This window comes from Cyrtonyx montezumae, unplaced genomic scaffold (assembly GCF_038088225.1).
Source record: "Cyrtonyx montezumae isolate F1298 unplaced genomic scaffold, pur_monq_1.0 scaffold_16, whole genome shotgun sequence".
Lineage (NCBI taxonomy): Eukaryota > Metazoa > Chordata > Aves > Galliformes > Odontophoridae > Cyrtonyx > Cyrtonyx montezumae.
The window spans coordinates 1082545-1150834 of record NW_027071892.1 but is presented as its reverse complement, the minus strand read 5'-3'; the positions used below and the strand labels follow the sequence as shown (position 1 = coordinate 1150834).

Sequence of the window (68290 nt, the reverse complement as noted above, 5' to 3'; positions counted from 1 at the left end):
TCTCTACACCATTTCCAGCCTTGGCAATGCTATGATTCTACAATCTAGTTTGCTCAGCTGACATCTCTCTACACTGATATATCAGAAATAAGGACAGGAACTATGAAGCAGTTGAATCATGTTATTTATCACTGTCTCTGGCTTCCATCATCTCCCTCTTCCTAGATGAAGGGAATTTTGTTTGTATTTTCCAGTAGGAATCAGCAGAGACCCCAGGGGCAGGCAGAACAACAGCTCTGTGTGTTCAGTTCAGGGTTCTCCCTTGAGACAGTGCCACGAAATAACAGTCTGGGAACAGACACCTTTATAGGCTGGAGCCATTAAGGACAGCCAGAAGTTGGGCACGGCAGTGCCCATCATGCTGAGCAGCTCTCCTCATTGTTTCTTTGCACATTCTCACCTGCCTGAAACAACTGTTCTTCATCCTTCTCGCTACACTCTTTGGGGGGGAACAACATTCTGTTCCATACATCATCAGTTTAAAGCTATTTTTAAAGCAGACAAGAATCTCTCTTTGTCATCTTCATTCGGTTATGACTTGGAGAATTCAGGATGAGTTGGAGAGCTGAGAAAACAAGATTTCATTGAGTTTTGCCCACATTAATAGAAAATAATACACACTGCATAGTTCAAATGTGCTTTGTTGCCACCACTAACTTGTGGCCGGAACAGCCGTAGCTTGTGCCTCTGCTCCTTAAAGCAGCCACGGGCTGTGGCTGGGGCTGGTGCTCCCAGCACGGCACGGCTCTTGCTGGCTACTTGTCCTCACTACCACTCCCAGCCTGAAGCAGAGGGCTCAAATGGAGCCAAAGTAATTGAAAAAAGAGCTGACATCTCACTTCCATTCGCAGGATACCTCGGAAGCAAAAGTACTGCCTGAACTTAGGGGACTGGAGCATTTCTTTTACTGTTAAAGTTGTGATTCTGTCTATAATGTATGAGTTAAAACCTAATGATGCAGTAACTGCTGAGAAGGCCGAGGTGCTAGTTCTGTTGGCAGTCTCTCCATGCACACATTCCACAACTACCTTAAGCTTCAGAAACAATGATACCCTGAGGAGAAAGTCTTCAGTCGGTTCTTACGTGAGAATGTGAGGAACCCAACATCAGAGTGTTTTGCTCTTTATTCCATAACAGAATTCCAAACATGGAATTTCACATCTCCTTCCCCTCCAAAGGATGGGAAGGAAAAGGAAAGGAGGAAAGGAGCTGACACAGAGGCTCTGGGCTATTGCTGAGCAGTTTGCAAAACAAGAAAAAATGAACAGTGGCATTTCTGTCATCCCTTTGCTACTGCCCATTTAGAAAATATACTGCACCATAACGGTACTAGGAAACCAGCATGTGTCTTTTTGCTGACCCTTGCCCTGACTGAGCATATACAACCCTCAAACCAATGAAGAACCCTTCTATGGATTAAGAGGATTTGAAAAACTGTTGTAGCTGGTCCTGATGTCAAAGTACCACACCTCATTCCTTGCCAAGTGCCACTTTTATTGATGAGTTGGTGGCTGAACTGCAGCAAACACCAGCCCAGCCCTGGCCACCGTGTGCATCACACCCATGGTTTTCTGGTGAGGCCTCAGGGGACGTGGGAGAAAGTGACCAGAACCTCTTCGCTCACCGCTGTGCACACAAAGCACCGGCACTACAGTCCCAATGGATCACAGGAACGATGGGTTATGAAATTTCATCGTGGGATTTCAGGTATATTGGCTTAGAAATCTTCCTCAACTTTTCCTGATGTCGAAAGGTACGGCCTTGTTTCTGGGCAAGACCCATGGGAGGCAGATGGATCTGGAAAAGAAAATCCCACCAGTCAGCTGCAAACGGAGATGCAACCAAAAGAAGAAGTAAAAAAGAAAAGAAAAATAATATACACAGAGTATTTCATTGTGATTTCAATAATTCCTTCACACTTTGGAGAGGGCAACCATGCTGTCCGAAGACAGGTTATTAGATTTCTGAGCAGAGAACTCTCTGAGGTGGAAGGAAGGAAGTTAGAAATGCAAAAGCCCAAGTTGAACTTAGACTGGCTACTGCAGTAAAGAACAGAAAATCTTTTTAAAAATACATTAACAGCAAGAGAAGAACTAAGGAGAATCCCTCTCCTTTACTTGATGCAGCAGGGAATGTAACCACAGAGGATAAGGAAAAGGCTGAGGTTCTCAATGCCTTCTTCACATCTGTCTTTAATAGACAGAGCAGTTGTCCACAGGGTACTTGCCCTGACCTGGAAGTCTGGGATGGGGCGCATAATGCACCCCCTGTGATCCAAGCAGAGACGGTCAGAGATCTTCTCCTCCATCTGAACTGCCACAAGTCCATGGGGCCAGATGGGATCCACCCAAGGGTGCTGAGGGAGCTAGCAGAGGTGATTGCCGAGCCACTTTCTGCCATCTATCAGCATTCCTGGTTATCTGGAGAGGTCCCACAAGATTGGAGGCTTGCTGATGTGACTCCCATCTACAAGAAAGGCCGTAAGGAAGACCCGGGGAACTACAGGCCTGTCAGCCTGACCTCGGTATCAGGGAAAGTTATGGAGCAGATGATCTTGAGGGAAATCACACGACACGTGCATGGCAATAAAGGGATCAGACCCAGCCAGCACGGTTCACCAGGAGCAGGTCGTGCTTGTCCAACCTCATCTCCTTCTACGACTGGGTGACCAGACAGGTAGATGAGGGAAAGGCTGTTGATGTAGTCTACCTGGACTTCAGCAAGGCCTTTGACACGGTCTCCCACAGTATTCTCCTGAGGAAACTGGCAGCCCGTGGTGTGGACAGGTTCACTCTTCTCTGGGTGGAGAACTGGCTGGAGGGCCGTGCCCAGAGGGTAGTAGTTAATGGAGTTAAGTCCAGCTGGCGTCCTGTTACGAGTGGTGTCCCCCAAGGGTCGGTACTGGGGCCCATCTTGTTTAATATCTTTATTGATGACCTAGATGAGGGAATTGAGTGTACCCTCAGTAAGTTTGCAGATGACACCAAGTTGGGAGGATGTGTCAAACTGCCTGAGGGTAGGGAGGCCCTTCAGAGGGATTTGGATAGGCTGAACAGCTGGGCTGAGCTCAATGGGATGAGGTTCAATAAGACCAAGTGCCGGGTCCTGCACTTTGGCCACAAAAACCCCATGCAATGCTATAGGCTTGGGGCAGAATGGCTTGAAGAATGTAGAGAGGAAAAGGACCTGGGGGTGTTGGTTGATGCTCGGCTCAACATGAGCCGGCAGTGTGCCCAGGTGGCCAAGAAGGCCAACGGCATCCTGGCCTGGATTAGAAATAGTGCAGCCAGCAGGAGCAGGGAGGTGATCATCCCCCTGTACTCAGCTCTGGTACGGCCGCACCTCGAGTACTGTGTTCAGTTTTGGGCCCCTCACTACAAGAAGGACATTGAGGCCCTGGAGCGTGTTCAGAGAAGGGCAACAAAACTGGTGAGGGGTCTGGAGCACAAGTCTTATGAGGAGCGGCTGAGGGAGCTGGGATTGTTTAGTCTGGAGAAGAGGAGGCTCAGAGGAGACCTTATTGCACTCTACCACTTCCTGAGGGGGGGTTGTGGTGAGGAGGGGGTGGGCCTCTTCTCCCTGATAAATAACGACAGGACGAGAGGGAATGGCCAGAAGTTGCGCCGGGGAAGATTTAGATTAGACCTGAGAAAACATTTTTTCTCTGAAAGAGTGGTCAGGCACTGGAATGGCCTGCCTAGGGAGGTGGTTGAGGCACCATCCCTAGCGCTGTTCAAGAAGCGTTTAGATGAGGTGCTAAGGGATTTGATTTAGTAGTTGGGTAGAGATAGTGATAGGAGGATGGTTGGACTAGATGATCTTGTAGGTCCTTTCCAACCTAATGTATCTATGGAACTATGCAACTAGTGGTGTGAAAATCCCATATATTTGAGGGTTTTAATTCTGGTTTGCAATTTGAAATCAGATTGTGACAATAACACTGTTGAAATATGTCTGCAGACAGTACTCCATAACTGCAAGACCCAGAAAACCCATTAAGTTCCTGAGCAGAAGTCTTAAAGCAATGTGCTTTCCTCATACCTAGCCAGGAAGCCACATCTGCTGTCTTGAAAGACTGCCTTCTTATTGTCATCGTCATATTTGCCACAAAGGAGTAATAGCTAACAGCTTGTCCTCTGCCTGACAATACTTATACAGTGGGAGTCACGCAGCTATATGCCCCCAGGTGATGGAAAAAAGATCAGTGTCAGCAGCAGATGCTATTGCTGCTGGAGCTTCACCCTTCAAGACAGTGATGTAGGTGCAAATAGTAACAAAGGTACTGATCACGCAGTTTATAGAGCATTGATACAGGACTCCCCCTTCAGGTTTTGAAGCAGCTGCATAGTATATGTTCTGATGCTGCCTTCACAGCTTGCCATATGTGCACTGTAATTCTGCATAGCGGAAAAAAACAGCAAGCTTTATGTGCAGGACATGCTAAAAGTGACCGTATTTTAGGCAAGCAATCAATAAGATGCCAATTAACTTGGACCACCACCACCCTGGGAAGGAAACTCTCGATGAGAAAACGTAAACTAATCAGCAAGAGAACAAAGGCAGCAGCTGTAGGAGGCAGTGTGTAGCGATGTGGACTGAAACAGTTGGACGCTGAGGAAACTACATTGCCTGGTGCAACAGAAGACAATGCTGCACCTTCACTAATTCCCCTCATCTCAGGCAGGCTTTTCTCCAGGGACCGGTGAAAAGAAGCAGCAAGGCAGAAAGGTGATTTTAAGACCTGATCTAGGCCAGGGAGAATAGCTACAGGTAGCACAGGCCTGTGGCAGATATCACGTAATTAAATAATTCTATTCTGTTCTGATCTCTTAGTTATGTGAAAAGATAAACAAATGGATTTGATTCTGTTACCAACTTTCTCTGCAACCCACTGGGCAGTGAAGCTGCCCACCCAGTGTCAGTCCCTGCAACTGCACTCACACAACAGCAGAGAGGAAGCGAGCTCAATTGCAGGTGGTGGGAAAGTTCCTGTGTGCACCTGGCTTACCTGGCCCTGATTTAGCAGAGCACCTGAACACCTGAGATGGAATGTGTGGTGTGATGACAGTAGCATGGATTTGTGCTTTGAGTGTCAGGTGGAAGCTATCTGAACAGATACTCACAGGTCTCGGGTAGGGGATGTTGTAGTGAAGTCCAATTTCTATTCTTGCCTCACATTCTTCTATGCACTGCTTAATCAGCTTCGGATCGGTCACCTAGGATAACAGACGTAAAAATAAATATTTTATACAAGTACAAAAATCAGCATTTCAAAACTCAAGAGCTTCTTTCCCTTCCCTTTCTTTTTGCAGTTCCAAGGATATGATGATGGTGTTTTACACATCCACACTTCTGGGCTCAATGGCACTGAGCAGCAGTGCCCAAGGCTATCAGAACAGTGAGCGTAGAGGAGGCTTTTACTCAAATGTGGTGTTTTCTTTGTAAAAAAGACAGTACACACATGAACTACTTCTGCCCCCGTGAAAAGCTGCACTCACAATCATCATACTGCAAGGCAGAAAGGGAAAGGTGACATGCAAGGGTCATTCTGTCCTGAAGTTCATGCTGAAGTCAGACATGAAGTGTTCATCTGCACTTAATTCTGATTTTTGCATCAGTCCTGCACTCATCTGCACTCCAATGCCTGCCCTGAAAGTAACGCCCCCTATTTCATTATGTTTGCCTATGCTGTCAGAGGCAGGCGTTGGTGGGATGGCAGCAGAGGTTGAACCTCTCCCCCTGTACTGCACTACATTTTGTTGCCATGTGGTAGTCAGCAGCAGAGGGGTACACTGACAGAATGTCTCCTAATTATTTCCAAGGAAATGTCAACAGCTGCAGAGAACACAGACTATTTGGTAGAGCAAATTCTCAGCTACAAAACACTATTTTTCAACTGTCACCAGCACTAGCTGTGCATTTTCTCCAGTGATGAACAAGAGCTTCATGCTGTGCTCCCACAGATCTGCACCAGCAAAGGTGATTGTTTGTTGTTGCTGTTTCACTGCAGAAACACAGCACTGCCCCTCACTGTGCCAACAGCCATTGCTGGTCTCCATCAGCATCCACAATGTCAGTGGGTGCCATTTTTCCAGGTGGAGTTCAGTGACACACCTTTCCTTCATCCGCACTTCCACGTCAGACACCATTCTGTCACAGTGCTCCATTCTATCAGATCTGTCACACAGCAATAAAAAGGAACAGAGCATTGGTGGGAACCTCTGCTGCCATCCCACCCCATCCATCTCTGACAGCGTGGGCCAACAATCAGAGCTGCCTCCAACAGAAGGCACTGCTTTCAGAGCAGTCCTGCCATCAGTTTTAAAAGTCCCTCTTTTTTTCCACCAACCATTGCTGAGTTTCATGAGTAGCTGTACCAGATATGTTGAGGAGGTTAAAGTAAATCACCTCAGTGTAGTTTTTACTGATTCATACGAATCAAGAGATTGAGTTGTGCCTTTTAATGGCACCAAAGCAGTTATTGCCTTGGTGACGTTATATTTGTTATCAATACCTCTAATGAAAACAAGCTGAGCCATAGCTGTAGCATCAGTACCTTCATCTACTGCCAAAGTTCAAATCTGAAATTAGTAGCTCTACTCCCCAGATTTCTTTTGATAGATGTTCCTGTTTCCTCACTTGACCTGGCTACAGCCCGGTGAGAAAAACTGACGTTACAAATCTGCGGGATTTTATCAGGACAAGCTGTAACTGCCATGCTTTCCATGCATTGCTCAGTAAACTCACCGTCAGTCAGTGGGTGTGATGTTTTTGCAGACAGATTTGCTACTGCACAACAAGCATTACAAGCATACATTAGAGCCCATCTGAGATGTAGCTTTTAAAAGTAATTGTTGAGAAGACACTTTTTTTCAGTTCGGCTATTTTGTCTTCAACAAAGATTCCTTGGTGTGTTTGGTATTTGCAGCTCTTCTTTGCATATAGCGACTTTGCAAAGGGTAACTCTTGAAACTGGACACCATTTCCTTGCAAATTAAGCAGTGCCATATTAGTTGTCTTGGCAAAAAAGCACTCCTTTATCCATTTTTTCATGAACACTTCCTTCAACTATCAGCTTTCATTTTGGGGGTTCTGTTTCGTTTGGAGACAACGGGGTGGGCAGGGCCATTGCTGGCGGTGGCTGGCTCCACTCACCCAGTGGCACAGTGTGCAGCACTTGGCCTTCCGCAGGAGTTAATGGAGACCTCAGGGGTTTTGAGTTTTCTTACTAAATTTCACCCCTGAAATAATAATCTGTAACTCAATTTAAGACGTGTTTGTACTTAAGTATTGTATTTAAGGTTGAAGGAAAGTTGGGAAATCACTTCTTGTACTCATACCTTGGCAGCCAGCCTCTGGGAGCGTGCAAAGTACAACGAAAGGATTCAGAAATTCAAACATGCAATGACATTCACTTACATCTTTGTTTTTTTGGAACAATGTTTTGGCTTCTTTTATAATGTACTCCCTCTCTGCAACAGTATCTTCCGCCTGTCCTGACGCTGACTGCCATTTCCTGGCTATCCGGAATAGCTTGCGGTAAAGGCCCAGCACTTCTTGTCGCGTGACTGGTGTCATCTAAAACAAACCGACACCACAAAAGCCCCAATGTATGTGAAAGACCACCACATGTACTGCTTTTCCCCACCATCAATTGGCTTGAATGTATTTCCACCACCTAAAGAAAGAACTGAAATAGCTGTAAAAAGCAATTGGCTATTGAAACCTGAAGACCCAGTCCAGCAAAGCATCGGCACTGAGACTCAAATCCACCCCATGCAAGCAGCTCCTGCTCCAGGTTAAGCACTCACTGCAGTGCTCTGCTAAATGAGAACAGCAGCTCAGGAGGGGCCACGTTTTCTTTCACTGTTATTTTGCAACAGGCGTTGGGCGAGTCGCCGAAACTCTGAGGCGTCCCCGAGTGTGTTGTAACAACGCTGACCGTGTCTCTGCCAGTGCCTTCGGATCTGTGAATCAATGCAACACAGAAAGCACCGCAGCACTGCTGAGTGCCGCTATCAAGCTCCTGTCCGCAGCAATGACTCAGGCTGATGTGATGAGGAGGTGATGAAAGTGAGCCATCCGAGCAGTGCAGCAGGCAGACTGACTGTGGGTTTAGGAAAGTCCTGAACACCCTGTTTTGTGGGCAGCTGGCTACCTGCTGAACCCACCTCCAGGTGTGCCAAGCACCTGTCTGAAATCAAGAATGAAACCTCATTCTCGTTCTGTGTAAATTAATTCTTTGTCATGTAAGCAGTGGCACTACTCCAGCCCGGACCACGAATGTCCCCAGGACAAACGCACTGCTGGAGCCACAACTCCGCTCCTTCCCCAGAGACAGATCCCACTCCACCTGGATTAGATTAACCGAAACGATGACTTCAGGGTTGCACTTTGCTGTCCCTGAAGGACAGTGCAGCAGCACGAGGAGCAAATGCTGAGGCAGCACATGACTGGACTGTCTTGGGACCTACTTGCCAACCTGGAGATCCAGTTGCTGGATGTACCCTGTCATCAGAGCAGAACAGTTAGGAACAGCGTCATTGCTGTCCTTCCACCACCTTGGTGCTACTGCAGGGCCTGATTCCTAACACATGCCCCTCATCACCACAAGACGTTTGGCAACTTGGATGTCATTTCACCTTCCTGTAGTCCGTGGCAATTCCTGTTAGTGTGGAAAGCAAAGAGTGTTTTGGATCACGCAGCTCTGAGGCCACGCAGCTCTGAGGGCTGATCCCACCAGGGCACCCACCCTTACCAAACGCAGAGGCACCGCTGCTGACCAAAGGCACAGTTTGGCCTGCCATGCTTTTTGCCAAAGCCTCCTGACACTTTGCTCCCAGCCCACTCTGCTGTAAGCACCGCCGCTATGCGAAGGCTCCTTGTTTCATAAACTGTCAGGGATCTTAAGAAGTACAGACGTGAATTTTTATCTCTGATTAGTGAGAGAACATTTGTATTTCTGTATTTTAAAATATTTACCTAATCACGTATTTTCCTCTGCATATTAATTGATTTCTCTTAGCCAGCAGAAATTATTTCTAGTAAATAGGGAGGGTATTTCTAGGGAGCAAGTACCTGCAATAGAACAGATAGGCAGTCCCAGATTGCCAAACACTTTGGAACAAATTCTTCACTTTATTCATTCTGCAGCTCTAATTCTGGGAAAGAAATAAAATAAAATCAATCATACAAAAAAACACACATACACTTGTATCTTAGTATCTCATTGCTTCCCCGTGTTCTTTTCCAAACAGCAGCAGCTCGGTTACAGGGCTGCCCCACATCCCAAGTCCCACGCCATGACCTCATCCTCTGCTTCTGTTCCCAGGTGTCACCTGCAGGAGATGCTCACATTTGCTGCACCCCACCACTAATAAATGGGAGTACGAACTGGAGAGCTTCCCTTTAGGTTGTCATGTAATCCATAAAGAAAAAGAGGAAAGTAAGTTTTGAATAGAGGCTCCAATTGCATCAGAAGTCCCCGCAGCCACAGCCAGGACCTGTATCAGAGCTGTAATGACAACTTATACTTCTGGATCTTAAACATCATGAAGAATCTGTTCATTAAGATTTTTTCTGGAAGTTTGGAAGCTGCATTCTTTTCTCTGGCTGCATCCTCTCCTCCCCCTGGAATTTACTTCTCTGTTCTGCAATGTCTCGATGTCGGAAGGGATCCTCAGCCATGTCCTGCAACGCTGCTCTCCTTCCTGCTCATGCAGGGTGATGCACAGCACAGCAAGCAGACTTCTACGTGCCCTCAGCAGCCAGCTCCTCCTGCAGCTGGCTTTAGTTAACGATTTCCAGTGTCACAGAAAGCTCCCACAGCTCCTACACAGAACTATGAAGGTGTGAGGAGCTCTCTGCCTCCTCCTCCATGGCCAGGAGCAGACAGCACAAAATTCAAAGCATGGGTCAGACTCTGATCTCAGAATGCAAACAGGGAGTGATTCCACGGAGAGAGCAAAATTACTTTCAACCTAAAACGTGTAAAAGAGATTCATTTTTTTGCTCCAAACCGAACCTACACTGACAGAAGCATAAGAAGGAAGGGCATGAGTCACATTTTAGAGCAGTTCTGCAGGTGACACTACTTGTATTAGTTTTGTGGGTATGCAGAATGACTCTGAGTAGGACAGAAAAAGGAGGGTAAGGGAGGATACCGTGCCCTTTTAATTACTCATCACACTGCTTTCAGCCTCAGCATTTACACACAATTCTATTTCACAGCTCTGGAATGCAAAGTGGATGTTACAGCACTTTTCCACTAACGCTGCTCTCGCAGCAGTCACTGCAGATTGCAGCCCACAGATGTGACCCACAGGAGCTTTTGTCGCACAGCACAGAGCTATTCCATCTGCTGAGCAAATCTCAGGAGTTTACTGCAACAGAGCAAACAAGGAGAGGTCGAAGGTAGGTCTGCAGCGTGACAAGCAGCAGGGTGCAGAGTGCAGGCTGCTTCGGGGCCAGCGAGTCAGCAAGAGCCCCAGGAAGCGACTGCTGGATGCTGAGGCACAGCCCTGACCACACAAGGCCATGTCCTTCTCTTCATCTACCTGCAAACCCGTTATCAACAGCCAGTTCAAGTGCTCCAAGTATCCCACTGTTCCCAAACCTGCAAAGGCATGTGGGCACATCAGGAGTTACTGCATGGTGGAAATGCAATTTTTGTGTTGCGTTCATTAAAACAAGTAGTCCTTTAGACTATAAAACGTAAAAACAAGTTTCTCTTTCAGGAAACAAGCACACGAGCCTTTGTTTTTTTGGATGGCTGACACAAAAGTTCAGTGGCCTGAATAATCAGTGAAACACCTCTCTTCTGCTATTTGGTTGGCACTGAATGTAAATGAGAAGTGTACATAGGAACAAGGAAAGGAGTCTGTCAGCTGCACTGCGAGGAGACAGCAGCAGTGCAGTGTCAGTGCCAGGATGGGGACACAGTGGCACACACACTCAGTGCTGATCAGCAAATCCACAGCGTGGGCAGCCCTTCCCCGACTGTACGGCTCCTCTGACAAACTATAGGTCTGTTTCATGGCATCCTCCCAAATCACTCATTAGCTAATCACTCTAAACATCACATCTGCCAGCACCTAGCACAGAGGTGGCTTTAGGGAAGAAAGGGTGAAAGCTCATGGGGAAAAACAGACATTTCAAAACAAGAGATCTCTTCTTTCTACACCCCAGCTAATGAAGAACACAGATGCTTAATGATGATGCTGAAAGCATCCAAAGAAGGCAGGGAACAGACTGCTGCGTGGAACCCCCTGCCCAACAGCTAGGTCACCATCGGCAAGGCTGTTCTGCCAAATTACTGAGCTTATTGCTTATGGAATGAAGTGACATAATTCAAAAGCATAACACAAACGATATGGTATAAAACACTATCAGCTTCAGCCTGCATGAGAATCTACACCTCATATTTTTAAATGCACCCCTTGGCTAATATCTCTTTAAAGAGATGCAAAAGAGAGCTTTGTGCCTGCAGTCCGCACCTGGCAAAGAACTTGTGTTTGATTTCCACAGATTTCCCTTCTTAATGGAACCTCTTCCTTTTACAGATTCAGATAAAACCAAATAACAGAACTTCCATCACAGCTAAAATATTCCACCTTCACACAGAGAAAAACAATCGAAACTGGAAGACCACATTCTTCCAAGATACATCCTCATTTCCACCAGTGGTACAAACCTGCACGTGTCAAGAAACTTCCAACAAAGATCAGTTTGATTCCAAGTATTTCTCATTGTTCGCTACAACCATAAATCTCAGTGGATTTGATGACAGCTATTGAACCAAGTTATTTGGTAATGACATCAGAAAGAAAGTAAGGTGGCTTTCAGGTGGCCGTCTCATTTGTAGCACCAGTACCTTGCTGCTGGCAGACTACTGCAGCTTGCAAACACCGAGTAACACCTCTGACACTGCGCCTGGCACTCCTTCAGCTCCCTCCTACAAAGGGGCTGTGTTTTGGTGCTGCCTCTTGGTAAGAAAAAGGAAACAGAATGCTAAGAGAATTGAATTAAATAGCAAGTAAGGCTTGGATTTTATCGTTGGCTCACAATGTAAGTGAAACTGCGTCAAATGAGGATTCTATGACGTTCTTTTCATTTGAGTACACAAAAATGGAAGCCCCTAACCTGTCCCTTTTGCGACAGAGCTTTCATTCACCACGCCTGAGGCTGTGAAGGCATTACGTGGTTCATGTGGAATGGGCAGAGCGAGCTCTGCCTGCGGTGTCTGGCCAGCCTCAGAAAGAATATGAATGCTGACCGCAGCTGCAGAAAGGCAGCAGGGAAAGGAAACAGGAAAAGGCTTATTTAAACGTCTCTTAATTTGTTGTTACAAAGCCAGCAGAGTTCAGGTGAACTCTACAGCAAGGCGAGCTCGCCTCTAGCGTCGTGCAGCCTTGCCACTCACTGTTTCAGGCACTCAGAAATGCCTGCTCCCGTTTAGCCCTGCTTGTCACGAAGGGAAGTGTTAACGCAGCGCAACAAATGCAGCAGGGAACGCAAAGTTCAGCTGCCCCCGGGCCTCGCTTACGCAGCGCCGAAGCTCAGACATGTAAAGGCGGAGCCATAAAGCCAGCACGCACCGAGCGCTCCATCACAACGCGGCTCCGGGCAGAGCTGCACCGTATGCACAGAGGGACGGCCCGGCCCGCACCGAGCGCTCCTCCCACCCCGGGCGTTCGGTGCGGCCTCAGCGCAGCGCCGCGCTCCGGTACAGCGCTACGCGGCTACCGCAGCTCCGCGGCGGCTCTCGGAGGAACAACGCTGGGAGGGGCGGGGCCCGGCCCCTCGTACCGTCAGCGCCGACACCGGGGGGTCGCGGAGCGCCGTGGGTCGGGAGGGAGCAGGGAGACTGGAACCAGCGGTGTCCCCCAAGGGGTCCGTGCTGGGTCCAGTCTTGTTCAGCATCGTCATCAATGACCTTGATGAGGGGATAGTGGCCACGCTCAGAAAGTTTGCTGATGATAGGAAGTTGGGAGGATTGGCTGACACACCTGAAGGCTGTGCTGCCATTCAGCAAGACCTGGACAGGCTGGAGAGCTGGGCAGTCAGAAACTGGATGAGGTTTAACAAAAGCAAGTGTAGAGTCTGGCACCTAGGGAGGAATAATTGCATGCAGCAGTACAGGCTGGGGGATGAGCTGCTGGAGAGGAGCTCTGAGGAGATGAACCTGGGTGTCCTGGTGGACCACAGGTTGACCATGAGCTAGCAGTGTGCCCTTGTGGCCAAGAGGGCCAATGGCATTCTGGGGCGCATTAAAGAGCGTGGCCAGCAGGTCAAGGGAGGTGATCCTCCTGCTCTACTCTGGTCTGGGGAGGCCTCATCTGGAGTACTGTGTCCAGTTCTGGGCTCCCCAGTATAAAAAAGACAGGGATCTCTTGGAAAGAGTCCAGCACAGGGCCACAGAGATGGTGAAGGGCCTGGAGGATCTCCCCTATGAAGAAAGGTTAAGTGAACTGGGTCTGTTCAGCCTTGAGAAAAGAAGACTGAGAGGGGACCTGATCCAGGTTTATAAATATCTGAGGTGTGGAGGATAAAGTGGCGAGGCCAGACTCTTTTCAGCAGTGTGTGGAGACAGGACAAGGGGAAATGGCCAGAGGCTGCAGCACAGGAGGTTACACACGAATGTTCACAAGAACTTCTTTACAGTGACGGTGATGGAGCACTGGCACAGGCTGCCCAGGGGGGATGTGGAATCTCTGGATATATTCAAGACCTACCTGGACGCCTACCTGTGCAACCTGGTGTAGGAACCTGCTTTGGCAGGGGCGTTGGACTCGGTGATCTCTAGAGGTCCCTTCCAACCCCTACGAGTCTGTGATTCTGTGACCGCCCCGCCCCGTGTCCTCGCAGAACACCGCTGGCGCCGTCCGGCCCTCCCCCGCCCTGCCAGAGCCACCGAGCCGCCGGGGGGCGCTGCATGCGCTGGCGCCGCTCTGCCCCCTGGTGGCCGTGGCGGCCTTGCCCCGCACTGGGCGGAACCAACGCCAACCGCCCGCCCCCCCTCCTTCCTCCGTCCCGCCCCCCGCGCGGGCTTCCCCGCTCCCGCCGCCCGCTGTACCTTCGGGCACGAGCTCCCCCAGGCTGTGTGCGTTCTCTGCCGTCGCACGGCGGCTCGGTCCCGCTCCCCAGTCTGGCTCCGCCGTGGGCGCGGGAGGCGGTGGCGGCGGGCGCGCCGTCAGCGTGCGTGCGGTGCCGGGCGCGCCGCGTGACGTCACGCCGCCAGCTGACTGCTCGCCCCCGGAAGTGATGCGAAGGGACGCAGCCTCGCCGGGATCGCGGCGGTGAGTGACTCGCGGCTCTGCCCCGCGAGGACGGGACCGGCGCTGCGGGGACCGCGCTCTGCCCCTCGGCCCTGCGGGGACCCCTCGGTCGCCGCCGCCGCCCCCTGACGGCGGGGCGTCCCCTCAGCCCCGCGGGCGGCTGCCGCCGCTGGGCCCGGAGCTGCGGCGCGGCGCGGCTCCGGTGGGAGCGGCTCTCCCGTCCGAGCGGAGCCGGCCCCTCGGAGCCTCGGAGCGGGGCCGGCCGCCGGTGGGGGCTGCCGCGTTCCGTCCGAGCCGCCCTCGGTAGCGGCCCCGGGCCGGGCAGTGCCGCCGGTTCGTTCGGGCGGTCCCCGCACGCGGCCTCCGGGCCCCGGCGCTGGAGGTGAGCGGCCACGTTCTCAGGGGAAAAAGCAGGGCTTCAAGGAGGCGTGCGGCGCTTGGTTTGGAAAGCACTTCTCTGCTGTCTGAACGCTCCACCTTTGTAGAGGGGTTCAGCTTTCGGTGCTCGTCTGAGCACTTTACCGGGCCGTGCCCGCCCGTGCTGTCCTGGCGACGTCTTGGGCCTGCGGCTGGGCTGCTGCGGCACGGGGCAGTGCTGGGAAGCATACACCATTCCTGTTAGTGCTGTAGGTGCTGGAAAGAGACATTGGTTTCTTATCTTTTAAATAGATAATGCCATGGATGTGCCATCCTTCAAAATGTTTCATTGATAACTGATGAGTGGGAGCCCTGGTACTAGCATACAGCATGCACAGCTGTAACTTCACTTTGAACAATGCCCTCTGTAGTGTAATTTCAAGTAAAGGCAGGTGAAGTGCTCAGAAGGGCTGAGCTATACAGACCCCAAGCGCAGAACTGACAAGCGGTCCAGTAATGGCTGGCAGGGCTCCGTGGCAGGCACCAGTCCCTGTGTGCTCTTACTTTTTTGGGAAGAGCCGCTGGTCAAAAGGCGTCCCTTGTAAGCGTGCACTGATTGTTTGCCTGAGAGCCCCTTTGTTAAACAGTTAATGTGTGACTGAGATCTTAGTGTTTTCTTTGGGCTAACAATGGAAAAAGAGGACGTCTGAGGGCTACTGTGAATCAGAGTGCATATGAACTCTGCTGTGTGTTTTCCTGCTCTGAGGAGGTCCTCCGAAGAAGAAACAGTTCTTTGTGAGTGTGGAGAGGTCAGGCTTTTCCTTGTCAATTCTGGGCTTTTTCTTAAATCTTACAGCTCCCCTGCACACATGCTAATGGCGTGTGGGAAGGCCTCACAGCCCTTTACATGAAAGGCAATGCTCAGCCTAAAGCAGACACTTTCTGCACATCAGCAGAAAAGGGAGAACTTGTGACCTGAACTGATTTAGTTCATGTTAGCAGAACTGGAATTACAAATTTACTGCAAGCATTTTCTCTTGAAAGGATTTCTAAATTCCAATGATTTTCTAAAACCAAGTTCTATACAGGCACAGGTTAAGTTAATCCGTAAATAATTTGACAGAACTATTAACGGGAGAGTATGCAGCTCAATGTGATGCTTTGAAACTGCTTTCCTCTTTAGACCGATAACCTGTGATATGATCCATCATCTGCTGACTTAGGTGCTTTCCCTGCCTGCTTTCTTCTTTCTGGGGTTGCACATTGCCATATTCGTAGTCAGTTTTGCTTCACTCGTTCTTATTGATCTTGGAAATTCATTGATAATTGCATTTTCTAATTTGTGTGGATAATACAAAAGGAAGGGATGATCAGATGAATTGAAAGGCTGATTTCTGAGGCAAAACCCAGAACAGTTCTTTTGAAAGTTGTTAATTAAAATTAGTTAGAGAGGAAGAGAAGCCACCAGGCCATTTAACTGACTTCTAAGACAAAGAGGTTTGTTGTGATGGATTTGCACGTGGTTGAGGGTGAGACTCCATTCCATTGATTCCTTTGTTTCTACCCAAAGGCCAGGTAGAAAATCCTATATATTGTGTGCTTGGGGAAAGGTAGGGAGAGATGGGAATGGAGATATGGGGAGCCATGACTATTCCAAACCTTCAGACATGTAAACTTACATTTACTCATGCCAGAAAATGATCTGTTTGGATACTGACAGATGTACACCTGTGAGGAAAACGAGTACCCCAGTACTGCTCGAAACTGCCCCATGCTGATGTGGAGCCTCGGGGCACTGCAAACATTCTGGTGCTTTGGCTGTTTGTGAAAAGTTGTGAGGTGCGGGAACAGTGCCTTTGTTCCTTTGGGCATGCTGGTCAGTACGAATGAAGGTAACAGGAAGTCTTGTTGGGGTAAGGAACTGTAAAATTAAAGGTATGTGATGTTAGAAAAATAGTATTTTCTTTCATCTTCGTCCTTAAAAATAGAAGAGGAGCTGAAGATGTCTAGCCAGTATTTTTGGAGACTGGAAGCCCAATCGGTGTTGCTCAAGGAACTTGCTAGTCACGAGATAAGAGCAGACCCTTAGCCCTGACATGGGGATTCCCTGGCTGGGCTTCTCTGCTTCTGCGCTTTCTCCCTGGTCTGCATCTTACCTCACTGGCTTCCTTTCTTTGCCAGCCTGTTTGTTAGGCTTTGTCTTCTGGTTACTGGACATCTTATTCTTTTTCTCTTCCCCTTGCCTCCTTTTAAAAATACTAGGTTAAATGGCACTAGTGTTTCGCAGGTTATCTGCCGGGGTTACAGGAGATAATTGTATCCCTGACTCTAACTTATTAGTCAGTAGTAATGACATAGTAGGCTGGAAACAATGGTAATTCTGTGGCAACTTGCATTAGCAAATTTGCCTTCTGGTGAAATGCTGCCTGCAATTTACCCCCTATGAACATGTGACACCAGTGGACTGTCTGTGCTGGTATTGTTATGGTACCGTGAGATATCCCAGGTGTTTTGTTGGAGACACCTAGCCTCTCCTGCACCACATGGTAATGCACTTTGAGTCAGGTAATTGCTGATCTGGGCTGCAGCCTTCTGGAGAGTGAGTGGAGGACCCCAGACCTGAAGATGTGCTTGTGTGGTTGGCTTCCTCCTCATCCTCACCCTTTCTCATGATATTCAGAGATTGCCCCTGTCACCAGGAGCATTGCTGCGACAGTTCTGTGTTCTGCTCTCAGTTGTAACCAGAACAGAAGAAATATCAGGGGGTGGGGGAAGTAAGTTAAATCAAAGCTGCTTAACCAGAAGATAGTTGAGAACTAACCCTTTGAGATTCGGTATGTCTGTGTTTTGTGTGACCTGGAGGACAGTGCTCCAGTCAGCTGATGTGTATTGAAGTAGAGGCAGAGGCCCTCATTCTTCCTTGTCATGCTCCTCTGCCAGGAGGTCGTTGGGCTGGGGGCTGATTAGCTTTAGGCGTTTAAGAGCTCTTTTATAGAGGCTGGAATACTGTAGACCACAAAGTCAGGAGTGCTAAAGTGAGTGAGCTATGGTGATCTTCTGGTGTCTCAGAAGGAAAGTTAGAAATGCAGTTCTGTCTGGGACATCTGTTTTGTGAAAAACAAAACTAAGTGTGAGACTGCTAATGCTGACCTTCTTCACAGTTCTTTATTCCCAGAAAATCAGGCTGCCGAAGGCAGTGTGACAGTCAGTTATTTGTTGTCTCACTTCTCCTATTTAGTAACTGTGCTCTTTAAAATAATAATAATAATAAAAACTCAAAGGATTTTTGTGCTCCTGAAAAATACCACTCTTATTTCTGTATCCAAGTAGTAGCAGACTATGGCATATTGTCAGTTCTTACTCTGAATTTTTTCTGTGTGGTACGTGTTCTCCTTTTGCAGTTTTGAAGTACCTAATGCTGTCAGTGTTTGCCATTTGTTTGGAAAATTATGAGGAGACAAATCATCCTAGCACTCAGTGGATGAGGGGGGCACATGTAGCTTAGTAACAGACCCATAAATCTGGACGTCCAGAATTTGTCATGTGCTGACTATTCAGCATTTTCATTACAAATGTTCTATATGGAAATCCTCAAATACTCCTCATTAGCACTCAGATGGGCAATCCAGAAGTGCTAAGGGTCTGGTACACAATGCCTGCTGCTTCCAGCAGCTGCCAGCCTGGAGATGGTGACTGCTTTTTGTGAGACATGGGGACACATACCCACACACCTTACCAGTTTTCTGAAACAAACAGCAGGTGAAATTAAGGATAGGTGAAAATTCATCTGCAATTGTGTTGGCTGCAAATCTGTGTTGGCTGAAGCTGCTGCCAGACTGGCAAAGGAGAGCTGATACTCGGTGTTATAACTGGTAATGTAATTCACAGGGTCTGCTTAGGTGCTCTTGCTGCAGTTACCATCTACAAACTGCATGAAGAACTAGTGCTGTGCACTGTGATGAGGAAACGATTAGAGGTAAGGCCTCTGTGGGTGACTTCATGTATTTTCTGCTTTAAAAACTGCAGTCAGAGTTTTAAAAATCCAAGCACGTGCTCTTAAAATGCTTTAAGGTTTCCGTTTGCCTTTATTATTGTACAATGCCTTGTACATAACTTGGTGTTTATTGTAATATTTACATGGCTGTCTGCTTTCTGCACAGCCGTGTGAAGTGATTTGGTCAGCTGGCAGACTTCAGCACAATGGGTGGTGGAGTCTCTTGTGAGTGCCTGGTGCCACAGGTGGTGTCAGGAGGCAGCTTGGCTCCCGGCCCCATCCTGCTGTGTTCCTGTGTGGTGCTATTGGCTGATTTGAGATGTGCTGGAGGTGGTGCACCGCGAACCGGAATGCTATGAGGGCTTTCTGGTTTTGTGGGATTAGTGTAGCATTCTGAATGGCTGGGAGCAGTAAGAAATATGGAGTCATGCTCTTGTTACATCAGTTTTAAGCGTATCTTATTAGTACAGGAATCACTTAAATTTTGTTCTGCTGTACACAAGTGATGGAGGTACCTCTGTTGCTTCTGGGTGAAATCTGCTAGTCAGACTCAGAGCACAGCAGAATCTGCGCACATCTGGCTCAGTCTCTAGACTGAGGCAGTTTTTCCTGGTCACTCTGGTTTGGCTGCAGGATAGTTGTGAATTTCTGTACTTTACAGAATTGCCTGAGACAAAGTAAAGTACGTATTTGCAGCACAGCAGTTGTCAGATGCTCAGAGCCCAGTGTGTCTGTGTCAGACGTCTGAGAATCGTGGTTGCTGCTGGTTCTCTGATTGGCACATTTGCTGTAGTGGTGTGAGGCAGTTGTGTCTGAGCACTGAGTAGCTCTTCCCCTGTCACGTACTGCTTTCATTGTGATCAGCACGTTCTGAAGTGCTGTGCAAAAGTTACAGTGAACCCTGGAAAAGCGATGAAGGAATTTATTATACATCTTGCATGTGATGGGAGAGAGGGAATGCTGGTAGCTGTAACGAGATGGAGATGAGCTGCTCGGTGACTGAGTCTTTGTTTTATGAAACTGGTGGATTCAAACACGTGCAGGGTTGAAGTGTGTACTGGATGAGAAATCACTTGGAGTCCAGCCTGGTTCTGGGTTCAGCTTTACTGAAATTGATGGTATCATCTTGAATGGCTGCAACTTATGACTGTCCTATTTCCCCTCTTTTGCCTTGCACAAGTCTAGACAGACTTCTGAAAGCAAGCACTGCTGCTCTGTGAATTAATTCATTAACTTATTTATGTTACAGAAACACCAGAAGGCACCTTTCTAAGATTATGCACTACTTAGCAAACCAGGCTTGGGTTTGTTCTGTGGAAATATAATCATCCTAATAAATCTTTCTACCCACCTAATAAATTAGGATGAAGCACATATTGGGAAAGGATTTTAAACTTTTTTGATGGGGCTGAGTGCAAAAAGCAATGAGTTTGTAAGGGATTGTGTGGTTAGAGAATGCAAAATACAGGGAGGGATTCCGTCACGATGTGTGTGTTATGAAAATGTTGTCTAAGCAGTGTGCCTTCTGTGAGCAGAAGTCAGAGCACTCAGGGGAAGGCTGTGCCCAAGGGTGAGGGGGGCACAGAGCAGACTGCCCAGGGCAGGGGGCACGGCTGCAGTGCTGGAGCTCACGGGACACCGCTCTCGGCTGTAGTGTTTGGGTGGGGCTGTGTGGGGCTGGGGCTCGGCAATCCCTGTGGATATGTGATTGTGTGATACCATAGAGTCCTCTGAGTTGGAAGGGACTTCTGAAGGCCATCGCTGTCTCGCTGCAATGAACACGGATGTGCACAGCTCTGTCAGGTGCTCAGGTGCCTGACCCAGCCTGACCTTGGATGTCTCCAGCAATGGGGTGTCCACCACATCACTGCGCAGCCCGTGCCAGTGCCTCATCACTCTGACTGTCAGAGACTTCTTTCTTATATCCCACCCAAATCTCCCCTCTTTGAGCTTGAAACCATTTCCCCTTGTTCTCTTACCACAGACCTTGCTGAAGAGTCTGCCCCCTTCCCTCCTGTTGCTTCCCTTTAGATGCTGAAGGCCTCCCTCAGGTCTCCCTGAAGCTTTCTCTTCTCCACCTGCACAGCCCCACCTCTCTCAGCCTGTCCTCGTAGGAGTGGTGTTCCATCCCTTGGATCGTTTTTGTGGCCCTCCTCTTCCCTGCTCCAACAGCTCCGTGTCTGTCCCATACTGAGGCCTTCGCATCTGGACACAGTGCTCCAGGTGAGGTCACAGCAAGGACCAGATGGGCAGGACCACCTCCCTTGACCTGCTGGCCATGCTTTTTTTGGATGCAGCTCAGGACATGGTTGGCTCACAGTGCTGGCTTATGTCCAGCTTTCTATCCATTTGCTGTTGAGATCCCAAGTCAGAGTGGGCAGCCAGACTTATGTGCAAGAAACAGGAGATCAGGATCCTGAGGTGCACTCCTCTTGCTCTCTTATTTTCCCCCAGGGACTGCCAGCTAGGATTGCTAATGAGCACTCGGCAGCTGTGGTCTGAGGCTCCTGGCCTTGGCAGGGAGGTGCTTCTCATCATGGCATCCAGCTGTGCCTCTGTGGTGTGACCCAAGGGCTGAGCTAAACCCCTGACCCCAGAGAGCTGGGCTCTTGCTTTCAGCTTGGAGTGCGTGTTGGCTTCTAGTGTGTGCTGTAGTCTGCTAGAAACTGAAGTTTGGTGGATTGTAGGTTTCTTCTGAAGGAATCCTGATCTGTTTGGGAAGCAATTCGTTTGTGTCATGAAGTTGCCATAGCAATGCTTTTTTAAAATGTGGAGTGCAAGATACTGCCTCTCCACTGTTTCCACAGCAGGCTCCTGGGGGAGCAAGGCTGCAGGGCTCCCTGTTGTTCTGCCTCTTGCTCCCCAAGTGAATATAAGAGCAATTGCTTAGCTGCAGGGGTGGACAAAAGAAATGAACAGAGAGGTGGCATCTGTTGAATTTTGTATAATTTTGGGAAGCTGGAAACAGACTGGTGCCTGCACTGCACGGAGCAGGAGTGGTGGCTCAAGGCTGGGGTTCTGTGCAAGGGGATGGATTGGGAACACAGTCTGAACAACCCTTTGGGAGGGCTGGACCTGTGGTATGCAAGGTGAGCTTTGAAGTCAAAGGATGCAAGTCTGTAAGTGGTAGGCTTTTTGGAATACCAGCTTCAAAAATTGTCTAAAAACAATTCTTGCTTGTTTTGTTTTACCTAGATCGGGTATGAACAGAAGTATTGACAAGGAGCTGCAGGTGCAGCACTTGCTATAGAGGAGACATGCCTTGGTCTGTCCTTATCTCAAAAGAGCTTCTTAGTTATACTATTATAGTTGGGAACTGAAAAGAAATGAGGCTGAGTCAACTTGACTGAACATGGGAAAACAAACATGGAAAGGAGTGTGCTAGAGAAGGAAAAAAAAGAATTTCTAGACCCAGATTATGCTTCACTAGGGAGCAGCTGTCTGGTATTCACAAACAGTGGCTTAGCTAACATGCATTGATAGTGGTAGTATGGAATGGCCTAGGCTGGAAGGGGCCTCAAGGATCACCCAGTTCCAACCCCACATCTTTCTCTGCAGGGCTGCTCTCAATGAGTTGTTCTCCCAGTCCATACACATCTGGGATTGCCCCAGCCCGAGTACAGTGTCCCGCACTGGGCCTTGCTGGACCTCATTCAGTTCTCCTGTGCCCACCTCTGGAGCCTGTCCAGCTCCCTCTGGATGCCATCCCTCCCTTCTGTGGTGTCACCAGCAAAGTGCTGAGGGTCGATCCCATTATCTGTGTCACTGATAAAGATGTGGAAGAGCACCGGTCCCAGACGGACCCCTGGGGGACACCGCTTGTCGGCCTCCACCTGCACACAGAGCCACTGAGCACAGCCACATCCAAGCAGTTCCTTACCCACCAAGCAGTGCACCCTTCACACCCATCTCTCTCCCACTCAGAGATGAGGATGTGGTGCAGGACCACGTTGGAGGCCTGGCACACGTCCAGGCGGGTGACACCCGTTGCCCCTCCTTTGCCCACTTTGTTCCACAGCAGAAGGCCACCGGATGGGTCAGGCACGACCTTCCCTTGGTGAAGCCGTGCTGGCTGTCTCAGATCACCTGCTCATCCCTCATGTGCCTCCGCATCTCTTCCAGGAGGATCTGCTCCACGGTCTTCCCAGGCACAGAGGTGATGCTCACCAGCCTGTAGTTCCCCAGGTCCCTTTCATGTACGTGGCAGAGCTGTTCCTTTTTTCCTGTCCCTGGGGGCTTCTCCTTACAGCCAAGACATCAGCATGTTAGTTTTGCCCTGAAGATGTGAGATGAGAAATTAACTCTCCCTTGGTGAAAGCATTAGATTAGCCAGAAGTCAGTGTTTACTTTCAACAAATATTTGAACGTGTCTATTGTATTCAGTACCAGATGTGTGCTTTCTATAATAATGCATAATTAGTGATGTTATTGCTGCTTAGTAAGTGAAGAGGTGAGGTAGTTTTATTAAAAAAGTCTCTTTTAACCAGTGAATTTGGACTACAAAAGATTAAATGCTACTGTAGTTTAGTGCATTTTACGGCTTTCATTGTCTCTTTGAAGTGTAAAGGTTTGTGTGGCCCTTTTGTTTTACAGTGTTCCATGTGGCTCCCAGAGGGCCGGGAGGGTGCAGGTGGCTGTGGAAGCCCTGGAATGATTCCCTGTGCAGCCAGAGCGATGTAAGTACAAGTCTGCTTACAAGGCCATGGGCACGGTGTCAGCTGCTGGAACAGCACTTGCTTCTGGTTCACCAGTTGCAATGATCCTCTCTTGCCTCCCCTATGGAGCACTTAGTGCATCTGCTCAGAGTTGGAAAATGAAGGGACACCCGTGATGCTGTTCTTTATGACCTGCTGTGTCATGTGTCATGCCTCCCTGCCCACAAAAGGTAAATAATGCACGGAGAAATTCTGTACCATTCTGGTGGCCTCTGCCTAACAGTTTGCAAGAAGTTGAGGCTGAGATGAGGCTTGGTGAAGTTGGAGCAGTTGTCTTTGCCTTAGCTAAAGAACTGCTTCTGGGGAAGGGGTTTACTGGCTTGGCTGTGTACCTTTTTGTATGTGGTGTCTTAAACTCATCTATGAGGTCTTCTTAAATGTTTATTTCTTTCTGATGTCTTAATACTTCCTCCTTTTTGAAACTCACTGTAAATACCTCATGATGCAACACTTTATTAAACAGTGTAATGCATGGCTGTATTTTGTTATTCTCTGGACATAACCGATAATTTCTATTGTTACGGCAGTGTTAGTCATTGGAGGAAAATAGTGGGTGTCTTAAATATCTCCTTTGCATCTTCTCTTAGCTTCCCCCTACAGTTCAGGTGTTTTCAATTGAGCTTGGTGTTCTGTGTGCCAGAGTCACTTATTACCCAGTCACTTGGGTGTTTACTCCCTTCAACCCTTGGGTTATGTGGGATCTGGTCACTTGAAAACATGAGATAGAAACTAACTGCTTTACAGGACTTGAAAAAAGAAAAACCTATGAACAAGGTCCTTCCAGTCTTCTGTAGGTTTCCTGTGTAGTATGGGTGTACACGTCCTTTGTTCTTAGCAGGTGGCTTTCCTTTAACTGGCTGTAGTCTTTCCGTGTTTCCAGTTGCTTTCTCCCTTCTAGAAAGGCATAGAGATGTCCTTGTCCTTCCCTGCGAGGCAGTTCCTGTTGTGTGGAAGATGGGAACTGTGGTGATTCATATTTACTGTAGGTTGTTACTCCGTGCTTGTCTGAGTAGTCAGACTGCTCTGGAAGTACCGTACCCTGTCACACCGAGAGTGTCCAACTGTTAGTCCCGAGCTTTGATCTTTTACTAGACCAACAAAACAGGTGATCAGCACTGTCTTTTTTGTTTCACTAAGTTGTATAACCACATTATGGTAATCTTGCTATTAAGTACTGATTCTTTTGGGAGTTGGCTCTTTGCTGCCAACCCTGTGTAACCTTTGGATCAGTTACACAGGGCACTTCATACTCGAAGTTCCCAGTCCAACTAGGAGAAATATTCCTGCACATCCTTTGCTTCGGTTTCTGTCATTGCCATGACCAAGGCATAGTGTTTGCTTTGCTCTCCAGTTAAATGAATAGCTCTACTCACTGATCTGGGAGCACTTTCAGTACAGTGACTGAACACGGAGGTCAGTGCAGCTCCTTACACTGCAACCAAACCCTTCCTCCATGCTCCTTTAAGGAAAGCTCTGAGTTCTCCCATTTGTTTCTGTCTCCTTCTGAGGCTCTGGCTGCTGCCATGGCTTGAGGCCGAGTGATATGGGAAGCAGAGGTGAGCAGTACATGACGTGGATCCAGCACCGCTCCAGTATTCTATAAATGGGTAGCAGAGGAAGTGCCCTAAGACTTGTGTCTTACAAAACCCTCTGCACTAAGTGCCAGTGGATGCAGTGTAATTTATTATTACTTGTAGAAGGACAACAATGGGCATGAGTGCTAAATTGTCTGAGACATTGGTAGAAGAGTAAGAATTGGACCTGGCATTTGAATATTCTGATGAGTTTAAAGAAAAGGAGGAAGGCTGATATCTGGGATTTCATCACTAAGCAGCAGTTTACACTGCCTGCTAAGATCCTGAGGAAAGAACTGGTGCAGACTGAAGGTCGTGTTCCTTGGGTTTATGACAGCTCTGCAATTCACAGCTGTGAGCTGCTGAGGACACCCAGTTCTTACAGGTTGGATGAAGAGCTGGTAAATGTCTTTTTGTCAGTGTAGACTCCCAAGGGCCGCCTGCCCACGGAGCTGCAGCCATGCTGTTTGGGCCACTCAGGTACGGCAGTGGGGAGAGGATGCATGTTCACAGCTGTGGTGTGTGCTGCTGCTCTGACGTGGCTCCCAGCTTACAACAGGAGGTTCCCTTTCTGAAAAGCTCTACCTGAGAAAGAGTGTGGGAGGCTGGCATGACACCTCCTTTCTTTCTACATATGTACTTCTCATCCCTTTTCATACTTGTTCTGTAACCTGGAAGCAGTAACCAAAGCTATGAAGCAAACCCTGTTTGTGTCTGAAGCTTTTACCCAATTGGCCCCAGAGATGCAGTGTGAGTCAACGAGCGAAGGAGGATTATGATGAGCAACTGCTTTCTGGGAGGTGATGCCCTAGGAAACAGCACGGCTGCCTGCTGGCAGGGTGGTGCCAGGTGGTCTGGTTGCTTTTACTGGCATCATTTATGATCCCTTCTCCGGGGAGTGAAATATCTTTTCCAAATACGCAGCACTTCAGCGTTGGGGTTATAAAAACGAAGTATAAGGAAATCATTTTGGCGCTTTAATTTTGATTTTTACAAACTGAACTGGGATTACTGCTACTTCTGTGTGTGTGTGCCCCTTGTCTGGGTCAGGTTATCCTTTTGATGTCTCTCCCTTTCTCCCACCCAGTGCTTTGTTTCACTGTTTCGTGTTCTATATTTAAAATGTGGGCATATATTTATTAGAAAATAATAATATTGCCTTTAAAATATTTCTGAGTTAGAGTAGTCTGTCATGATGAAGTCTGCACATGAATCAACCTCTTTGTAACCTATGTTGCTGTAAGAATTTTAGGAATTTCCTTTATTAGGACCTGTTAATACACAACAGCAGCTGAGCGGGGTGAAGCAGCCCGGAGTTGCCTGAAGTTTCCAGCACACACCATCTTTCTGCACACTGTTCCTTTTCAGCAGGCAAAATGGAAGTATCCTGAAGCCTGTCTCTTTCCGGTGAATGTTATCCCGCGTGTAATGCTTGCCGTGTTCTTTGTGGAGAAGCAGCTCTTTCACTCTGAATCTGTTTTGCAGGTGGGCGGGCTGCCACTAGTGGCATGGTGCTGTGTGTGAGCAGCGGCCGCGGGGCTGTGGAACGGCGAGGAGACTGCTCTGAATGAAGCCAGGCTCCCTGCACCATGGGCCAGTGCGTCACAAAGTGCAAGAATCCTTCGTCTACACTCGGCAGCAAAAATGGGGAAAGGGAAGCGGGCAGTAAGTCACATAGCAAGAGAAGTGCTATCCACAAAGATGACCACGCTTCGGCTTGTGGGAAGTCCTCTGGAGATATCCTTGTGAATGGGACAAAGAAAGCGGATGCTGCTGTGGAGTCCAGTCTGCCTTCAGCATTTCCTGGGGATACAAAGAAAGACTCTGTCTCCAGCGTGGAAGAATCGTCCCTCCAAAGGATTGGAGAGTTGTTTAGGAGATACAAGGATGAACGGGAAGATGCCATACTGGAGGAAGGAATGGAACGATTTTGCAATGACCTCTGTGTTGATCCCACTGAATTTAAAGTGCTAGTTTTGGCTTGGAAGTTCCAGGCTGCTACTATGTGCAAATTTACAAGGTTAGTTCCTGTAGAATTTGAATTATTTCCTTATGTTAAACTATATCCTACCATCTGTATCAGAGGCAGCCTTGCTAACATCACGTAGGTATTTCTTCTAACAGTTGCTCTTCGGTGCAGTTTGTCCTGTGGCTGCAGAAGGTTAAGCTTATCCTCTTCCCCTGCTCCCTCAGTGGGTTTCAGAACTGAAAATGTTTCTGGACATTGTGCTGCTGCTGATGAACATTGTGGTGACATTCTGTAGACGTTCGTTTGTTCTTGACTCACAAAACCAGGTTCTCTGCATCAGCACTGTATTAAGGATAAGACTTGACGTGGCAAATAACTTTTGCTTTAAAATAGAGTGAGACCTTAGTAATTGCTGTCAACTCTGTTACTGTTCTGTGAAAGAGTGTAAAGCTGACTCATTGCTAAGCACTGTTCATGCCCGTCGTGTGTGATGTCTTCCTCTGAGACTAGTCCTGATAAAGCTCAGAGAGGTGCTTCTGTAGGGACTGGTGTTTCCTGTCCTGACGAGTCTGTCAGTTAGTGAGCCCGTAGCATTTCTGATGCTGCAGGAAATGACAGAACAGCTAACCTTACCAGCAACGTAACCAGTCCCGCCACCACAGATCCCCAAACCGAGACACCTTCCTCGCACATGCACTGTGTTCTCTATCAGTGTCCAGGTAAGAGCAAGAAGAGAGCTTTTATTGGAATCTACGGTCAGTCTAGATGGATCACAGAATCACAGATGTGAGTACTTTTCGCTATTTTTAGTCAGCTAATGTTTAAAAGTACTTTGGTGTTCTGAGCCTGAAGCCAAGCCTTTGCTGTGCTGATAGCTGATGGCTTCCCCTGCGTCTGCAGCAGGCGTGTGGCAGCGTGCTGGACACAAATGTGGATTTTCCAGTAGCTGAAGAAGCAGAGCTCTACAGTAAGGAAGAGGAATTGCGAGTTGTGTCTGTGGTTCTGCATGAATGTTTTATTAGATAGATGAGTGGACAGTGCAGTGGGTTGAGAACTGGCTGACTGGCAGAGCACAGAGGGTTGTCATTGGCGGTGCAGAGTCCGGTTGGAGGCCTGTGACCAGCGGTGTCCCCCAAGGGGTCCGTGGTGGGTCCAGTCTTGTTCAACATCTTCATCAGTGACCTTGATGAGGGGATAGTGGCCATGCTCAGAAAGTTTGCTGAGGATACGAAGTTGGGAGGATTGGCTGACACACCTGAAGGCTGTGCTGCCATTCAGCAAGACCTGGACAGGCTGGAGAGCTGGGCAGTCAGAAACCAGATGAGGTTTAACAAAAGCAAGTGTAGAGTCTTGCACCTAGGGAGGAATAATTGCATGCACCAGTACAGGCTGGGGGATGAGCTGCTGGAGAGGAGCTTCAGAGAGGGACCTGGGTGTCCTGGTGGACGACAGGTTGACCATGAGCCAGCAGTGTGCTCTCGTGGCCAAGAGGGCCAATGGCATTCTGGGGCGCATTAAAGAGCGTGGCCAGCAGGTCAAGGGAGGTGATCCTCCCCCTCTACCCTGCCCTGGTGAGGCCTCATCTGGAGTACTGTGTCCAGTTCTGGGCTCCACAGTATAAAAAAGACAGGGATCTCTTGGAAAGAGTCCAGTGCAGGGCTACAAAGATGGTGAAGGGCCTGGAGGATCTCCCCTATGAAGAGAGATGGAGTGAACAGGTTCTCTTTAGCCTTGAGAAAAGAAGACTGAGAGGGGACCTGATCCAGGTTTATAAATATCTGAGGTGTGGGGGACAAAGTGGTGAGGCCAGACTCTTTTCAGCAGTGTGTGGAGACAGGACAAGGGGGAACGGACAGAAACTGCAGCACAGGAGGTTCTGCGCGAATGTGCACAAGAACTTCTTTACAGTAAGGGTGAGGAGCACTGGCACAGGCTGCACAGGGGGGTGGTGGAATCTCCTTCTCTGGAGATATTCAAGACCCACCTGGATGCCTACCTGTGCGACCTGGTGTAGGGAACTGCTTTGGCAGGGGGGTTGGAGTTGATCTCTGGAGTTGATCTTCCAACTGCGAGGATTCTATGATTTGATTTTCTGGGGGCAATGACTTCTGCTCAGCAGTGTGTTACATGATGCAGGTGCAGACAGGTGACTTTGGGCAGACAAGGCAAGGGAGTCCTCTGATCTCCTGAGCCCTGTGCTCTTCTGTCTTCCGCCAGCCCACATCGCAGTCTGTGGTCATGGTCGATACCAGCTGGTTGCTGTGCTGCAGCTCTTGCTCCTGAGCACAAAACCATTTGCAGTTAGTCATTGCCCCCGTGGCCAGGTCATTGGTGCACTGCGCGGAGCCCTGCTTTGAGCAGTGTCCACTTTGAGCCTGTGCCATGCGGTGCAGGGCTCTCTGCTCATGCCCCTGCTGACCATCACAGCTGGCACCTCTCTGCCTTTCAGTCTGGAAGAGCAGCAGCCATGAAGTGGAGGAAGGTCACCACTGGAAGACTTTTCCTTGAGAGCACTTGTCCAGAGCACAGGGCCTCAGGCACAGGCAGTGTCTCATGGAGCAGTTCTGTATGTGGTGTCAGGGAGCAACGGTGGTGTTTTCCAGTATGTTCAGCGCTGCTCCTGTGGCTGTTGTGGCTGATGTGGTTCACTCCACATTGGTGAAAGGCACGGGCCGTGGCAGTGCTGTGTGTTCAGAAGGCTGTACTGCACGGCTCTCAGGTGCTCACTGTGCCCCATACAGGTTCTCTGGTCAGGAGGGGCCTCGGGAGACTTCTATCCTTGCAGCAGCTGCTGGTAGCCAGAGCTTGGGGTGAGATGCTCACTGAGCGTCTCGTGCTGCTGGGATGGCTCACCCTGACCTGCTGGGGGGGGGCGGGAAGCTCTTGGTGCGTGAGGAGCATTCACACTAATTTCTCTTCTCTTGCTTAATAGGAAGGAGTTTTTTGAAGGTTGTAAAGCAATAAATGCGGACAGCATCGATGGCATTTGCGCACGGTTCCCCAGCCTCTTACATGAAGCCAAGCAGGAGGATAAATTCAAGGATCTCTACCGCTTCACTTTTCAGTTCGGTCTGGACTCTGAGGAAGGACAGAGGTCGCTGCATCGGGAAATAGCCATTGCCCTTTGGAAATTAGTGTTCACCCAAAACAAACCCCCCATTTTGGACCAGTGGTTGCACTTCCTAGTTGAGAACCCCTCAGGAATCAAGGGAATCTCCCGGGACACGTGGAACATGTTCCTAAATTTTACTCAGGTGATCGGACCAGACCTTAGCAACTACAGCGAGGACGAGGCCTGGCCGAGTCTGTTCGATACCTTTGTGGAGTGGGAAATGGAGCGCAGGAAAAAGGAGGAGGAAACCAAATGTATCACGTCTTTGGACACGGCGGGTCTTTGTACAGAAGAACAGACTTAACAGCATTTAAGCAGCAGTGACGAAAGCAACCTGTTGCCCTTCATGAGATGTAAACTCTGGATGCTTCTGGAGGTTACTGAGGCTCCAGATTTTTTTTCTACTTTACACCTTTTTCTGCCTTGTATTCGAAAGGGCTCTAAAATGCTGTATTTTGTTTTAGGCACTTTCGTAACTTTGGTTATTCCTTTTACTCTTACCCTGAAATATTTGACCCCGGCTACAAGTTAAGCATTTTTGTTAAGACTTCAGATTAGTATAAGTAAGTCTGATATCTCTTGCACAATGTAGACCTTTTTAGTTAGGTTAAATTAACATTGCTAAATTATACAGTGCCAGATTAAGTTTTTCATACTATGTCTGTCAGGGCAGGTCTGTACTGTGTGTAGTGCTGTTTACATTGTTGAAAATTTAGGCTGTAATAATTTTAAGGTTTTATACTGAGAATATAGCAGTGTTAATTTGAAATGCATTAATCCCCTCCTGATAAGGCTCTTTAAAAAAAAAAACAACAACAAAAAATCCAACATCAGCAGCAGCTTCTTTAACATGGCTAATTGCCTCTTGAAGCAACTCGTGACTGAGTCCAAGTCATTCCTTTTTATTTCAGTTTCAAACTACATGTTCGGACTGTTTATAAAGTTACTGTACCTGTCAGTCAACTGAGTGGTAGATGAGGATTTGTATCAAAATCTGACACAACACGTAATAAAAGAGCAGTGCTACCTCAGTTTTATTGAAAATGGACTTCTTGGTGGACTTCCATTTTCTCTGGAAGTTTTATTTTTGTGGTTACAGGAGAATATTTTTACTTGACTAAAAGAACCAAAGGTTCTGCTTCTTAAGTTTCTTAAACATGGACAGAAGCAACACACAAAGCTTAAGTCTTCAAGGAAAACTGCGGTATAATTCTGCTTTAATTTGCTAGATTTGTTCCTGAAGCATTATCTTACTTGTCTGGCAAGCACAGTACTTCTATGTGAGGAACCGATTTTTTTTTAAACCTATGCTTAATTGCTAAATTGCAGTTAATACTCCACACTTTCTGAAGCAACAATATCGGCATCTGATGACAAAGTGAATTCGTAATGTGTTCTTAATGACAACAGCGTAGACGAGTCATTTTTAGACTGATTTGATAATATTTGGATAGGAGTAAATTTGTTATTTTACAATGCCTGTATTGGGACTATTTGCCTGTTGAAACTGTTGTGACTTAAAGGGAATTTTATTAACACTGGTTGAAGCTTTTTTTGGTTATTGATGTTACCTTTTTTAATTGTAATACGTCAACTTTTTTACACGTTTTGGTAAGAAGGGATAATTGCCAAGGCTTCCCATGAAGTGCAGGGTCGGACTCGTGGAGTCCCGTACACGTACATCACACGCCTTTTGTTTTCAGAGCTGTACTTGCGGATCATAAAACGACTTCAATGAAAAATCAAAAGCAACAAAAATAGCCCCAAACCTGAATGGTCCAGCATCTGGTGGGTTTAGTGACAGCATGTAAAGCTGAAGGAGGCCGAACTTCCAGCAGCGAGCGTGTCCTTGGGCCTGGGGTGGTGCGCATTGCACGTGTGCCATGTGCAGAGCTGCTGGAGAGGAGCGTTTGTCCGACTTCTGTGCGGGGCTTTGCTGATGCACAGCCTGCCTGCAGCCTGGGGCAGAGCTCGCGCAGCGGTTACAACCTTTGGCTACCCAACACCGCTTCAAGACAAGCCCACAATGGCTGATGGCATCTCTTCCTCCTCGTAGCAGGAGGCTTTGGTCTGTGCTGCTTTGGCAAGCTCTTCTTGGTCAAGTGAAGCAGTGGCCATGCTGAACCTGTCCCCAGGCGGGGGGGCACAGCTCATGGTTACTGCTGCTCTCATCCTGCATGCTGCCCTAATGGCACTAACACGTTTTGGCAGCAAAACTGTATGCTGGTTTGGTGAGCAAAAAGACTGATGTGGAGGCTTCTGCAGGTGCTGTTCTTTAATTCAACAAGAGAAAGGAGCTCTCCAGCAGAGGCTGCTGTGCTAGCAAAAGCTCCGCGTGGAGGCCTGAGCTGATGGGAAGTGATTCTATGTGAAGTTTGAGGCATTCATTCAGCTTCTCAGTGCTTTGTTCATCGCTTCATTTTTTCCTAAAGTGAGGTCTGAAGTGTTCATTCAGCGCACAGAAACTGTGCTCACCTGGGGCGGGCACACACCGGTGGAGCTGGGGCAGTGACGCTGAACTGCAGCAGCTCCAGAAGGGGCAGATTGGAGATCTCCATGGAAAGCGTTTGGCCATCTGGAATGTGGATTGCAGCAAGGAAATTAATTTGTAGCACGTCAAGGCTTAGCTGTACCAGTACATCAGACACAACACAGCTTCTTTCTTGAGTGTTGAGTACACAGGAAGGGGAAATATTTTCTGTAGGTGGTAGGGCACGCAGCTGTCAGCAGCTTCTGTCCCATTGCTTTCAGTGTGTGAGGAGACCTGCTCTTGTCCCACTGCTCTTTCAGCCTAGCAGGAGCAGGTCATGCCTGCTGCGTACAGTACTTGCAGGAGCAGCCTGTGGGTGGGCTAGCAGGGAGCTGTTGGTTTCAGTGTGACCTTGGAGCTTACAGGGCAGTTACGGGATGTGAGCCAGACTCGTGTCTGCTTTAAACTCCTAACACAGGAGCTGTGGTCAGGGTGCAGCTCTGTGTAGTAGGCCAGAGGCATCAGGCCTGCTGTGCTGCCCGAGAGCCCTCCCAGCAGGCCCTGCCCCTCTGTGCCACTGCAGCGCAGCTTCACATGTGCTTCTGCAGCCTCTGAGAATATGCTTGCTTAGTGGTTGTCTGTGAATTAGTTTTGGAAGGGGCACAGTACTTTCACTCTCCATATAATTTGTCATTGATGTAGGCCACGGGACTGGAGTGCGCGGTGATGCTGATCAGGTGCTCAAAACCATTGGAACTATTTAGTTTTTTTCTTAGAGAACACATTAGAAATGTTGGTGATGTGGAGTCAATCTGCTGCAACTGTAGATTACTGTAGATAACTGTAGATAACTACAGATTGTTGTAGGAATCTACTGGGAATCTGATCTGACATCCACACTGGCATTTTATTGCCTTCTATACGCAAAGAAGTGCAACTCGTGCAAACTTTACTTGGCAGTGCTGAAGTGCAGTGCAGTGCCACTGAGTGCCGTGGCAGCTTGGCTCAGTGCTCCCCTTCCTCCTGGGGCTGTGATTTTGGGTCAGAGGCTGTTGATAGATTGATTCAACTGTGGGTATGAAAGATTGCACCCAGAGCTGGCCATCAAACTTCACTGAGTAAATGAATGGAAACTGAACGTGGAGCTGTGCGTTTATTTGCTGCTGGTGCTGTTTGATAGGAGAATTGGAGCTCTATAGCACCATGCGATTGTATGGAGAGAACCCCAAGGAAGAGATGAGTGTGGCAGGTGGTGTGGGACCTGCTGGGCTGTGGGCTGCTGTGGGTTTTGCCCCGACTGCTGCCGTGGCTGTCAGAGCTCTGAGGCCCTGTGCAGCACAGGTCATGTCTCATCTGCTGCTCCTGTGCATCAAACATGAGTACCTTTGTTATGGCTCTAAGCCTTGTTCCAAAAACCCCAAACAAAGCAGCAGAGTCAAAGGCTGCATGGGTACTGGCCGTGGGTCTGACACTGCACCTTCCTGTTCACAGGAGGAGAACAGGCATTGTGAGCTCTGGAGTACCGCAGCCCTGAGTTCTGCGGTGTGGCCCTTGTGTCAGTAATCCCTGATCAATTGTGCGCCTGAGCTCACTGTGCTTGAAACATGTGCACATGAACTTTTCCTTTCATATTGAAAAGATGCATGGCCTGAAACTGAAGATTCTTCAGTGTTTCCATATACAACAAAACACAAATTCTGAAGGTTTCCGGGTAGTGAAATGCGTAGTGAAATATAAGTGCTTATTTCTGTTGTGTGCAGAGACACCAGTGTTGGATTTTTCTCTCTGGAATATCAAAGATTGTATGTTTGGTTTTGTATCTTCAGTTGAAGTGAAATACATGAGATTGTAAGACAGAAGGCTGTAACTCCTTCACCGTGAAGTACATCGGTACCTCTACCTCTCGTTCTTATACTTGAACAGTTCAAGTTGACCATCCTTCTCTCCCAGGCTATGATGCCTGGATAAGTAATGTACTCCAATTAAGTGTTACCTATTTACTCATCCTTTTTGGTATCCTGCTTTTAACCTGCATGCAGTCAGCCCCTTGGAAGGGAGCAAAGCCAAGCTGTTAAGGAAAGCGTTGGTCCTCCAGGATCGCGCTCTGGAGCGATCCCGTGTGGCTCAGGGCCTTCTAGCATCCGGCGTTCTCTCTCCAGTTCAGGCTACGACAAATGGGAAACGGAGCAGCTGCTCCCCAAGGAGGGGCCATTTGGCCCTTTCGTTTTCCCTTCAGAAGTGCCATGAGTGTATTTCTTCTTTTGGTAAAATGTACAGTGTTTTGTTCCATGTGAGAACAGAAAGTGAGGGCTGCCGCTTCCTGCACTCAGTGTCCTGCTCAGGATGAATTTACGCTTAAAACAGAGCTGAGAGTGCTGGAGATGCCGCGAGGTTCTCCTATTTCTCTGTTCTTAGAAAGCTATCCGTGATTGCACCCTGAAGATAAAATCTCTTTCTAGATGGCATGCCTTTTACACGCAGAAACACATGTTCTTCTGCAATGCAGGTTCTCCTTGGCCTGCGGGGTGGCTCGGCCGGGGCAGTGTGCTTTCTGGGATGTTGCCAGCAGAGCTGCCCTGTGCCGTGGGAGTGGTTCTTCAGTCAAACTCAGTTATCCTAAAAATGCATATTCTTTCTTATCTGTAAGTTCAAATAGTCTCTCAGAAAGGAAATGGGCCAGCAGGAGTGGTGGGAAAGCCTCATGCTGCAAGGTGTGTGCTATCTGGAGTTCCAGGAGAAATGGATGTGACCTGCAGGATGACGCTCTCCCCCGGCACTGCTGGGCTCTGTCCCTGTTGACCTGGGGCATGGAGTGAGCCCATGGCACCTGCACGCAGCAGGAGGGAGCACTGATGGAGCCAGGCAGGATTGCTGCGGCTCACAGCACTGGCACTTGTCCTGGAGCTCAGCCCCGGCGTGGCCGTGTCAGCCTGTATGGAAGGAATGTGTTTTGGTACTGTATTTCCTCCCAGTGAGGTGAATAACTGTAAGGAAACAGTGACAGAGTGTATCTGTGCAGCTTCCACTGAACTGTGTGTGAACACAACTAGCTACCAGTCTCCTCAGTAAGCCCTCAAGGGTACATGGGATCAAATTTACCTTTCTCCGTCTCAGGAGTAACCCTTGCTTTCCAGGCTTACCAACAGATACCACATCTGATCCAATTTTCTCACCCCAGGAAATGATGAATGCATTGTTACGGAGCAGAACCACGCTTCCTCCTTCAGCGGCACCAGCACGAGTGCTGCAGTTGTAATGCTTGGAAAGGCTGCGGTGAGTTCTGTTCTGCGCAGGGTGTCTTTATTGAGGGATGTGGCCAAGTGTGAAGTCATGATCTAGAGAAGTGGGAAAATGTGAGGTGATGCATCTATGCTGAGTCTCTTCTGCTTTGCTATTTTACAAATACTTTTCCTGTATCACTTTGCTCACCGTTATCATCTGGAACAGAATGTGCAATCTGAGGCACAGTGCACGTGGGCTGTAATGAGAAGGTGGTTGTTACTGGATAGCAATCCTGAGTGCAATGTTTGGTTGTGTCCCTCTGGAAGAGCATTAAGGTTTTTCTTTACCTATAAGAAAAGCATCGGTTTGTCCATTACTGACTTCTTGTGGAGTTTGTGCCAGATGTATATTAAATATTTTGGTGCTTTTTCTAATCCAAGTTGCCATTCATTTACCCTTTTGTTGTATTTCTGTATGTTGAAGCGTCGACACACCTTTTAAGAAAAACGGGAAAGAAAAGAACAAAACCCCATCAGCACCACAGAAGTATTGCCTGTAGTCACTGTATCCCGAGTTGTGTAGCTTTGTAAATATTCAGAGCTTCTGGGTCTCACTCCAGTAAGGTCTGGGGGAGGGACGGCCGGAGGAAGCCAATCCCTGGGGGAGGGAGCTTGCACGTTGTTCTGTGCGGTACTCAACAAATGAGGCGTTTGTTGTGTTCATGTAATGACACTTTGGTGTTCACTTTTTGTGAAGCTTTGTACAAAATGTTTTATTTAAATCTGAAGTCCTTTTTACATTTTCAATTAAAAGGGGAAAAAATAATTATTTTTTCATGACTATAACTAGGACTCTTGCTGCTTTTATTTGTTACCCCTAGTTTCCCAAGCAGGAATCCTGGCTGCTTACTGAACCCAGCGCAGGGAGCTGCCGACCCTGTTCCTAAGTGCATCGGAATTAAGATTGTCCTGTTAAATTTGCGCACATTTGCAGTGCACACGTGTTGGAGGAACTGGGTGTAAGCAGTGTTAACACGAGGGGGCTGTGCGGGGGGGATGAGCGTCAGTGCGGGCAGGTGCCGTCCCCTGCAGCAGTGCGGGGTGAGGGGCTCGGACTGCCTGTCCGTTTTTGTAGCAGCTCACTGTGCTCATCCCGGTTTGAAAAGGGCTGCCGAGCTCAGCGGGCTTAGATACGGTACCTTTCTGAAATGAAAGGAATGAATGGCCGCGTTCATCTTTTTGTCCTCATTCATTTGAGGAAGTCTGGAGGTACGAATGAGCCCGAAGCGGGCGCTGCCGTGCCCGTCCGCTGCCGCCGCTCCTGGAGCCAGGCATGGGGAGCTTGGCTGGGAAGCAGGAGGGGGTGATGATCTATTGGCTGCATTTCATCCTCTCCGGGACAGTAACTATTTCAAAGTAATCTCAGCCTATTTTGATTCATGCTAAGAAACGCTTGGTCCTTGGTCTTGCTTTCAAACGTGGTAACAAACATTTTCCTTCATTTTCCTTTGTTTTTTTTTTTTGCCCCCAACACTCAAAGCTTTCCAGGGCGTTCTCGTGCTTCAGTTTGTTGATGAGGGGTGGTCAAGCAGGGTTTGCAGAGCTCAGGGCTGATCCATCGAGCTGTATCTCATCTCACACTCCTGCAGGTCAGGGCTGGCTCCTGCAGCAGCTCTGCACTTACAGCTTCCCCCAGAAAACACGGCAAGTGAAGTCTGAGCAGCTGTGCTTTCCTTGAGATGGCCCAAACAGCCCCTGCCCTTCCCCCGCAGCCAAGCTGCAATTTGTTTGTTTTCTAAGGGGCTATGGGAGAAATGAGATTGTCCAAGAGGTATGAATCACCAATTCCTCCTTTCCATGGGGGAAGTACAGAGCTTTTCCAGAAACGAGGCCTGCGCTGTTTCGGGTGCTGGCACAGCACATTCCCACGGAGAGCGCGGAGCTGCTGAACAGCTGCCCAGGTATGACACCATGCTGCTGTGAAAGCAACCCCGCGGTACAGCAGTGCCCCGCGCTGACACAGCTCAGCTCACTGAATTCAATCACAGCCATCGGGTTCTTCTGCCCAAGCACTGCCAAGCTCGGCACCAGGGGAAAAAGCCACAGCCAGAAGTATTAACAGAAAAGGCTTTGTGCTTTCTAGATGTTTTGAATAGCTTTTATTTTTAGCCTTTATAAAACATACAGAGTGAAAACCTATTGTTCGTATAGCAAGGGCTCTTTACAAAGACATCAGTATTTAAAATAACTATGAATATCTTTACAAAAATCTCTGATTAAAAATTTGGCAGCTTAACAAGCGCTGCTCCCTCTGTCGTCTTTTATTTGCATCAGACCAAGGCCGGACTGTGATCCATGAATGCTGCAACGTAAACAAGAGATGTTATTTCTGCTCAGGGCAGCCTTGATGCATGCAAGCTAGCTGCCCGACGAGGGAGAAGCCTGCAACCCCCCAGAGTGGAAAAACTGCATGTATTATTTTCTGCCCAACAAATTTTGTCATTCTTTTGGAACAAGAAACTTATAAGCCCCCTGGGAAACGGTAATTTGGGAACCACTCTTGGCAAGAAAACTCTCCCAGGTCTGGGAAAGCACTCCCTTCTTCCCAGCAGTCTAAGGCACAGCTGTTAGTGGAGGCAGCATGTGATACCAAACTTGTGCAAGACTCCATTTGTACACATCTATGTGCAATCAGCACTGCTCTAATGAGGTAGGAATTGCTGCTATTTCAGCGTGCATGCTATTATTCTTTGACGTGATGGGTAGCCAGCTAAATGATTTTTTTCTAAAAACACCTATTTTGGAATTCATTTAAGCTACTAGAAACCGGCCCACTGACAGCAGATTATGCCAAGAGCAGCCCTTGGCAAGTGTGCTTGGTGATGATTTGTCACGGGCACTGAGCACGACTGTTGGCTCAACCTTCCGGGGACAGTGGTCCAGAGGCATCACACTGCCACTCCTCGGGAACCTCTGCAGGTAAGGGCAGCACACCTGGTCACCCCACCAGGAGAGAGATGCTGCCCTGTCCCCCTGCTCGTCTACTGGTGCAGCTCCTGTCTCCCTGGCCCAGTACCACTCTTGCTGAAGGGACCTGCAGCAAGGCGGGAGCAGATGTCGGACTGAGCAGAGATACAGTCAGCCACTAAGGCCTTTCCTGGGAAAGGTTTACACTTTCTGGTCAGCATCTGAGCAGTGAATGACCGTGGCAGCTCAGGCTGCAATGTGAATGAAGGCTGAACCATGTGGAAACATCCCTGCTAGTAGCTCTGAGGCCCAACTCAATGTCTTGTCCTTTCCTACAAAAGCTTAAGGACTGAGTGAGAAGTGGTTGGTTTTCCTCTTTTTTCTTTTTTTTTTTTTTCATTTTCTCTTCCACATTATGCTTGCATGTCTCTGATAGGAGAATGAAGGAACCACCTCTCTGATCCAGGCTAAGGATGGAGGCACATCAGTCAGTGCCACTAGCCAACTGCTAGATGGTGCCTGGGCTGTAGTGCTTCGGTGGTTTGAAAACAATCAAATGCACAAAAGCCCAACATCCAAAAACCTAGCTGCCGTGGAACCTCTGCCTGATTCAGTTAGAAACACATAGAGCTTACCTTGCTCTCACACAACTGCAAAACTGTATTAGCTTCAAAACAGGGACAAAATGTCCAGCGGGGGCTTCATCCAACCAAAAAACATGTGCAACTAGTCAACACCCTGGATTTCAGCCTTGCTAATCTGAAGCATGACTCATAGGAAGTTTAAGTTTTATTGGCCTAATATGAAAGTCAGACTAAATAAATATAACAGCTTCTTCAGGGCTTTTGTCAGTCTTTTTCCTTTTTAATAGATGAAGACAAAAACATGAGGCAGTTAGTTACCTGTTCATTCCAGGAAAGAGAACAACACACAAGGTGTTATTCTGCAGACTTCTATAAAGCTTTTTTATGTGCTGGTCTAACTTCTTCACCTTTTTCTTCACATCCTGCTCCTGTGTAACAAAATACAAGTATTACGATACCCCATTCTTCTACAGGTATGTAACAGTCACATTTAGAAATGCCTATGAGGAGGCTGAGCTGGGGCAGCATCAGGGACTGAGCAGGTGAGGACAGCAGTGACTATTACTGCTGGCACCTGGAAGGGCACCAGCTCAGCTGCAGGGAGAGCTGCACGCTCTACTCAGACGGCACTGCAGCTTCCTCCAGTAAGAGCGACAGCCACACACACAGACTGATTCCTGCCTGTAATGCTGCATGATGATTCATTTCTCTCCCTGACTTCTGAACCATTTCCTGTACGTGTGCTTGGTCAGCTCCCAGGTGGTAGGCTCCAGCTGCTGAGTAACATCACTTACTGCCTCATGCCACCACGCTGGATTTGATACTCTGTGGTACCCTGCAAACACCACATAATCTCACATGGTATTACATCTCCTGAGCACCTTATGCAGATGGACCTGGGGCAGCTTCTCTGCACCAGAACAAGGAGGTCCTCCTGCTACACAAGCTCTGCACCACTGGCAGCTCATGATCACTCCTGGCTCAAGGCAGTAAGCAGTCCAATGTCACACACCATCTCACTAACAAACAGAAACAAGAAGGCATAGCCTTAAACTCACAGAGTCAGACAGCGGTGCCATTTTCTCACTTAAACTGTTTCCTCCTTGCTTTTCACTGCTGTGATTCATTTGCCAAATCCATCTCCAGAGGTGACCTGGAGCAAGAGCACGCCTGCTTCTGAGTGTGCTGCCCTTCATGGCCCAGCCACTGATGGCTTCCAGGGCATCCACTGCACTTTGCGATTTCTGGAACTCTGAAAAACAAAGAGGAAAGAATCGTGATTTGCCAGCTCTTTTTCCCTGTTCTTTGGCACCTGCAGGGCAAGGCTAAAGGTGGAGGAGGAAGATGAGAAACTGAAATTGCTGCAGTGAGCAGATGTTATCTTGCTTCAGGCAAGGGTCAGACCATCAAAATGTCGGATAAATACAACAACACTCTTCCAGTTGTTCTCCTGACTTCTCAGAAGTGATCACTAGTTGGTATGAAGCTGCAGAGTAGGCAGCCACGCTTTCACTGGACTACCATTAAATGTTGGCACTTGGAGCACATGTGAATTTCCATCATATTTCCAGGGGCTGCTGAACAACGTTGCATGAAGAGAACAAGCAGGCTGCATTGCAAAGCCACCTACTGAGGAAACAGCAGGTCATGTGCTTTCCGCTCTGGAGATCCCTTGGCAGGAACAGAGTTTCCAGGTCTTTCAAGGGGCTGAATTCTTCTTGCAAATCTGCCTCAGTTAATGACTTCTTTATTCCTGCCACATAAATCATCCCTTCGTTTTCTATATCCACTTCCAGCTCCTTTATCAGAACATCACAGTCCAGTGTTGCAGCAGTGACGGGTCTCTGAACCTGAGGAGGGTCCAACAGGAACAAACAATGCATCAGCCAAGGCAGCTCTGTCTTCTGAGCTGCTATTTTAAACGATTTTGTCTTGTTATCAAAACTTTGTTAGCTATTTTCCTTTCCTTGAACAATGTAACTAGTAACTGTAGGCTAGCTTAAAGAGTCATGAAAAAGGAAAAGATCACGTTAGCAGTGCAAGAACACTAGATGATTAAGAACCCCATACTGCTTTTATGGCATTTCAACAGACAGCATCTCAGCTTTTCATTTTAAAGATTGAGTTGTCAAGACAGGGCGCTTCCTAACCCCCTCGTGCTCTCCAACAGAAAGGAAAGGAGGCCACAGCATAAGTTGTCTCAGAAGATGGTGGCAGCATGGCCAGCCGAGGTCCATCCTATGCACTACATATTAAAAGAATGGCATTGGCCCATAATCCTGCACTAAATGTAATCTAGGCTTTTACTATTTACTTTGCATACCTTAATGCAGGAACCTGCTACCTCAGCTCCATTTAAGGTTTCCACAGCAAGCTGGGCAGCTTCCAGCACATCGTATCGGATACAGACGTATGGCTTCAAACAAAAGGACAGGATACTTCAGGTTTATGAATAGCAGACACTAGCCCTCTCCTTTTACAGATCAGGTCTTGGGGTTCTTTTTTGTTTTAAAAGGCATATAGTTTGAGTGGGTGACACAGGTAACGCTCCACATACCACAACTATTAAAAAACCCCTTCAATTAGCTCAACTATTAAAAGCAACCTTCTTCTGCCATTACAGGCCTTGGCATATCAGCTCTGTTGTGAGGGATAAAAATCAACTCAGCATCATCAACACTAGGTTAAAGTATTGCAGCTTGGACAGCAATGTTATATCGTATCAGCTGTGTTCATTCTTGTCACACTGTGGAGCAACTTTCATGTGTGCTGAGAACTGTCCCCCTCATACTCCACCCCCAGAAAAAACACCAGAATAACTGGTAATTAAATGTTCCTAATCAATATCTTTTCAAGAGATGACTCCTGCCTTCACTGCCTGCCAGCACGCCGAATGCTGTCAGTGCTCCTCACCTGGTACGTTTCAGTCACCACTGTGAGGGACTGGATTGGCCCACACCTTCCAAATTCTTTTTTCACAGACTTCAGGCAAAAGTCTTCCTCAAAAGGACCTGCGTAAATTGTCAGCATGTCAGTCAGCTTGTTTCTCACCTGTAAGAACACGGATTAGAGAAGGAACTTCACAAAGCAGGGAAACTAACTACCAGGTGCTACCAAACACATCATGTCCCGTCCCAAGCTCAGCACTGAAGACTATGCTCACACAAATAAATGAGTACCTTCTCGCAAAATCCAGATGCAATGTACTCTGGATCCAAACTGAACTGAATTATACTGAATGTGGAGAGGGGAATGTGTTCCAAGGCTCTCTGAAGAACCTGGAAGGAAAAAAGAGGCAATTGTACCACAACAAACCAGAAACAGTTCCTGAACTTAACTCCCAACTTTGCTTCTCCTTGCTGTCTAAGGAAGACCTCAGGCAGAAATTACTTTTCAGTGAGTCATGAGAGACTGACAGAGTATCAAAGCCTATTTCTGAAATGCCAAAATGGATGCAGCTAACCTGGTATTAACACCATTGCTGAAAACACTGTCAGTCAGCTTTTTAAAACAAGACCCACCTACTGCCCCAGCACAAGAAGAACTTTTGGCAGGGTGTTGGACTTGATGATCTCTAGAGGTCCCTTCCAACCCCTACAACTCTGTGATTCTGTGTGACACGTGTTCAGACCAACCCACTCTGAGTCCATTCACCTGTTTGTTTGAAGTGCTGAGGTCACTCTGACAAAGGCCAGAAGAGTCCAGCTCCCGTCCGCCCAGAAGGAGTGGTTTCTGGCCCATCCCCTGCAAGCAGGCCAGAAAACTAGCAGAGAGAGAAGAAAAACACCCTGCAAATTACAGTAGTTACCAATGTCATGAGTTACAAGCCTTCAAGAAGTGCCCATGATTGAAAAATGATACAGTTCATTAAAGATATTTTAAAGAATATTTTTGTCCTCAGAAGAAGCCCAGGAAACACTTGTGAAATTTAAGATGTAACTTCCAAAAATGTTTTATTGCTACCCTGGAATTCAGTGTCTCTCTGAAGATACGGGAAGCCTCTCGAAAACAGCTTCAATCAAAGGAAAAACATGCATCTCTGAGAATCTTGTTACCGTGGTTTGGATGGGTATGGAGGACCATTCAGCTGCTTTTGGACTCCGCATCGCTGCTGCACCACAGATTTGTTCGGTGAGACTTCAGTCTGCCTTTCAGCTGCCAGCAGCATTTCCAAGTTTAGTTCTGCTACCTTGTGGAAAGAAGATGAGCAGTTGGCTTTCATCTCTGCTAACTGTAACAAACCACCAACCCTGTGCTTGCTCCATGAGTCACCACAGTAGTGGAGAGACGCAGGGATTCATTTTTTGCCTTATTACTTTCTGTTGTCATTTTCAAGCAAGCAGTAATTGAGCACCATCCAGCAAGCACGTGCAAAAAGAGTTCTCAGAAGCCAGCAGCACAAGAAAGAGACTTCAGACTGATAAAATCAGCTCAAATCACTGACAAAACACAAAAGGTCCCTTGCTTGATTCACTGAGAGAAAAGACAGGCTGTCCCACAGGCTGCGAGCGGTGGAATCTTTCTCTTCCCAGTGCCTTGTGAGAGACCAGCAGCAATGTTCATTCACAGCAGTGTCTGAGTACAGGGACACTGGTGATGTTCCAAGTTACTGAGATACCAAGACACAGGCTGAAAGTAAGCTACCACAACCAAGGCTTTTATCACAGCTCCATTTCCTCAGTAAAAGAATGGGCAAGAGTGTTCTTCCCATTGTAAGCACAACAATTTGCACATTCTGCTATTAAGGACATGAGACATAGCTACCTTCACTGGTCCTTTCTCAATAAAGAACTGAGCTAATTCCAGTGCAGCTCTAGCATCTTCAGCAGGATCATGACCAAGCCTCTGTTCACATTGGATCTCCTTCCTAGGTCATCAAAATTAGATATACAGGAAGGTTATCTACCTTTCCATACTAACCAACATCTTGTTTTTTTTCTGAAGTAGGTCCTTTTCAGCAAAATAGCTTTCATCTCCCAAAAAATGATTTTAGTTCCATGCAGCAATGAAATTTGCTAAATATTTCCCAAAGTTACTGCAAGAAACACTTTTGCCAAGTTGAGCAAAACACAGTAAAGCATAATCATTCTTCATTTCCCCCCTTGATCAATGACTGAACTCACAATTTGCAAACAGGAGGGGAGGCAACTCCAGCTCTGAGAAGTCTGGAGCTGAACTGTGAGCACTGCATTGCTAAGACGTGCTACGGTAGCTAGCACAGGAAGGGAGATGATTAAGTCAGTACATCATACTTTCCTAAACTCGCATTTCTTTCTTGATAGATGCAACAAATCTCATTTGTGTGAGCCACAGTGCATCTGCTGCTCTACAATTTCACACACAACTGCACAATAGCTGGTTTTGTGGTTCACATACAGACAAGAACTCAGATCTGGTTGTGCCAAGCATCCTTGCTCAAAGCCAGGCCAATCTGTTGTGCTACTTAATGCTTCAAGGAAATAGCAAATTCTTTGATACCATGTTTATTTGCTTGTTCCTTTGAGTTTTAGTGGAAAAAAATATCCTGTTGCTACTACTGGAAAAGCAGGACCCCATGAACCACAACAGTTCTAATACTTCCCATGACAATGCAGTCACAATCTTACCCCAGAACGGCTTTGGCTAGAAATTTTAGCTTAAATCTTCGGCCTTCATTTCTGGCAAAAAGTAATGAAGTATCAATAACACTGGGATGGATCATCTAGAAGAGAGAAAATATGACCAGTTTAAGAACAGCAGTCGTACAGAACTGGGCAATAACTCCATTGTTATCTGTGCCTTTTCATTTCAGTTGCCAGCTTCTTGCTGACATATAATAGGCCCATAAAAACAAAACACAGGGTAATAATGAAACAGGCATAAATCTCTTTTCTAACACTCTGTTCGGAAGATCAAAATCAGATTAGAAAAATTAATTATGACTCAGGGATTTTAGGTTGATTAAATTAAATATACAAATGGCTTTGGCTCTTCCCATGACAGAGCTATATCTCTGTCTAATCAGATTTCTCCCTTCCTTTTGAGTTCAGAAGAGCAGCTTGCACGTTTTTCTATGTGTAAGAGGAGTTTCTCTCTTTCAAGTCCTTACAAACATAAAGCTACGTATAATGAAAAGCAATTAACAAGTGTCTACTAATAAAAATAACTGTATGGGCCTTTTGCATCAGAAATGAGTATCATCCAGCTATGAAGAACACTCACTTGCAAAGCCCGAAGGTCAGCATTTAGAGAATGACCCACCAATACTGCATCACCGGGAAGTATCTTTTTCAGTCTGGTTTGTATGTCTGGCAATCTTGTTTTCACTGGAAGAAGCATTTTCCTTGTGATTCCTGAGTATCTTCAAAACAGAAATTAGATGAGGTAGAAGCAATGCATTAGCAACAGCATTTACTGGAGAAAATCACTAGCAGGGCATGCAAAATATGAATCCAGCATAACTTATGACAGAATGTTATTTACTGCTTTCTCTGTGGACATATTCCAACACAAGAGGATGCACTGCAGAGATACCAAGCTGCTGTGCTGTCACATGTTTCAAATGTTAGTTCTCTCTCAAGCATGACTTAAGTGATGCAGTATTCAGCATCAGACAGCACAGGTAACAAAATCCTGCATGGCTGTTATGGAAGGAGGTGCTTCCAATAACCTGAGGGAACTGGCAGCTCACCTCCTCCATAAACCCAGAATAAGACTTAGAGAAGACATGTTTTGAGTCTGGTCTGCTTCTGTTGTAATGAGCCCAGCCCCAGCATTAAGCAAGCTGATGACCTATGCTATTCTTTACCTACAGATATGCAAACTTAGCTACAAAGCAGAGAGTTGATTTACAATCCTGTATCTTACCCTGCATCCTTTTTTAATCCAGCCCTGAAGAGCAGCCTGTACTGTGATCATTTACCTATTAAAGAACATTTCCTACAGCACTACAGAATGCCTAGCTAGACAAGCAGACACTGTGTAGCTGCGTATAACACAATGCTGGTAATTCTAACCACATAGCACAAACTGTATTCTTAATACTGAGTGAAATGCAAGAACAGTGAGAGCATGCACACTGAAGTATTCTGAAAGTTCCTGTGTAGAAGGCTTAATCTGAAAGGGCTGCAGGTCTTAAAGATGATAAGAAGCTTTAATGAAAGTCACCTGGTGCAGTAGTTCACTATCACACTTTCCGGTTTGACTAGCTCGTTCAGAAGGCACTGCCCCTCTGCATCCACCAAGGAGACACGAGTGACTTCATTCCCTCTTGCAGTCAGGCACTGTTAGGACAAAGCAGAGGGAGGTGCTGGCTCTGCTCAGTGGCCTTTAAGAATCCTTAGCTTTGGCTACAGCCAATGTCACTACCACAAGTCACTTTACTCAGAGATCTACCACTTGCAGCTTTCATACCATACCATGCTTCATTTCAAGTGGTAAATGCCTGCCCTAAACATACCAAACACACAGCCAAGCATAACGTAAAGAAAACCTCTACAGGGAAGTGCTGAATTCACAAAATCAGTTATTACTCTGCAGTGCAGAACTGCCACTGACAGTTCTTCACTTAAGAAGATTAAAAGCAGATTTAAGCAATTTAAAAGCAGACCCCAGACCACATCATTAGTCACTCAATTTGGATGCCGCCACAGAACTGTGATGGCTACAGAAAAGTTGTGGCACAGAGAAACCTTTTGCACTCCCAAACCTCGGGGAGAGCCAAGGGAAGAAAATGTAAACAAAAACCTCAGGACTAGAGCACTGGCAATAAACCTAGCAGATCCAGACACTGTTGTGAGAGTCAGCACAGAACTGAGCTCCCTGCTGCACTGCTCAGGACAAAGAGAATTTTGCTGCTGTCCCCAGAATCACTGAGTCCCTCACATGGCTGCACTGGCACTGGTAACATCAAAGAATGGGCTGGAAGCACATATGCCAGAAGTGGTTTAATGAGCACACAGAGTGCCTGGTTCAGTTTGGAAAAGCCAACAAGAGCTTGGCTGCTTGGCGATGCTATACAGGGTCATGCACTTATCGTTACCATTTCACAATCCAGACCAAAGAGGGGGCTGCTGTCTGTCCTCTGAAGATCACACTCTGTGTACATATAACCCTTACATCCAGGGGAATCTAAAATGAAAAGATACATGTGAATAAGGCACAGAACTCTTCTAACAGTTACCATACAACTTATATAACCAAACATCTCATTCATTTTCAGAATTAAAAAAATAATCATACAAACCAAAACTTCAGAAAACCAACCTCTCATGGGATAATCATTTTTTTGTAGCTCTTCTGAGCTTAGAGTATAGCTCGTGAGGCCTCGTTTTTCTTTCCCATATTTCCAGATGATGGGATCACATTGCAAGCCTGAGCTTTTATGAACACAATCAACGCCAGTGGAAATCAAGTCTGTAATGTACAGGATCGTCTGTCAGGGTGAGATAGCACTCCTTACTTGCAGTTGGTTTTCTGCACAAGTAGCAACATTTGAAGGCTATGCCATTTAAGAGAAAATGCGTGGAGCAACAAACTGTACATACATCAGGATATTTAATACACGCTGGCATACAAGTTTATCAGGACACTTGAATCCACTCCCAGTGCAGCTACTGACACTGCTAGCAGCCTGTGAGCCAGCCACACCACAATCCATCTGACATTCCTCTCAGAACAGGGAGCACACCTTCCTCCGATAGTGCACTCATTTATCTCATGTAAGCCATAAAAGCAGCTCTCTTTTCTTTCTACTTTATAAATTTCTTTCTCCAAAGTCTTGTTCACAGAAAACGTGCTGTAAGTGCAGCTCACAAAGAAGCAAACACTGAACTGACTTCATAATCCACAGCTTTATGAATTTTAACTATTTTGTAGGTGGTCCTCTGCAGATTGCACTTAAGGAAAACTGTACCTGACATCTCAGCTCTGTGACAGTGCAGTAGGCTTACAGTCAAGGTGCTAGAGGACTCCGTTATTACAGTGAAAGTAACAGCTGCTCATTCTCCAATTTAGGACTTGAATTCAAGATTCCTTGCATTACACTTCTAATAATTTCAGTGGAGTTCTCATGGTAGTCTTGTAGATTTTGTACAAGTCTGCTGGATTACAATTACCTCTATAGAGAGTGTAAAAATAGCTGTCAAAACACCTGTTTTTTATCTTCATTTGCAGCTCAGTAGAACAAAAAAACTATAGATACATCTTATAATAAAATGATCACAGAAGGGGTAATGAAGCATCAGAATTCTGTATTAAACTCATTAAAAATTATCTTGGCTTTTTGCATTTACTTGTGATAATAAACTCAAGAAGGTCCCTTTTGTACATTTTTACTTTTGTAAACAAGTTGACCATAGCAGCATGCTCTGTATGCACAGGGTGCAAAGCCATTAAATTACTCCTGAAAGTGAATCACTGTGACTGAAACAGATAATGCAAAGCTAAGCAAGGTACCTTGTGCCGTGCCTTGAGGATTCAGGCTTGCTCCTTCACCACACAGACTGGCTAGGAAGTTAGCTGAAGGGGGTGGTAATGTGAATCTCTGAAAAAAAGAGATGTGTTATAAAGCTGGAAATACAGTATAAATGTCAAGCATATAAGATGCCTCTTTATCCCAAGGCATCTCTAGTTTAGGGAAGGATGGGTAGAAAGGAAGTACATTCAGAATTTTTTGAGGAAAACGAAACAAAGACAGTTCAGTTCTAACGATACACAACATAAAACTGTTTGTCACAAGAAGGTTTTGCCTTCAGTGATGTAATTAAGACCACAAGTCGCAGTCCTACGCTGACAGAACCTGAAGCAGTTCCGGACTTTGCAGTTAAGCCACGATTTTGTATTTGCTGCAGTTTGGGAAACTACAAGTGTGAATCAAAGCACTCCTTCCTTTTCCTTCCTTCCTTCCTTTCCTTCCCTCCCAAGACTTTGCTTGCAGCTCAGAAAACTAAAATGACTCTTTCAGTAATCTTCAAATAAATGGGAGAAACTTGACATAGAGCACACACTGAGATTTTTCAATCAGTGGGAACAGCATAACTCTACAGAGATTCTCCTCACTCACACTCAAGAGTAAATTTCAAATGAGTGGAGGTATTTTTCATCTCCCAGACTCCAGTAGGAGTCAGAAGCACGGAGAACTGAAACACCACTGTATACACATTTGACATGGAAAGGCTGCAGAGATCTAAGCATTGAAAACGTTTCTCACATTGAAGCCCTGGCCTCTGCTCTGGGCTGTCAGAGCCTACAGAGATGCTCCCACTCACTTGGTGAGGAACCAAAGGTGAACACTTCCTGCAGGAGAGGCCGCAGCCTCTCAGTGGCAAGCAGTCAGTGGGACATCGCTTCAGCACTGCAAGAATTTTAGCAGACAGCAACAGTTCAGGGACTTACATGCTGGAACACTTTCCGGAGGTGTCTGAACTGTAAATAGAATTTGTAGAAATGGAGCTGGCTCGTTTCATGCAGAACAATAACCACAACCCCAGCCAGACGGCTTTGGTGATAAATATGGCACCAGCTGCAATAAAACGGACAAATAAATACATCTCAAAGCAACACAGTCATCACACACTTAGAAAAAAACTCAGAGCTGGCCCAGCTTTTAAATTTGTTGATAGCAAAGCACCAAGTGACTTCAACGAGAAGAGCCTTCTATCACTTACCTCAGCTAGACACACATCTCTGGACACAACGCAACACGAGACAGAGAAAGAATGAGTTGTAACAGAACTCCACTACAGTACCATTTCATATCTTATCATACCTCATTTACGTGCACCAGAAGAGGAATCCAAACCAGTAACTCCCACAGTAATGATGCAATCTAGTCCATCAAACTAAATTTCATCAAACTTCAGCAAAATGAAAATTTCACAAAATCATTTTCTGTTCAATATTAAAAACCTGAAGTGTTTTTTGCATTTAGCTTTATTGCAAGACACGTTACATGCTGCCATACGTGAGCCTTCCGAGGTCACACACACCCCTCTTCAGTAGGAAACAGAAGAGCTACTGAGATGAAAAAAGGCAAAGTGACTAAAACGGCCTTCCCAAAACACTCCAGAGAAATCACTTCAAGTACCCCTGACACAGAAAGCATAGTGCTAACATTTTAACACCGAATTTCCTTTCTCAGTGTGTGAGGCTGCTGTTCCACAAACTGTTTTGTTTCATGCAGTCACAGAAACAAGTATGAAATGTTAGAACTTCTGTCAGAAGAGGAATTCGGGTCTGCAACCAAGCCTACCAATAGCCACATCTATGTAACACAGGCTGTCTGCACAGCATTACAAAGGCTCCAGAACACACACTGCCTGTGTGCCTTCGGGGGCTCTAGCACAGCGGGCACAGGACAGGGCTGCTTCCCAGACACAGACATGCTGTACCTGGGCTGGGATGCATTGTGGCTTTTCCCCAGGGCCGCGTACTGTAACAGCTCATACAGCTGCTCCTGGCTGATCTCACAGTCCTCACCAAGCAAAGCTGCTGACAAGCGAGATGACTTCTCCTGTAAGAAGGAAAACGCCAGTAAAAAAAGGTTTTGTGTGACCACAAAAGTTTGTTGAACAGAAGGCGAATTAAACAGTAAAGAGCATACTGCTCGGGCACAAGCAACAGCGTGTTAAATAACTCTTCCATTCACTGAAGTTCCTTTTGAGCCCACACTTCAACATCCATTACCATCAGCACTGCAGCAACCTGGGTACTTCAGAGATGTCCTGCAAACACCACCACGTGCAGACACATGCACACCTCGCACAGGGCTCTAGCCAGAACCCAGCTTCATGTACCTGCAGCATCTGTTGAGGCACACAGATCTACTGATCCTGCTGCAGAAACTGTTTCACAGCATCCGAAGGAGCTGTGGGCAGAGCACATCAGAGATGAGGCAGAACCACAGAATTCAGCACAGCAGTTCTTTAAGCCATGATCACAAATTCACCAGCTCACCCAAGCTGATCAGCAAGAACATAGGCTATTTTGGAGACTGACACTGACTATTTGGCTGTGGAACTCATATGACCTGTAAAAATCTTCAAATATCATTTTTTATTACATAACAACAGGACATCACCAAGGGAAGGTCGTGCCTGACCCATCCGGTGGCCTTCTGCTGTGGAACAAAGTGGGCAAAGGAGGGGCAACGGGTGTCACCCGCCTGGACGTGTGCCAGGCCTCCAACGTGGTCCTGCACCACATCCTCATCTCTGAGTGGGAGAGAGATGGGTGTGAAGGGTGCACTGCTTGGTGGGTAAGGAACTGCTTGGATGTGGCTGTGCTCAGTGGCTCTGTGTGCAGGTGGAGGCCGACGAGCGGTGTCCCCCAGGGGTCCGTCTGGGACCGGTGCTCTTCCACATCTTTATCAGTGACACAGATAATGGGATCGACCCTCAGCACTTTGCTGGTGACACCACAGAAGGGAGGGATGGCATCCAGAGGGAGCTGGACAGGCTCCAGAGGTGGGCACATGAGAACTAAATGAGGTCCAGCAAGGCCCAGTGCGGGACACTGTACTCAGGCTGGGGCAATCCCAGATGTGTATGGACTGGGAGAACAACTCATTGAGAGCAGCCCGGGATCATCCCCCTCTGCTCTGCCCTTGGGAGCCCCCACCTGCAGCACTGCATCCAGACCTGGAGCACCAGCACAGGAAGGATGGGAGCTGTTGCAGTGGGGCCAGAGGAGGGCACAGGGATGCTCAGAGGTTGGAGCTCCTCTGCTGTGGATACAGGCTAAGGAGCCGGGATGTGCAGCCTGGAGAAGAGCAGGATCAGGGAGACCTCATTATGGCCTTCCAGTACTCAAAGAGAGATTACACCCAGGAGAGGGACTGACTGCAGCAGCAGACAGCAACGGAGCAGGGGAAAAGACCTCAAAGGGAAAGAGGGCGGCGAGGCGCTGGCACTGCCGCCCGGAGCTGTGGGGGCCCTTCCCTGGAGGTGCTCACAGCCACGGCCGGGCCCGGGGCAGCCAGAACGCGGCAGGGTGAGCCGGGGGCCCTTCCGACATAACACGAGTGCTGCACGATGGCGGCACACCGCGGGCAGCAGCCACGGCCCGCCCAGCCAGGGGCCGCTCACGCCAGGAGCCGCGCCGCGTCCCACACGCCGCTCTGCCACTTCTGTCCCAGCTCACCTTCCTCTCTCGGCGGCCCGGCCTACTCCTCTTGCCACCCGCACGCAGCCCCTCCACGTCCCCGCCCGCGGGCCGCTTACACCCGACTGAGCAGACGGACCGACCTTCCATGGCCGCGCCAAAAAGCCGGAGCGACCGCGCCTGCGCGGGGAGAGCGCGGCCGCGGGGCGGGGCGGGGCTGCGGGGTTCGGGGGGCGCGGGGTGCGCATGCGCTGTGCCGTGGGCCGTGTTCGAGCGGGCCTTGTCTCGCTCCGTCCCGGTTGTGTTCCCGGCCGTGCTGCTGAGCGCCGCCACCGGGCGGATCGAGGCCGAGTGCCGCTCCTTCGTGCAGCCGCAGGAGCAGCCCGTTGCTGTCCGGGTTCTGCACGGCGCTGACCGGCGTCACTCAGCTATCGCGCGGCTGCTCGCAGCGGTTCGGTACTCCTTTGAAGGGACAAACGCATCTGGAGTTGATGTCGGTCGGTACTGACACGGGTATTTCTCTGTCCGTTGCCCAAAGAGCCAAGCTGACGGAGGAGTCCCGCTGAACATCTGCTTGTCGCAGTTCTTGAAGTGGCTTCGGAAGGTACAAAATGAGAAGAAATCTCTGTTCAGCTCAGATATCCCAAGTAACGCCGTTCCAGAGGCAAAAAGCTGTGTGCTTTTGTCACCTGGATGGGTAAGGCAACGTTCCTTTTGCTTATAGTGCGAGGCAGCACACATTAAACAGGAGCCCTTGGTGGGGCTGTGACGATACCGGCACTCGTTCTGACTGCTTGTCTCTGCTGACTGACTGGGAAGATGTAGCTCTAATACCTAAATCTCATTCTGAACCAAATTCAAACTGTGTTCACTTGGAGGAGGACTCAAGTACAGACATCTTAACACTGTCTGAAGAAAAAATAACTCCAGAGCAATCGGCTGCAATGAGTCCAGGTGATCAAAGTTTGGGGGAAAACTCTGGTACCCATAGAACCTCCTAAATCCATCATTTACAAGAGTCCCGATACTACTATCAATAACGTGGGAACGGTACAAAGGCAGATTTCAGGTCTTTCTGTGCAGTGTCTCGGGCACGGACTCACATGTGAACGATCCAAATCATTTATTACAGGTTTTAACATCCCTTATACTTTCACAATTTCTCTCTTGTAACTTTCCCACCCGCCTTTACATATCAACGATATAACTTCCCCAAACAGTCCTTAACGGTGCATACAGGTGATGATCCAGTCAGGGCTGTGAATCTTCCCAAACCACGCACTCTTCCTCCAATTAGGGCCTGCCATCACACAGCTTACTTGAACTTGTTTTCCTCTTCTTCTGGAAGTGTCCTTGGTTCTCAGCCTTCCTTTCTCATGCTGTTTATCCTGTTCCACAGCTGCAGCTCTAAATATACTTTTTGTATTCCCACATTTCTGTTTTAAGATCCCATCTGCAGAGGTAAATGCTATTTCATCCCAATCAGTAATAATGAGAATTTTTTCTATTCCTTCTGAAGTTCCCAAAAGAAAGCCAACTAGTCCAACAGCACTGCTACCAGCAAAGAAACAATCTTTTGCTATCTGCCAAGAGAAAATAGCGTCTTCAGATCATGCCTTATCTTTGAGAAATATTAATTTGTCCAAAGCATCTCCCACCATTCTGAGCTCCGCAGTCAATCTGAATCAGTCTGTAACAGCTGTGCAAAATGGAAAGCTAGCTCCCCCTCTGTGTAAGTGTAGTTGAAGGGCTAAAAGACTCTATATGTCAAATGCCAGTCCAAATCATGGCAAGGCGTTTTTCTGTTGTCCTGTTGGTAGGCGTGAAGGTAATAAGAGAAGATGTGGATACTTCAAGTGGGAAAATGCAATTCTAAAAGAGAAATCTCACGTTGCCACCATGAATGTAGATGCTTTGACCTCTCTTGGGACATGCCTCAGCACTTCCGGAAATTCTTCCAACAAACTTGTTCCTTGGACCATCTGTGGGAACTTGAAGCTTTTTAATTTGGTTGTCTGAATCTGAAGCTCTGTTAGTTAACTGTAGTTAACAAAACTGGGCCAGTCTTATGATGTCAGATATGTGTTCTGAGCAGGGGATGAAAATAATGCTGCTTGGCAGTTGTTTAAGCATACAGACATACCTATGTTAACATGAATGGACTGAGACAGAACTGCATGGGAACTGCTGAATCACAGCCTGAACCACTGATTGGTCACCTGAGGTGAGCACCGAGTCAGCCATGGGGGCACAGGTGAAGGTGATATACCTGTGTGATTGGAACGGGTGGAGCCTGGCTCCACCTCTCCCAGACCCCATTTAAGGGCTGACCACCACCAGGGAAGGATCTCTTCTTGGAGATCCCTCCCATGTGGAGTCCCCTGTGAGCCTTGTCATCCTGAAGGTGAAACCTTTAAAACACTTATATTACTCCCTTATATTAACTCTTACATAAGTCTATGAGTCACCAGAAGGAACCAAACAATGCTGCAGTGTTCCAGAGTTGCCATAAGACCTTGTGCAGCATCTGGTGATGGTCTAACCGGGACTGATGACACATAAGATGGACCTGCACTGTGTGATTACATGCTTCCAGTAGATACCACCGAGCACTGGCCCAAAGAAGAGTTCGACTGATATGCCAATCATCACCCATCTCGGATTACATCAACATGCGTCACGACAGGCAATTATGTAAGCGTCGTGATGTATTGGGTCTCTGTATCAAGGGGGGTTCACCTTATGGTTACTTGATCAATGGTTCATGTTGTGAAGGGGTGGAGTGTATGAGAACTGCTGAATCACAGCCTGAACCACTGATTGGCCACCTGAGATGAGCACCGAGGCAGCCACAGGGGCACAGGTGAAGGTGATATACCTGTGTGATTGGAACGGGTGGAACCTGGCTCCACCTCTCCCAGACCCCATTTAAGGGCTGACCACCACCAGGGAAGGATCTCTTCTTGGAGATCCCTCCCACGTGGAGTCCCCTGTGAGCCTTGTCATCCTGAAGGTGAGCCATCTTCTCTTTTGTATTATTTGTATTCTATCTAGACCTACTCAAAATATGCCATCATCTATACTATTTCTTTGTGAAGTACCATCCTTGGGAGTTATTTACCCCACACAGAACAAATCATTGTGCCGCAGTTAAGGTGTGAGTAGCTGTTGTGACATGTCTTTAATTCCTACTTCGTCATCATGTGTTTTAAATTCTTGGCTACTTGAGTCCTTAAGCATTTTAATGATGTAGATTTTTATACTATTTTTTCTAAATATACTTGTAGAGATTTGTAACTGTAACTTTTAAAAATCTGTTTATAAGTTGTCATGCTTCTCAGAAGTGATTCTTGAAGCAAGTGATGTACTAAACTCTTGTGATTTTTTTTTTCATTTAAGTAATAATAAAGGTAAAATGCTAGCGGTGTTTCATTAAGTTTGCTTAGCACATCATCTATTGATTAAACATCTTTTGTGCCATTCATATTAGCCTGCCTGCTTCTGTGGCACTGGGGTAGCTGAGTGCTGGGGGTCAGGTGAGACTGTGAAAACCTCAACTAAGAGAGATGTAGTGTGTCTTCTCCTCCACATTACTGTGTAAATCAGCATTATCTTATTTTGTTTAAACAAACAAAGCAAAAAGCTACTGGAACCCACACCCTGTGTTAAAACTACAATGCATCCCCAAAACCAGAGAATTCTAGTATCTCCTCCACTCCTTCTGGCGCAGTTCAATTCTTCGGATCTTCCCGCTAACGGTTTTTGGCAGCTCTCGAACAAACTCCATCTAAGGGGAAAGGGAGGAATGCAGTACGAAATAATGTATACAAATGTGACTTCCCCCCCAGTGACATAGCCTCATTAGTGACATAACAGTTGATCTGTGCTTGTCTATAGTAGTGGCAACTACTTAAAATATTTGGATGATTGGCAACTTACTTTCCGAGGATACTTGTATGGAGCAGTAGCTTTCTTAACGTGGTCTTGTAGCTCTTTCATCATTTGTTCTGGATCACGTGAGGCATAGTCAGGTTTTAAAACAACAAAGGCTTTCACTACCTTGAAGAAGTTAAGGGAACAAAGTGTTAAGTAGTGATGAAACAGCATCACACAACAGTCAGATTTGAAACTTCAACCAAACACTTACCTACAAACTACAGAATAATAAATACAGTGGATGCAAACATCTATGCCAACACTGTGTGTTTGTTTGGACTGTGGAGCTGGTCAGTGTGGGAAGTATTGGAATGCAGAGGAAAAGCTTCAAATTGTGCTTTAGTTATGTTGGCTATGGGGTAAATTGTCATGGTCAGTTTTTCTGGTTTAGACGTATCTGGTAGAGTAGCAATGCCAATTTGGTTTTATTTAGTTCAAAAATGTCATCGCTAGATAGACTAATCCATTGGAAGTTGGTCTTTGTCAGCCGTGGTCTGCATAAAGCTCTTTTTTATCTAAAATGTGCTTAACTTGTTTACCTCTCCCCTGATGGGGTCTGGACTGCTGACAACTGCTGATTCCACCACTGCGGGATGCTCTATTAGAGCACTTTCTACTTCAAATGGTCCGATGCGGTATCTTTAAAATGGAGATAAAGATCCTTTATTTGTACTTGAAGCACATAAACGCATCTTGTTTGAATCAGCTCTACTATTTGTGGTGGAATATGTATTTTTAGTCAGTGTTGAATTACCCAGCAGAATTAATGATATCGTCAGCTCTTCCAACAAACCAGAAGTATCCATCATCATCCATGATTCCCCTGTCTCCAGTAACATAGAAATCCCCACGGACTGTTGCCTTTGTTTTCTCTGGATCATCCTAGGAAACATTAAATTGTGTTTTACATAAAAGCTACCTGTAAAATAAAATAAATTGCATTCTAGCAGATTCATATTCAGCAGGAATATTGAGTGGGATATTAATAATAGGCAATTGTAATAAATGACAAGAGACTATTAATTCACTATTACCAGCCCACAAAGCTAGAAATAAAATTAAAAATTGCCATAAATCTGTGAATTACTACTTTTGACTGACTTAATATACTATGCCCAGTGACTTGAGGAACCACTGAAGGCTACAAACATATGAATGCTGAAAGATTTAAGAATTGGCTTTGAAGTGATTATCCTTTGTTTTTGCTTTGTTTATGTATCCTATCCTAAGATCTCAAAAAAAAAAAAGTTTTTTACCCTTAAAAATGTTCTAGATCACCACAGTCCAATTAATTAATGATTTTGCTATAGCCAATCCAGCTGGCTTCTGTAATAAATATCTAAGCAATATGCATAGTGCTCATGTTCTCATTAGTGACTGGAAGACCTGATTTCAGGTTGGGTGTTAGCAACAATTTCTTCTCAGAAAGAGTGGTCGGCCACTGGCATGAGGGGAGCTGCTGTCACTGTCTCTGGGGGGCTCAAGAACAGGGAATATGTCACACTGAGGTACATAGGTCCGAGGGGCTGAGTTGATCGTTGAACTAGATGGTCCTAGTGGTTTCTTCCAACCTGAATGATTCTATGATTATATGCTGATAGGATCTATAAAATTTAATATCATTTCCTGTTGTAAGAAGCAAAAGTACAAAAATGCACTTGTTTTTATAATTTTGGGACTGAAAATTTGAACTGAAAAAAAAAAGAACAACAACAACAAAACAAAACACTAAGTGGAGCCCTGTTCTGCAGGGTCTGGACTTGAACAGCGTCCCCACTCAAACTTCTCTTCCTAGCCCTCCAACCAAGGGTATTTGGGGACATGAGGGGGAGGCTGTGAGAGATTTCCCTTTTTATTAAGGAAATAATCAAAAGAAATTGGATTTAACTTGCTCAGTAAGGCTCTATCGTTGACCATCTAACGATTTGTGTAAGTAGGCCAAGAAGATGCATGAAAATAAATGAAAGTCTCTTTTTCCTTCCCAGGGGTTTTCAGGCATCTACACTGTATATGTAAATGACATGATGCACAGATTCCTTGTCAGAGGCTTAACATGGCATGTGCTCTAGCTGGAGAAATGTTCTTACGGCATAGCGAGTAAAGAGGAAAAGTGGTCTTGTAGGTTTTACTTTGATGGCAATCTCTCCTTCTTTTCCAGGAGGCAGAATATTACCATTTTCGTCTATAATCTAAAATAAGCAAAACACAACTTTATTATCTTTAAGCCAAATTAAGAAGCATTATGTTAATGCTATAGAATCTTGATACCTATTTAAAACATTCTGTTGAAATATCTATTGGAGAATTATTTGAAGCACTGGAGGCAGGTCTGTCTCTGAGAATTACAGTGTCAGATTACTGCTAATCCACTGTACTTCACACTGTTTTTTATCTGAGTAATTCCAAGTAATATGAAAACGTAATGAAGTTAGTAAGACCCTAAAGAAGTTAAGTAATGAGCCTGAAAACAGAGGAAGCTATTAAAAAGCTTAGAATGGTACTAAAAAGCTCAAACAATATTGCAAATATTACTAGAACCTGCTTCAGCAGTTCTGTTATCCCCAAGGAAATATGTTTGCTCTCACTCTTCATTAGCTTGGCAATTTGACTTCCATGGTTGCCTTCCTATCTGCTAGTGGGCTGTCATCTATGTCATCCTGCTGAGGCTGGTGCAAGAGTAAAGCGCGACTGCTCGCTTTGCACACTGCATCTGGGACAGTGACGTCGTTGATTCACAATTCCATTCCTTGGGGAATGATGCTGCATAGCACAGTGCTGTGTTAAATCTTTCATACCTCTTCGATAGCAAATGATGATCTCAGAGACAGCAGTGCTACAAGAGGTGCCATACCTTGACGTCATACCCCGGAGATGGCTTTCCCATAGAGCCAGGTTTAATTTCCATTCCTTTAAAATTTCCACAGACCAGCACCTGTAATAAATATTTTTCTCAGCTAAACAGTGACTTGTATATTCAGTCTTAGCATAGGTTTAGAAAACTCAGCTAACACTGTGAACTTTTGTAGGAAATAATGATCCCTTCATTATAATCATATGTCCAATTAAATAAATGATGTTCTGGAAATCTCACCCATAGCCCCAAACAATGTGAGCACTACAAAAATAGAGTTCAAAGCAGAATTTGGAGAGTCGTCATGAAAAGTGCATCTCCTTTGTGTCAGCTCTCAATGCAAAGCCCACGTGAGGAGCAGGCCTTGAATTTTGGGGGGAGCCATTACAGTTGTCCTACAAGTTAAAAAACTGTTTTCATTGTTGCCTATTGGAACTGACTTGCTCTCTAAAGGTCACAAGTGTTGCAATAGTCGTGATGAATTGGTGTTGTTGGAATGAGGTGAAGTGAGGAGGAGTATGTAAACCTAATACAACTGTGTACAATCTTTGTAATGACTTTTTCTTGTCAAACTGAATAGGATTTATTGCTGTATCTGCAAAGCATATACTTTTCTCCTGTAAAGGTCAACATACAGTTTCTGTTTGTCCATAGCACTCATGGATATCCAGCCCTGTCCGCGCTTTCCACTCAGCGATCACCTCGGGGTTGATTGGCTCCCCAGCGCTCACACAGTGCCGGAGCCTGCTGAATGTGCAGCTGAGAAAGACAAAACGAGCAACTGGCAGTTATCTGTCTGCTATGTCCCATTCGCTGCCATATTCCTGTATTGTGGGGACCTTCCTACACAAAATGCTGAGTCTTTTTTGTTAAATTTGAATTGTGAAGTGCTAAACAACCACAAATCTGAAAATAACACAAGAAAGGAAAAATAAAAACTTCCTGTTTTGCTTCTGTTTTATTTAGAACATCTAATAATGTGATGTTTCTAACCCTAGAGTCTGAACTGGAGCCTGGACCAAAGAGGAATAACAAAGTTTAACCCTGTCAATTAGAACCCACGGGAGAGTTCAGAGAGGCCAAAGTGTCTTTCATATGTGTCACTGAGCCATACCAACATACACTTCATGGGGAGTATACTGCTGGTGGGACATAGGAAAGAAACAGAGGTAGGGAGAATGTGACAGTAAAAGTAGGACGTGTTAACTGTGACACATGGTTATCTTATTACTGCCTGAGCTAAGATGCTTTCCACCGTTACTTACAAAGCCTAAGATGGCACCCCAAATATTTATTCTGACTTAATACACAGTAAGTGAAACTCAAGATGTTGAGGAACACAGTCAGAGTTCCTGTTATGCCGCTGTCAATGTGGAATAAAATCCAAAAGCTGAGCACTTGTCCCACAGCTTTGATGGAAGGCACTGCTAGGGACCCTCTGCCTCAGCTTACCTGGGCAGCTGGTGCTGCACGAGCATCCGGTAGGCAGTTGGAGCTGAGCAGAAGACTGTGATGGGATATCTTGACAGGCTCTAAGGAGTTCAGAATAATAAAAACCAGCACCAATATACTGAAGCCTGTGAGGTCTCATCTACATTGTAAGAGATGATGTAATGATATCTGCCTGCATCAGGCTTATGAAACACACAAACAAAATACTAGTGTCCTAAGAGCAGTTAGCACAGCAGTTATATTTAATTAATTTTTTTTCTTCAAAACTGAATCTATGTTATCTTACGATGGGTTCAAGGCACCAAAGCTTTGTACTCTGGAAAGGTTTGAAGTCCTCCTTGCAGGATTGCTTCATAATTGCAGTTTAAGGAGAAAAAAATCTGAAATCCTAACCCTACTTTTTTAGATGTACTACAGGACTAAAACTGAAAGCATTCTCCAACACAGCCTGGTACTACCTGACAGCTCCCAGCTCTCTCAGGAGAAGGGGTGAAATGGCGGTAGACTTTTACAAAGGATAAAGAGATGTGTGTGGAGAATGGAGGACAATACAGTGCCAATGGCATTTGTTAAGGGAATTCAGCTTTGCTGCCTCCTCACCCCTTACTCCTGAGTTACGTGGTGCAACTGGCATTCTCATTTGTCTATTATTGTCACTCACTTTAATAACAGATTAGCTCTGCAGATTCCAGCCCAGTTTCCTTTGTGTTTCACTTCTAGGCCTAATAGCAAACTGCTGCAAGGTCATCTCCCCCACCTACCTCAAAGACAGCAGGTGGGTTGAACTGTGGCATCTTATGTACAAATAGACATGCCCCTTCACTCCACGCCGAAAACGTGCTCCACGCTGCCTTGGCCCAGCCCGTGTCTGAGGTATTCCAATATATATCTGAAGAGGTCAGGTTTAGCCAGTACCTGATAGCACAAGGAAGAACAGCCCACTGTCCTTACTTAGCAGAAATAAGGCAAGTAGTAAAATGTTTTGAGATGTGGAAGGGAAGCGAATCTGGCACTGTTGGTCGTGGGTAAGCGGAATTTAGATAGACCTCAATGACTGAGCACAACCAAGTCCTGGCACAGGGAGGGCACAGCAGGACAGACTGACACTGCACGTTTCTACAAGATGTTGTACTGAGTACTTGTTGTACTACAAGCTGCAGAACCCTCCTCAGGATGTGATGTTGCATGAATATGAGATTGCATGGACTCGTTGTTAGTGACAAGGGTGGTTTTGGATTACTGCATGTGGGCCTCTTCTGGTTTGTTATTCTCTCCCAGTTAGAGTGAAGTGCACTGCTCTATCAAGTTTATAAACAATATTGCTTTAAAAATTTAGAGGTTCTGAATTATCAGCATTTCATTCCTCTGGGAGCTGTGTTGAACTCAGACAGACATGAACCCAGAAGCCTGTCAGACTCACATACTTCTCCCATTTTGGATACAGATTTTCTAAACTTATGCTGATATTCATTTGGTAGACAATCTCTTAAATGCTAACTTGTTGAACATGCAGCAAAAGATTTATCTTTAGTTAAAGAAAATATTAAAAAGGAGTTAGTGCATCTATTTGGCTGCTACATTCCATGCACACTAAGACAGCTGGATTCAAAATGTGCCTTGCTTCCTGGGGAAAACAAACAAACACACCTTGGTTGTATCTAGCAGAAGGGTTGTTTTGTAGAGCAGTGAAACAAATGCTTCTGGTAAAACCTTGCATTTATCTTCCTTTTGCCACATGACCAATCTGACAAAGCAGTGGACATACCTTCCGCTCACTGTGAGGCCAATGCCATAGCTGGAGTGGGAATGTTCTGCCATTTTTGGAGCTCCTGTAGTCCCACTAGTAAAATAAATGACTGCAGGGTGTTGAGACTTCGTGCTTACGCACTGGTGATCAGATGGAGCATTTCTTCAAAATAAACAAAATCAGGAATAAATCAATTTGTGTAACTTATACATTCCTGAAGATGTTTAAAATAACCCCTGCAGCAGTGATCAAGAGTGCCAAAACCATTTATATTTTTCCACTGCGCAGACCCAGAAGGATGAGACCACATTGGCACGTGCAGCATTTCCCACCCAAAGCAAATGGAACCACTCTTATCTCTGCTGCGGCACTGTTGCAGTGGTGGTTACTCACTTCAGGAGATCCTTGAAGCTCAGCCACCCCTCTCGGTAGCCCTCTGACACCAGTAATTTGAACCTCAGAGACTGGCATTCAGCCTCTACTGACTCTACAGTTGATGCCACAGAGTCATCAGTGATGATGCCTTTTGCCTTGGATTTCTGTAGGCGATAGAGAATGTCCTTTGCAGTCAGCTGCTGCGTGCCAGGAATCAGGACAGTTCCTAAATGGGAGCAAGTGGAATGCAAAAAAGAGCTTATACATTGCTTAATAGTTCTTGTGCTGCTAAGACTCAGCTTACTTGGTGGTTTTGAGTGGGACAAATCTATACTGAAAGCAGAATTTGGCCCTATGTTTGTAAACATACTGACTTCCTTGGTGGATTGAATTCTATGTGAGGATGAGCACGAGTTAGGAGGTACCAGGCTGGTCATGGGACATTAGAAGAAATCAAGGGAACAGCTTTCCTTGGTCTGAAGGCACCTCCTGTGGACTGTGCCATTCTTCTGGACTTAATTTCTGTACTGTATGCTGCTAGTGTCTGTGGGGCAGCATGACATTCTGGGCTGAAAATATTGGCAAGCTGAGCAGGAACAGGGGCCATGTGAAACACTTGGCTAAATGTGGGCCAGCTTCACTGCAAGGTTGCAGGAAGGTGCATTTGTGATGCATCACAAGTGCTGGAGAAAGGAGAATGTCAAGGAGTGGACTCATAGTGTTTTCCTAACATCTAGAGCATGAGCATAACTACCCAGAAGTGCCACATCTGGTTTGAAGGGTGTTGATCAGTGTTTTACTAGTTTGTCCTCAACAGCACGTTTCTAGTTCTGCGTGCAGTAAGTAGCAAGTCCTGATTTCCATCCCCATATGCCATTTGTGTGCTCTCACCAACCTGTTCTCATGCAAGCCACGTTCAGCAGCCACCACTCTGGGATCCGTGGCAGAAGCAGAAGAACCCTGTCTCCATGCTGCAGACCGCAGGCACCAGAGAGTACATTGGCCGCTTGCCGGGACAGCACTCCCAGATCCTCAAAGCTCCACTTCACCTCTTCTCCATCACCATCTACCCACCACAGTGCGGGGGTTTTAGGCTTTTTTCCCTCCTACAGAACAGGGTAGAGTGCAAATGCTTCACTTTAGGAACACACCACTTTTACCCTAATTAACTCTTCGGAAACAAAGCATTTGGCTCTTATTCAGTGCTGGAGGAGTCTGGGGATGAAGCTGAAATTTGCCGCTGGCTCCAAACAAATCTCTCCTTCAGGAAGAACAGCCTACAGATGTCATGTAGAAAATTAAATTTGCATTCCTTTCCTGAGCTCATGGTGTTTCTCTCTGCAGAGGCTGACCAGCTTTCTGTTGCAGGCCACAAACAAAGCTGCTGATGGACACAGGTGCAGCTGGACTGTGCCTCTGTGCTGCAAACTCTCCGAGCTCATTTCCAACTTCATCTTGAACTGGGCCCATTTGTTACTTCTGAAAAGCAGATCTGAGGTTCGAAAGCACAGTGTGACCCCTAGTCAATGTCACTCATAACTAACAGATGTATGAAAAGTGAAATGTGTGTACACGGTGTGCGCTTAAGGAGATGGATGCCTTTAGCAGTGACATTGTGCAAGTCATTTCCTGAGCACAGAAGACCTCATGGGGCAGCAAGAATATGGTATCTTGTTATCTGTTTGAAGGCAAACACTAAGGTTCATCTCTAGGGAGAAGAGTTTAGCTGTGTACTTCAGAGAGCAAAACTCTTCTGGTGTTCTTTCCTTGCTTCATTCGCAGCCTGCCAAAATCTGTTCTTCCTGCAGACGGAACAAATGCTCTCCTTGTGTCAGACTGGTGATACCTCTGCTCTGATCCTGCTGCCAGGTGGACACCACTGTGTTCAGCCCCTCATCAAGAAGAACCTGTGGACTACATCCACAGACACTAGGGCAATATAGTAAGATAGGTGATATAACTACACTTCTTTTCTTTTTCATATTCCCCATCCTTGCTTAGAGCTCATGTCCATTTGAGCACTCCAAGTGGTTCAGTTTTGTGGACTGATATTTCATGATTCAAAGATTTCATGACTGGAAAAGAATGGATAGGTTTGGCATTTCGCTGTATTCACATTTTGCAGGCAAGCAGTGGAGGCCAAGGGCTTTGCCTCGCACACTCAGGCAGGTTGCATGTCACAGCTGGTAGGGGAACCAGCGCAAGGCTCAGAGTGTTCCAGTTGATCTTGTCATTAAGACACAAATTTACTCAGGGTCAATGTCACCAGAGTTACTGATTAAAGGAGCAAAGCACTTGGGCTCACAAACAGGGCAGCATGTGGCCTAAGGGATTTACAGGTTCAAATCACATGAGGTGTTCATCAGATTATAACCAGAGCACAACAGCAGCAGCATGCTGGCTGGATGTGCCTGGCAGTTCTCAGCTCTTCAGCAGCAGAGCAGTCAAGTAGCTGTTACCTTTTCTACTTCGGTCCACCTGTCTAGCACATTGCTTGCAAAGTTGAAGTACTCCGGCACCTCTGGTCTGTGCTGCTGTTTCATAAGTTCGTAACTAAATGAGGCCTCAGCTGGGGAGCTCTGGCTGCAAAGCTGTTGAGATCTTCTCAGGGAAGTATGCATGGACACAATATTCAGGGCCTTCAGTAGACAACGCATGGCAGCAGCAACCCAAGCAGCCTTCAAGAAATGCTGCAGTGACACAGACACAAACCTGCTGTTAGCCATGTAGTTTCAAAACAGCGTTCACTATCACACAGTGGAATGTGCTGTAATAACAATACCTGGTATCTGAAATACCTGGTGAGTGCTCCTCTGGTTCTGCCGCTGTGGGTCCCTGCCCTCCACTGACGATCTCACAGCTGAGATCCCAACCATGCACCGAACTAGCCACACTCAGGCCAGCATACCCCTGAGTCACAGCTCTTCATCCTCCCACAGCTCCCACCCATCTGCTAGACCACACTGCTGCTATGTGGCAGGTACACTGAAAGCATCTACAGTGGGGTTGCAGGGAATGAAAGGTCTGCCGCTGACTGACAACACTGAAATACCAGAACTGACTAAGATGCTGCAGAGATAACCAACAGTCCTGCATGATTTACTGGCTTATTTATATATCTCAGACTTATTTGCTTCAAAGGCATCTGCTGTTTTCCCAGTCTATCAGCGCTGGGGTTATGCTGCTTGCCAAGAGTAAAATGCGTGTAGGAAAGCCCTGAGAATGTTTTAGTATTGCTGTTTTAAGCAACCAAAACCACCACTCACTGAGATGGGGGAAGTTTAAAAGGACCCATGATAAGGGATTCAAAATGCAGAGCCATGTTTCTCTACAATCAGCTTAGCAGGAGGGCTGAAAACTCAACAATCATCTTTTTAATGCATAGTTGACATTTATTTACAAAATAATATAAACACTGATAGCTCCTTGCTGAATTAATAATCATCCATCTGTACCCACATGATTTCAGAGATTCAGTGAAGCAAAGAGACAGTTTGGTCTGTTAACATTCAGTCTGTTTATGACAGACACAGGAGAGAAACCCAGTGAGATGAAAGGTGGGGAGAGGCAGGGAGAACAGGGAAAGCATGCAGGCAAGAGGCACATCAGTCTAGTTCCAGTACCAGCAAGTGCCCTGTCCAGCAGCAGCACAGCTGGCGGGGGAGCCAGTCACCTCGTGCAGAGGCTGTCACCTCACCTCTCAGTCTCTCAGCCCTCCAACAACTGAGATGCACCCCAGCTTTGACTGCTTGTGCAAATCCAAGGCTTCAGTTGCACAGTTCTTCTGGCAGTGCTGCTGTGCCCGGTGACTGTCTGCCGTGAATGTTCCATGTACTTTGGACTCCACAAGGGGCAGCCAGGTCCCATCTGGAGAGAAGAGCTGACAGGTTTCTGCAGAGCTCAGAGTGGAAGCAGAAAGTGAAGAGAAGGTGAAAATCTCTCCTGTTTCCTTCCAGTTCCCTCCTCCCTCCCCTGGCCACAGAGAAGCAGAGCCTTAGGACCTTGCCTGCTGCAGCCAGCTCCAGCTTGTTACACTCTGTCTGGGGCAGCACAGGGAACAACAGATGGTAACCACAGCAGTGCAGCTGTGGCTGTTGATTCCGGGGGTGCTGCAGCTGACACGTGGCTATGTAAGCACTCTGCCCCATGGCCGTGGCATTACTGTGCATTTTTTGCCGCCAGCCTGTGCTGGGAAGGGCAGCACTTGCCAGGGAGCTTGGGACACATTAACCTTAAATTGGAGCACCAAGATTTATTCCTAAGGGTTTGTCTGTCAGAATCCCTTCTGCTGTGTCTTCACCCTCAAGCCCCAGCTCCAAGGCCAGCAGAGAGATTGCTAGCACCCATCCATGTCTTTGAAGCCAAGCAGCTCTGCGTGCTGATCAGAAAGGGGGACCCTGCAGCTTTCCTGCAAGCACGATCTGTGTGTCTGCCATGTTCCCCCCTGGGGTGCAGCTCACATCCAGCAGTGACAAGCAGACCCAAAGGAGATGTTAACCAGCTGCTGCAATGGTCACCTCTGCTCAAAAAATGTTTCACCAAACAACGAAGCTGCAGAGGAGGGTGACAGCAACTGTCTTGTGATCCTACATCACTGAATGTGCCAGGAGTGCACAGGCAAGATTTCCAGCTCAGGAAGCAAATGTCAGCTGAGGTTTGCTCAGCAAACGTCCTGATCCTGAGGAGAACTGTGTGCCCCATAGCTGCTTCTTTGTATACCTTTTTTGTTAGGGCATAAGACTAATTTACAGAGTACCAGTGAGAATTTCCAAATCCCCGCAGCACTCTTCATCACAATGGTACTCTCGTTATGTCTGGGTGGTTAATTTCATTCCCTCGGCACAGCTCACAAGTGCGCAGTACCTCTCCCTCACAATCAGACACAGCCTGCAGAGCTCCACAGACCACTGCCACACAACCTTGTGCCCTCAGAGATTCAGTGACTTTTAGTTCATTCGTGCGTGTGCAGGCTGGGAGAGGAACTCCTGGAGAGAAGGACATGGGGTTCTGGTGAGTGAAAAGCTGGACACGAAGCAGCAGTGTGTACTCAGCTCAAAAGGCCAATGCATCCTGGGCTGCATCACCAGAGGGGGGAACAGTGGGCAGGGAGGGGATCATCCCCCTCTGCTCTGCCCTCAGGAGCCCCCACCTGCAGCACTGCATCCAGGCCTGGGGCCCCAGCACAGGAAGGATGGGAGCTGTTGCAGTGGGGCCAGAGGAGGGCACAGGGATGCTCAGAGGTTGGAGCTCCTCTGCTGTGGATACAGGCTGAGGAGCCGGGATGTGCAGCCTGGAGAAGAGCAGGATCAGGGAGACCTCATTATGGCCTTCCAGTACTTAAAAAGAGCTTTAAACAGGAGAGGGAATGACTTTTTGCACAGTCTGATAGTGACAGAACAAGGGGAAGTGGTGATTTGAAGAAGTACACAATACATTTTGGTAGCATATTCTTATAAATATAGTTGTTGTACTGTTGTATAATATGATTAATTTTTGCCTGCAAAGCTGTATTATCTTTTAGATGTTGTGAATAGTTATGGATGTAGCATTACAGACTAGAAAGCTTTAACCAGGAACCTCCTGCAAAAGAAACGCAATAATGAAAAGGCA

At 46.9% G+C, this 68290-nt stretch overlaps 5 protein-coding genes and 2 long non-coding RNA genes across 10 annotated transcripts; 3 read left to right on the top strand and 4 right to left on the bottom strand.

Annotated features, from left to right (window-relative positions):
• Positions 1-756: 756 nt before the first annotated feature.
• On the bottom strand, positions 757-14172 carry LYRM1 (LYR motif containing 1). Of its 2 annotated transcripts, XM_065732339.1 has the most exons (5): positions 14075-14172; positions 9079-9161; positions 7420-7578; positions 5124-5216; positions 757-1797 (listed from the first exon to the last, which is right to left on the bottom strand). In XM_065732339.1, exons 3-5 carry the CDS (start codon positions 7576-7578, stop codon positions 1681-1683), a joined length of 369 nt encoding a protein of 122 aa, XP_065588411.1. In that variant the 5' UTR covers positions 9079-9161; positions 14075-14172; the 3' UTR covers positions 757-1680. The 2 variants fall into 2 exon arrangements, with proteins under 2 accessions (XP_065588411.1, XP_065588412.1); XM_065732340.1 differs by lacking the exon at positions 9079-9161.
• A 7042-nt stretch (positions 14173-21214) lies between these two features.
• LOC136046421 (uncharacterized) lies at positions 21215-22029 on the top strand. Its single transcript, XR_010621982.1, has 2 exons — positions 21215-21716; positions 21823-22029. It is a non-coding gene; the product is annotated as an uncharacterized LOC136046421 (long non-coding RNA).
• Positions 22030-23273: 1244 nt separating this feature from the next.
• DCUN1D3 (defective in cullin neddylation 1 domain containing 3) lies at positions 23274-31549 on the top strand. Of its 3 annotated transcripts, none has more exons than XM_065732304.1 (3): positions 23274-23303; positions 26402-26936; positions 29818-31549. In XM_065732304.1, the coding sequence occupies exons 2-3, from the start codon at positions 26506-26508 to the stop codon at positions 30299-30301; spliced, it is 915 nt and encodes a 304-aa protein (XP_065588376.1). In that variant the 5' UTR covers positions 23274-23303; positions 26402-26505; the 3' UTR covers positions 30302-31549. The 3 variants fall into 3 exon arrangements, with proteins under 3 accessions (XP_065588376.1, XP_065588378.1, XP_065588377.1); XM_065732306.1 differs by lacking the exon at positions 23274-23303 and adding an exon at positions 23337-23512; XM_065732305.1 differs by lacking the exon at positions 23274-23303 and having other exon boundaries at positions 25473-26936.
• A 6283-nt stretch (positions 31550-37832) lies between these two features.
• REXO5 (RNA exonuclease 5) lies at positions 37833-52469 on the bottom strand. Its single transcript, XM_065732302.1, has 19 exons — positions 52359-52469; positions 50609-50730; positions 49614-49740; positions 48675-48762; positions 47484-47633; positions 47260-47348; positions 46386-46501; positions 45441-45579; positions 44846-44940; positions 44004-44106; positions 43295-43428; positions 42894-43002; positions 42419-42517; positions 42153-42290; positions 41563-41655; positions 40870-41089; positions 40298-40491; positions 39558-39667; positions 37833-38050 (listed from the first exon to the last, which is right to left on the bottom strand). The coding sequence occupies exons 1-19, from the start codon at positions 52467-52469 to the stop codon at positions 37981-37983; spliced, it is 2307 nt and encodes a 768-aa protein (XP_065588374.1). The 3' UTR covers positions 37833-37980.
• On the bottom strand, positions 51348-51962 carry LOC136046420 (uncharacterized). The gene is made up of 2 exons (XR_010621981.1): positions 51866-51962; positions 51348-51509 (listed from the first exon to the last, which is right to left on the bottom strand). It is a non-coding gene; the product is annotated as an uncharacterized LOC136046420 (long non-coding RNA).
• ERI2 (ERI1 exoribonuclease family member 2) lies at positions 52468-54331 on the top strand. Its single transcript, XM_065733000.1, is given in 6 exon segments — positions 52468-52812; positions 52858-53021; positions 53068-53287; positions 53289-53395; positions 53756-54283; positions 54285-54331. Coding segments are annotated over 6 exon segments (1395 nt in total). The 3' UTR covers positions 54316-54331.
• Positions 54332-54380: 49 nt separating this feature from the next.
• LOC136046043 (acyl-coenzyme A synthetase ACSM3, mitochondrial-like) lies at positions 54381-66559 on the bottom strand. Its single transcript, XM_065732303.1, has 15 exons — positions 66378-66559; positions 65140-65370; positions 63576-63786; positions 62699-62906; positions 62324-62467; positions 61320-61473; positions 60559-60638; positions 59742-59865; positions 59107-59187; positions 58343-58444; positions 57010-57137; positions 56795-56894; positions 56259-56378; positions 55441-56106; positions 54381-54481 (listed from the first exon to the last, which is right to left on the bottom strand). Exons 2-14 carry the CDS (start codon positions 65335-65337, stop codon positions 56020-56022), a joined length of 1737 nt encoding a protein of 578 aa, XP_065588375.1. The 5' UTR covers positions 65338-65370; positions 66378-66559; the 3' UTR covers positions 54381-54481; positions 55441-56019.
• Positions 66560-68290: the final 1731 nt, after the last annotated feature.

What these genes read in the sequence shown, in the direction of transcription:
- LOC136046043 (XM_065732303.1), bottom strand. Translation starts at nt 65,337, where the DNA reads ATGCGTTGTCTACTGAAGGCCCTGAATATTGTGTCCATGCATACTTCC. An exon ending in ACCCACCTGCTGTCTTTGAG is followed by an intron (nt 60,639 to 61,319) that starts GTAGGTGGGGGA and finishes TGAACTCCTTAG; the next exon opens with AGCCTGTCAAGATATCCCAT. An exon ending in GCTATGGACAAACAGAAACT is followed by an intron (nt 59,188 to 59,741) that starts GTATGTTGACCT and finishes TATTTATTACAG; the next exon opens with GTGCTGGTCTGTGGAAATTT.
- LYRM1 (XM_065732339.1), bottom strand. Translation starts at nt 7,578, where the DNA reads ATGACACCAGTCACGCGACAAGAAGTGCTGGGCCTTTACCGCAAGCTA. An exon ending in TGTTCCAAAAAAACAAAGAT is followed by an intron (nt 5,217 to 7,419) that starts GTAAGTGAATGT and finishes CTGTTATCCTAG; the next exon opens with GTGACCGATCCGAAGCTGAT. An exon ending in ACATCCCCTACCCGAGACCT is followed by an intron (nt 1,798 to 5,123) that starts GTGAGTATCTGT and finishes TTTCTTTTCCAG; the next exon opens with ATCCATCTGCCTCCCATGGG.
- DCUN1D3 (XM_065732304.1), top strand. Translation starts at nt 26,506, where the DNA reads ATGGGCCAGTGCGTCACAAAGTGCAAGAATCCTTCGTCTACACTCGGC. An exon ending in ACTATGTGCAAATTTACAAG is followed by an intron (nt 26,937 to 29,817) that starts GTTAGTTCCTGT and finishes CTTGCTTAATAG; the next exon opens with GAAGGAGTTTTTTGAAGGTT.
- REXO5 (XM_065732302.1), bottom strand. Translation starts at nt 52,469, where the DNA reads ATGGAAGGTCGGTCCGTCTGCTCAGTCGGGTGTAAGCGGCCCGCGGGC. An exon ending in TGGTGACTGAAACGTACCAG is followed by an intron (nt 41,656 to 42,152) that starts GTGAGGAGCACT and finishes TTTTGTTTGAAG; the next exon opens with CCATACGTCTGTATCCGATA. An exon ending in TAGCAGGTTCCTGCATTAAG is followed by an intron (nt 41,090 to 41,562) that starts GTATGCAAAGTA and finishes GACCCTCCTCAG; the next exon opens with GTTCAGAGACCCGTCACTGC.